Raw genomic sequence first — 72,089 nt, 5'->3', positions numbered from 1 at the left:
AGCCACCCAGCAACGCAGCCCAGAGCCTGTGATCCAAGGGCAAGTTGGCCCGTCTACACAGTTCTAAAGAGCAGCAGGGAAGGGGAGAGGAGCCTGTGGCTTTACCCTTGCAGCCGGGCTGCCTCTCTGCTCTTGGCCTCAAGGCCCTGCAGTCCATTTTCTTGTGGTAGAATTTTTAAATCATTTAAATACTTAAAAAATACCAGTGCCTGAACATTGCTCCAAACCTATCAGTCTCCATGGAGCAGCCCTCCGGCTCTGTGCATTAACTTCCCTTTTATCGAGACTCTGTGCCCTAAACCTGCCTGACAGAGATGCCAAGGCTTCAGCCAGCAGCCATCAACGGAGCTTCTGCCAGCTGTTCAGCCCATGAGGCTTTGGGAGCTGTGCTAAGAAGACACTGAGGGGACGTACCGGCTGCTCCTGCCCACAGGGTTTCAAAGCACAGAGCAGGCAAGTTGGAAACCACGAGACCCTTGAGGGAGTCTATGGACATGGAACAACAGACTGGTTCCAAATAGAAAAAGGAGTTCGTCAAGGCTGTATATTGTCACCCTGTTTATTTAACTTATATGCAGAGCACATCATGAGAAACGCTGGACTGGAAGAAGCACAACCTGGAATCAAGATTGCCGGGAGAAATACCAATAACCTCAGATATGTAGATGACACCACCCTTATGGCAGAAAGTGAAGAGGAACTCAAATGGCTCTTGATGAAAGTGAAAGTGGAGAGTGAAAAAGTTGGCTTAAAGCTCAACATTCAGAAAACGAAGATCATGGCATATGGTCCCATCACTTCATGGGAAATAGACGGGGAAACAGTGGAAACAGTGCCAGACTTTATTTTTCTGGGCTCCAAAATCACTGCAGATGGTGACTGCAGCCATGAAATTAAAAGACACTTACTCCTTGGAAGAAAAGTTATGACCAACCTAGATAGCATATTAAAAAGCAGAGACATTACTTTGCCAACAAAGCTTCATCTAGTCAAGGCTATGGTTTTTCCTGTGGTTATGTATAGATGTGAGAGTTGGACTGTGAAGAAGGCTGAGCGCCGAAGAATTGATGCTTTTGAACTGTGGTGTTGGAGAAGACTCTTGCAAGTCCCTTGGACTGCAAGGAGATCCAACTAGTCCATTCTGAAGGGGATCAGTCCTGGGATTTCTTTGGAAGGAATGATGCTAAAGCTGAAACTCCAGTACTTTGGCCACCTCATGTGAAGAGTTGACTCATTGGAAAAGACTCTGATGCTGGGAGGGATTGGAGGCAGGAGGAGAAGGGGACGACAGAGGATGAGATGGCTGGATGGCATCACTGACCCGATGGACGTGAGTCTCAATGAACTCCGGGAGTTGGTGATGGTCAGGGAGGCCTGGCGTGCTGCGATTCATGGGGTCGAAAAGAGTCAGACACGACTGAGCGACTGATCTGATCTGATCTGATCTGATGATGAAAAAGACATTTTCACAGTCCCACTGAAATGCCACTTGAGTTTTGTTGGTGTTCGTGCTGCTGGAGCACAGACAGTGGTGGGTAACCTGAGGGCCTTTGCACGGCTCCAGCAGCAGTAATCACGTGATTCTCCATCACATGTGCTAAGTCTTCTTACAATTCTCCCTGATGGAGTCCTCCTACTGTTGGTGGGAATGTAGATTGGCGCAGCCAGTAAGGAAAACATTATGGACGTTCCTCAAAAAACTAAAAATAGAGTTGCCATATGATCTAGCAATTCCACTCCTGGGCATAAATCCAGAGAAAAACTATAATTCAAAAAGACATATGCACCCCAATGTTCATGGCAGCGCTGTTTATGGTAGCCAGACATGGAAGCAACCTAGATGTCCATTAACAAATGGATAGATAAAGAAGATGTGGTACATATAGGCACAGTGGAATACTGCTCAGCCAAAAAAAAAGACTGAAATAATGCCATTGGTAGCGACATGGACAGACTTAGAGATTAGTCATATAAAGCGAAGTAAGTCAGACAGAGAAAGACAGATACCATATGATATTGCTTAGACGTGGAATCTTTTAAAGTGGTACAAATGAACTCATCTACAAAGCAGAAATAGAGTCACAGATGTAGACAACAAACTTGTGGTTACCAGGCAAGGTGGGGAGGGATAAGCTGAGAGATTGGGATTGACAAAGACACATGACTATGTATAAAATATGGAGAAGGCAATGGCACCCCACTCCAGTACTCTTGCCTGGAAAATCCCATGGACAGAGGAGCCTGCTAGGCTGCAGTCCATGGGGTCACTGAGAGTCAGACATGACTGAGCGACTTCACTTTCACTTTTCACTCTCATGCATTGGAGAAGGAAATGGCAACCCACTCCAGTGTTCTTGCCTGGAGAGTCCCAGGGACGGGCAAGCCTGGTGGGCTGCTGTCTACGGGGTCGCACAGAGTCGGACACGACTGAACCGACTTAGCAGCAGCAGCAGCGGCACGTATAAAATAGATAACTAATAAGGATGTACTATATAGCACAGAAAACTCTGCTATACACTCTGTAATGACCTATATGGGAAAGAATCTGAAAAAGAGTGAATATATGTGTACATATAACTGATTCACTTTGTTATAGAGCAGAAATTGACACAACAGTGCAAATCAACTATACTCCAATAAAAAAATTTTTTTAGACAAGAAGAAAGAAAAGAAAAAGAGACCACTACCTATGACATTCTGGTGCAGTTAACAAAGAAGCAGATGCAGAGCTACCTAAAAGGCTATGAAGGAACATATACCTCCTTATTCCAGCGACACATTTCTTCAAACACTTCAACCAAAACAACCTACAGCAGCATATTGATGGCAGGGGCAGTCAGAGAATGCATCAAGCCAGATACTGAAGAGGCTGCAGAAATGTAAAACAATGCCACTCTCCTCACTAAACTGATTTTTGAAACATGGAGTTTTTTTTTCCCAGAAAAATGTCTTATTCGTGTTTACATGGAATGGCTTTATGTTTTAATAAATTAATCAATATTTTAAACTTTCTCACTTTAAACATGGAAAAAAATATGGATAGATGTTTGTGCACATAAACAAAAGCCCCTTGGGGTCTTCAATAATTTTGAAGACTGAAAAGGAATCTTAAGACCAAAACATTGGAGACCTGCAGCATCAGCACAAACCTAGATCCATCATGGGGCAGTGATGCCTGCTGAGTCTTCGCAGACAGTGGGCACCTGACTTCTTTGTTCTGGGGCAGTGTGTCTGGTGCCAAGTATGGTGCCAGTTCTGCACATTGATTCACAGTGAGACCCATCAGGAACTTGAGGCCCAGGTGAGGGCACAACCCCCCCCACAGGAAACAGTGGACCTAAAATCTGAGGTTCTGGAGACCGTCCTTAAGCCCCACTTCTTGGGCCCCCACACACACTGTTGCAGACCCCACTGAGCTCTCCATACAGAGCTGAAAAAGTGGTATTAAAGGCCTAGAAGTGGAAGAGGAGAAGCAGCTGTGTGGGGCAGAAAGAATCCAGGAAACTGAAGAACAAGGACTCCACAGTCAATCCCACAGGTGGGTAGAATGTTCTTTCTATTGTCACAGGGCTAGAAAATTCAGGGAGGGAGAGAATTATTTGTATAAGCATGACTCCTCTTCCAATCAGGTTTTTCTGGGTGGCTATGGGGCTGGCAGTCATTCATACCTTAGTGAGAAACACTTTGGTGACCTCATCATGGCCTTTTCTCACTGAGACCAGCTACACCAGAGTAGCAAGCCTTTTACTGCATGTGCAACACTCATCTGCAGGGTGGAGGGTCCTAAAGCCTGCCGCTTCCGGGAGGAGAGCAGAAATGATCAATGACAGTGGATACACTTAAAAGCAGCCAAAGATTCTGAGGGTCAGAGAATAACAGCCCTTAGTGCAAGGTCTGAAGTGGGTCTCTTACAGATAGCATATATATGGGTCTTGTTTTTGATCCATGTAGCCAGTCTATGCCTTTTGGTCTGAGTATTTAATTCATTTACATGTAAGGTAATTATCGATACGTATGTTCTTATTGCCATTTTGTTAATTGTTTTGGATTTGTTTTGCAGGTCTTTTTTTTTCCTTTCCTCTTTTGTTCTCCTGTGATTTGATGACTGTAGTGTTGCTTTTGGATTGCTTTTTTCTCTTTTTTGTGTGTCTATTACATGTTTTCAGTTTGTGGTTACCATGAGGTTTTGGTATAGCAGTCTCTGTATACACAAGATTGTCATAAGTTGCTAAGTACTCAGTGAAAAGAATTAATGTTTAAAATTTTCTGTTTTCATATCCAAGAAGAAAATATCTACAATTATAATCCATACCCGCTAAAGCTCTTCTGGGTCTATTATAATTTTTAAGAGTTTAATGAGCTCCTGAGACCCAAAAAGTAGAGACTCGGCCCTCCGTGGCAGTAGCCAGGTACCCTTAGGTTATCTCTTTGGCACCAGATTACTCATCAGCTTCACCTCAAGTGTGTAAGGAAGGGACGACTGACCTTCCCTGTTCCCGCAGGTAGTCGCCCATCTGCCCCCATCTCGGCCAGGCCAAACATGGGACAGACCAAGACATGGATGCAAGAAAGATTGTTACTGAATTCTTTCCTGGTTACAGGACTGGAAAAGGTCAGTGTTCATTCCAATCCCAAAGAATTGGGATGGCAATCCCAAAGAATGCTCAAATTACCGCACAATTGCACTCATCTCACATGCTAGTAAAGAAATGCTCAAAATTCTCCAAGCCAAGGTTCAACTGTACATGAACTGTGAACTTCCAGATGTTTGAGCTGGTTTTAGAAAAGGCAGAGGAACCAGAGATCAAATTGCCAGTATCCACTGGATCACCGAAAAAGCAAGAGAGTTCCAGAAAAACGTCTATTTGTGCTTTATTGACTGTGTCAAAGCCTTTGATTGTGTGGATCACAATAAACTGTGGAAAATTCTTAAAGAGATGGGAATACCAGACCACCTGACCTGGCTACTGAGAAATCTGTATGCAGGTCAAGAAGCAACAGTTACAACTGGACATGGAACAACAGACTGGTTCCAAATAGGAAAAGGAGTACATCAAGGCTGTATATTGTCACCCTGCTTATTTAACTTATATGCAGAGTACATCATGTGAAATGCCGGGCTGGATGAAACACAAGCTGGAATCAAGATTGCCAGGAGAAATATCAATAACCTCAGATATGCAGATGACACCACCCTTAAGGCAGAAAGTGAAGAACTAAAGAGCCTCTTGATGAAAGTGAAAGTGGAGAGTGAAAAAGTTGGCTTAAATCTCAACATTCAGAAAACTAATATCATGACATCTGGTCTCATCACATCATGGCAAATTGATGGGGAAACAGTGGAAACAGTGACAGACTATTTTCAGGGGCTCCAAAATCACTGCAGATGGTGATTGCAGCCATGAAATTAAAAGATGCTTGCTCCTTGGAAGAAAAGCTATGACCAACCTAGATAGCATATTCAAAAAAGAGACATTACTTTGCCAACAAAGGTTTGTCTAGTCAAGGCTATGGTTTTTCCAGTAGTCATGTATGGATGTGAGAGTTGGACTATAAAAAAAGCTGAGCACTGAAGAATTGATGCTTTTGAACTGTGGTGTTGGAGAAGACTCTTGAGAGTCCCTTGGACTGCAAGGAGATCCAACCAGTCCATTCTGAAGGAAATCAGTCCTGAATACTCATTGGAATGACTGATGCTGAGGCTGAAACTCCAATACTTTGGCCACCCGATGCAAAGAACTGACTCATTTGAAAAGACTCTGATGCTGGAAAAGATTGAAGTGGGGAGGAGAAGGGGACGACAGAGGACGAGATGGTTGGATGGCATCGTCGACTCAATGGACACGAGTTTGAGTAAACTCCGGGAGTTGGTGATGGACAGGGAGGCCTGGCATACTGCAGTCCATGGGGTCGCAAAGAGTTGGACATGACTGAGTGACTGGACTGAACTGAACTGAACTGGCCTCACGTGTGGTGGACAGAAGTGGATGGAGGGGTGTTTGTGAAGAAATTAGGACTGGGCTGCAAAGGGAGGGAAGGCAATCAACTGCTCCATGTCCCCAGCTATTTGTTAAAGGACCCCAGAAATAACCCTGCCTCTGAGCACCAAGCTGAGAAAAGGGGAGGAGGCCTGGTCCTAACAGCCCCACCTAGGAGAAGGCAGGGTGGCCCCTTCTCCCCTCACTCTAGAGAAGAGACCATCAGGGAAAGGTCAGTTGGGGCACCCAAAAGGCTCTGGGATGAAGCACGTGGACCAGGTGCCCCTCTGGCTCCTGCATTCTGGGTGGGACCAGACACCACCAAGGTCCCTTCCCAATCAGTGCCAGAGCAATGCCCAATTCATTTGAATGAATTCCTAGAAGTTTTACAATGCGGGGGAACATGCCTGGATGTATCTGTGTGTTCTTTTCTTCTTTTTCCTAGAACAGTGTGAGACAGAGAGAAAGAGAGAGAGAGTGTGTGTGTGAGGTCGGGGTGTGTGTGTGTTCTCTGCTAGGTGAGGCCAGACTCAGCCCAGGCTGCACTCAGATTTCATAAGGGCAGAAAACCGAGGTTGGTCTGGTTGTGATTGGAGGGACTGACCAGGACAGGTTGGAGGGACAGAAACTCAGAATATTCCTTTCAGAAGTCACTGAATATGTGATCATCCACGCAGAGAGGGTCCCTGACTTCTCAAGGCCCTGCCTCCATGAAGGCTCCAGCTTTTGTACCAGACAGGCCAGTGGCCAGGGAAATGCTTAGGGTTGCTGCCTCTAGAAGATTCCACCCAAACTGGGATCCGTATGTATTAAATGGAAATTTTTCTTGCCAGCAAATAGCAGCTCCTCATCACCCGTCATATGCAGCCATTCGAGCCTGGTGTCTAAACAGCGGGCCTCAGCCCAGCTCTATGCCCTCCCCTGTGCTTCATCTTTTCCAAAAGGAAACAGGGTCCAAACACCCTCTCTCTGCTTCCACTAAGCAGGGGCAGTGCTTCCTTGCCCCCACCCCTCAGTCCAGCTCTCCCATATGGAAAAGGACAGTTTCTCAGTGCTGTGCGCCAACCGCAATTTATTCTGAGAATCACCCTCCCAGGCCCTTTGCAGGAATCCTGGGGGAGCTGAGCCTCTTCCTCCTCCTGGAAGCAGCTGTGGGCAGGGCTTGCATTCAAAATGTCCCGGGTACTGGGTTGGCACTGGGCCAGCACAGAGCTCCCACCCAGCCTATGCCCCTGGGGTTGCGTTGTCCTTGAATTTACCCTCTGACAATGGGTCAGACACAGATCTGTCCTTAGGAACACCAAGCCTAGTCCACCGTCAAGCTGAAAATTTCTCTCAAAGCAAATGAAGGAGGATTGAATCTTTTTTTATTGATATATAGCTGATTTACAATGTTGTATTAACTTCTGCTGTACAGAATATATCCAATGGAATGCTGCTGCTGCTGCTACTGCTAAGTCGCTTCAGTCGTGTCCGACTCTGTGCAACCCCATGGACAGCAGCCCACCAGGCTTCTCCGTCCATGGGAGTCTCCAGGCAACAACACTGGAGTGGGGTGCCATTGCCTTCTCCCACAATGGAATACTACTTAGCCATAAAAAAGAATTAAAGAATGCTATGATTATCGTACTAAGTCAGACAGAGAAAGACAAATGCATTATAATGTCACTTGTTTGTGGAATCTAAAATATGGCACAAATGAGCCTAGTTAGGAAACAGAAACCAACTCACAGACGTAGAGAACAGACTTGGTTGCCAAGGTGGGGGAGGGGAGAGGAAGGTACTGGGAATTCGGGGTTAGCAGATGCAAACTCTTACCTCTAGAATGGATAAACAACATTTATCCTGTGCTATAGAGCACAGGAGACTATATTCAATGTCCTGAGGTAGGCCATAATGGGGAGAAGGCAATGGCACCCCACTCCAGTACTCTTGCCTGGAAAATCCCATGGACGGAGGAACCTGGTGGGCTGCAGTCCATGGGGTCGCTAAGGGTCAGACACAACCGAGCGGCTTCACTTTCACTTTTCACTTTCATGCGTTGGAGAAGGAAATGGCAACCCACTCCAGTATTCTTGCCTGGAGAATCCTGGGGATGGGGGAGCCTGGTAGGCTGCCGTCTATGGGGTCGCAGAGTCGGACACGACTGAAGCGACTTAGCAGCAGCAGCAGGCCATAATGGAAACAAATATAAAAAAGAATGTGTGTATGTGTGTAACTGAGTCACTTTGCTGTATAGCAGAAATTAACACAATATTGTAAATTAACTACACTTCAATTAAAATTTTTTTCAATTTCTTCTGTACAGCAAAGTGATTGAACCCAGGCCACCACAGTGAAAGTGCCAAATCCTAACTGCTAGACCACCAGGAAATGCCCAAGAATGAATCTTTTAAACATTAGGCATGTTAATGTTTTCACTCTTGGCAACCATATCTCACTGGAGATTTCTCCATTTCTTAAGCTGATACACCTTCCCTTCCTTTCTTAAAAAGTAAAACCACAAAGAACAGCATCATGGTTAGGAGAGAAAATGGCCTGGCTTTTAGGAGAAGCAGGCTGAATTGATGGGGGTAGAGAGTGTCCTGTCTACAACTGACTTTCACATGGTTCACACACACACACACACACATGCATATGTGAGAAAGAGATGGAGCAGCTGCGGCCAAATGTTAAATAATGTAGAAATGGGTGTTCATTGTACTATTTTTTCAGCTCTTCTGCAGGCTTGAAAATTTTCAATATTAAGTTTACAGGGGGAAAAAAGCCCTAATAATTAACTCTATGCTTCTAAAATCACTCAGGTGTCATTTCAGGGGCTCTGAAGAGCTCCATCTGGTATCATAGTCCTTTATGTCTCAGTACAGAAAAGAATTCGGTGAGAGGCGAAGTGATAGATAAGAAGTGATTTCTTAGAATAAGACACTTGTGAGGCTTACAAGGGTGTGGATGAGGGGGTGCGGTGACCCGAGAACTTACTGGGCCACAGTTTTATAATCAAGGCAAAAGTGGGGAGGGGGAGAAGAACCGCTTCATCTTTCTTGAGTAGACATCATGCTTCCATCATCAGCTCCTCCTCCAGGTTGGGCAGGGGAGAGTTCTTGACCCTGCATGGTGAAGCTAGGTCCACAGATTAATTGTTTTTCACGTGTGCAGAGAGCACGTCCTAAGGATCATTAACTTAGCAGGATGTGGTCCTCAGGCCACCATGGCTTTGCTGTTTTCTTCTAGTGCTTCTGTCGCAGGATTTTCTCGCTTAAGCAAGCCTGCTTTGTGCTTAAACAAACCTGCTTTCTTGAGTAATCATTAATTTACAGGGGTCTCCCATATTTTCTCTACTTACTTACAATCTATTAAGTATTAGACTATTTAACCACCTACTTTGTCCCTTTACTCTGTCCTATAGCTTCCAGGGTTCTCCCCATCAACCCCCTGCCAGCCAGGCTTAGCGTCTACCCTCCAGCATCTTCTTGGTCCTTCTGAGCCTTCTGCAGCCACAACTCCTAAGAAACCAACATGCAGGACATGAGCTGGGCAGTCTCAAAGGCCCCTCAGGCTCCAGCTTTCCACGGGTGAGACTGCCTCGGGATGGCTTCCTGGCCTCTTTAAAGTGCTCTCCCTGTTTGGTTGGGGCGGCCCTGCTTTCAGGAATAAATGGGCCCAGAGGAGCTGCTGGGCTGGACTCTGCTCCCGCAGCAAACGCTGGGCGACCGGGCCAGCAGCACCATCTAGTGGCGAGATAGGGCATGGTTCCGTCCTATCTGCAGGACTGGCACCCACCTCCCCCCAATCCCCACCCCAAGCCTCTTGCTCTGACCTGTTTCTGAGCAGCACTTTGAGAGGCAGCAGGAAGTGTAGAAAGAGTGTGCGTTTTGGAGGCAGACAGCACACAGTAGGGGCTCAATAAATCCGTATGGACTACACGGACAACGTGACCTGAGACTCACCTCATTATGATTTTTGAGTGAGCAATGCCGTTCCGAGCCTGTTTTCTCAAACGAAGAGGGGTAGTAAGAGCATCCTGGGGGCTGTGGTGAAGACTGAGAGAGCCAAGGAAAGAAGGAAATTCACCCCTCAGCTGTGCTTGTCCTCAACAAGATGCAGCTGGAGACCGCCACAGACACTTAAGGAGAAAGCTGGCAGGTCGCTGGGGCCTCGGCAGGAGGCACAGGAAGGTGGGAAGCTCTTCTTTGCCGAGCAGACTCAAGATGAGGAGATAGAGGTGCTCAGAGTGGGAGGAGGGGCCTTCTCCTCATTTTAAAACCAAACCTGGGTGAGCTACACACGATGAGCCATCAGCGGTGAGGCCCCCACTTTCAGAGATGGTGCCCAGGGCAGAGATGGGGCAGCAATAGCCCAGCCTGTGAGCTGCCAGTAGGCAGCTACCCAGACAGGGTTCAAGAGAGCAGCAAGCCCAAGAACAGACTGCAGGCACAAACAAGGCCACCTGAGAGTCTGGGAAGAGCGGCTGACACCCAGTCGGGGGCTCTGAGCAGGACAAGGGGGCTCCCTGCAGCAGGAATGGGGGGCGGCGGAAGCAGGGTGGGGCAGTCGAGTACGTGTCTTTGCCAGTGACTCACTTGCACCCAGGGACTGCAGCTGCCAAGTCATGAAGCACGCAGTGCCGGCAGAGCCGTTCAGCTGTGTGTGCGAAGTCACTTCAGTTGTGTCTGACTCTTTGCAAACTCATGGACTGTAGCCTGCCAGGCTCCTCTGTCCACAGAATTCTCCAGGCAGGAACACTGGAGTGGGTAGCCATTCCCTCCTCCAGGAGATCTTCCCAACCCAGGAATTGATCCCGGGTCTCTCGTACTGCAGGCAGATTCTTTACAGTCTGCGCCACCAGGGAAGTCCAGCCATACTCCAATAATAAATAAAACATTGTTTTTTTTAAGTCCACTAGTAACAAATGTGACTTCTCTCCTGGCTCAGCCAATAAGGAGTCTGCCTGCAATGCAGGAGACCCAGGTTCAATCGCTGGGTTGGGAAGATCCCCTGGAGAAGGAAATAGCAATCTACTCCAGTATTCTTGCATGGAAAATCCTATGGACAGAGGAGCCTGACAGGCTACAGTTCATGGGGTCTCAAAGAGCTGGACATGACTGAGCAACAGAATCTGGTCCACTGGAGAAGGGAATGGCAAACCACTTCAGTATTCTTGCCTTAAGAACCCTATGAACAGTATGAAAAGGCAAAATGATAGGATACTGAAAGGGGAACTCCCCAAGTCGGTAGGTGCCCAATATGCTACTGGAGATGAGTGGAGAAATAACTCCACAAAGAATGAAGGGATGGAGCCAAAGCAAAAACAATACCCAGTTGTGGATGTAACTGGTGATAGAAGCAAGGTCTGATGCTGTAAAAAGCAATACTGCATATGAACCTGGAATGTCAGGTCCATGAATCAAGGCAAATTGGAAGTGGTCAAACAGGAGATGGCAAGAGTGAACGTCGACATTCTAGGAATCAGCAAACTAAAATGGACTGGAATGTGTGAATTTAACTCAGATGACCATTGTATCTACTACTGCGGGCAGGAATCCCTTAGAAGAAATGGAGTAGCATCATAGTCAACAAGAGAGTCCAAAATGCAGTATTTGGATGCAATCTCAAAAACAACAGAATGATCTCTGTTCGTTTCCAAGGCAAACCATTCAATATCACGGTGATCCAAGCCTATGCCCCAACCAGTAATGCTGAAGAAGCTGAAGTTGAACGGTTCTAGAAGACCTACAAGACTTTTTAGAACTAACACCCCAAAAAGATGTCCTTTTCATTATAGGGGACTGGAATGCAAAAGTAGGAAGTCAAGAAACACCAGGAGTAACAGGAAAATTTGGCCTTGGAATACGGAATGAAGCAGGGCAAAGGCTAATAGAGTTTTGCCAAGAGAATGCACTGGTCATAGCAAACAACCTCTTCCAGTAACACAAGAGGAGACTCTACACACGGACATCACCAGATGGTCAACACCAAAATCAGATTGATTATATTCTTTGCAGCCAAAGATGGAGGAGCTCTATACAGTCAGCAAAAACAAGACCAGGAGCTGACTATGGCTCAGATCATGAACTCCTTATTACCAAATTCAGACTTAAATTGAAGAAAGTAGGGCAACCACTAGACCATTCAGGTATGACCTAAATCAAATCCCTTATGATTATACAGTGGAAATGAGAAATAGATTTAAGGAACTAGATCTGATAGAGTGCCTGATGAACTATGGACGGAAGTTCATGACATTGTACAGGAGACAGGGATCAAGACCATCTCCAAGAAAAAGAAATGCAAAAAAGCAAAATGGCTGTCTGAGGAGACCTTACAAATAGCCGTGAAAAGAAGAGAAGCGAAAAGCAAAGGAGAAAAGGAAAGATACAAGCATCTGAATGCAGAGTCCAAAGAATAGCAAGGAGAGATCAGAAAGCCTTCCTCAGCGATCAATGCAAAGAAATAGAGGAAAACAACAGAATGGGAAAGACTAGAGATCTCTTCAAGAAAATTAGAGATACCAAGGGAACATTTCATGCAAAGATGGGCTCGATAAAGGACAGAAATGGTATGGACCTAACAGAAGCAGAAGATATTAAGAAGAGGTGGCAAGAATACACAGAAGAATTGTACAAAAAAGATCTTCAAGACCAAGATAATCACGATGGTGTGATCACTCACCTAGAGCCAGACATCCTGGAATGTGAAGTCAAGTGGGCCTTAGAAAGCATCACTACGAACAAAACTAGTGGAGGTGATGGAATTCCAGTTGAGCCCTCTTAAACCCTGAAAGATGATGCTGTGAAAGTGCTGCACTCAATATGCCAGCAAATTTGAAAAACTCAGCAGTGGCCACAGGACTGGAAAAGGTCCGTTTTCATTCCAATCCCAAAGAAAGGCAATGCCAAAGAATGCTCAAACTACCACACAATTGCACTCATCTCACACGCTAGTAAAGTAATGCTCAAAATTCTCCAAGCCAGGCTTCAGCAATACATGAACCGTGAACTTCTGGGTGTTCAAGCTGGTTTTAGAAAAGACAGAGGAACCAGAGATCAAATTGCCAACATCTGCTGGATCATGGAAAAAGCAAGAGAGTTCCAGAAAAACATCTATTTCTGCTCTATTGACTATGCCAAAGCCTTTGACTGTGTGGATCACAATCAACTGTGGAAAATTCTGAAAGAGATGTGAATACCGGACCACCTGACCTGCCTCTTGAGAAACCTATATGCAGGTCAGGAAGCAACAGTTAGAACTGGACACGGAACAACTGAGTGGTTTCAAGTAGGAAAAGGAGTACGTCAAGGCTCTATATTGTTACCCTGCTTATATAACTTATATGCAGAGTACATCATGAGAAACACTGGGCTGGAAGAAGCACAACCTGGAATCAAGATTGCTGGGAGAAATATCAATAACCTCAGATATGCAGCTGACACAACCCTTATGGCAGAAAGTGAAGAGGAACTAAAGAGCCTCTTGATGAAAGTGAAGGAGCAGAGTGGAAAAGTTGGCTTAAAGCTCAACATTCAGAAAACTAAGATTATGGCATCTGGTCTCATCACTTCATGGGAAATAGATGGGGAAACAGTGGAAACAGTGTCAGACTTTATTTTTCTGGGCTCCAAAATCACTGCAGATGCTGACTGCAGCCATGAAATTAAAAGATGCTTACTCCTTGGAAAGAAAGTTATGACCAACCTAGACAGCATATTGAAAATCAGAGACATTACTTTGCCAACAAAGGTTCGTCTAGTCAAGGCTATGGTTTTTCCTGCGGTTATGTATGGATGTGAGAGTTGGACTGTGAAGAAAGCTGAGCGCCGAAGAATTGATGCTTTTGAAGTGTGGTGTTGGAGAAGACTCTTGAGAGTCCCTTGGACTGCAAGGAGATCCAACCAGTCCATCCTAAAGGGGATCAGTCCTGGGTGTTCATTGGAAGGACTGATGCTGAGGCTGAAACTCCAATACTTTGGCCACCTCATGCAAAGAGTTGACTCATTGGAAAAGACCCTGATGCTGGGAGGGATTGGGGGCAGGAGGAGAAGGGGACGACAGAGGATGAGATGGCTGGATGGCATCACTGACCCGATGGACATGAGTCTGAGTGAACTCTGGGAGTTGGTGATGGACAGGGAGGCCTGGCGTGCTGCGATTCATGGGGTCGCAAAGAGTCCGACACGACTGAGCGACTGAACTGAACTGAGTAACAAATGCTGGAGACTGTGGGAGAAAAGGGAAGCCTTCTACACTGTTGGTGGGAATGTAAACTAGTGCACCCACTATGCAGAACACTATGGAGGTTCCTCAAAAAACTACAAATAGAGATACCGTATGATCCAGGAATGCCACTCCTGGGCGTGTATCTGAAGAAAACCACACTTCAAAAAGATGCATGCTCCCCAGTGTTCATTGCAGCATTATTTACAATATCCAGGACACATAAGCAATCTAAATAATCACTGACAGATGAATGGAAAGCAGATGTGGTATTTATATACAGTGGAATAGTATTCAGACATAAAAAAGAACAACATAATGCCACTGGTAACAACATGGGTGAACCCAAAGTTCATCATCCTAAGTGAAGTCAGACAAAGACAAATACTGTATGATATCCCTTGTATGTGGAATCTCAACTATGACACAAATAAGCTGATCTATGAAACAGAAACAGATCCACAGACGTGGAGAACAAACTTGCGGTTTCTGAGGTGGGGGAGGGATGGAGTGGGAGTTTGGGGTCAGCGGATGCAAACTGTTATATGTAGGATGCATTAACAGCAAGGTCGTACAGTAGAGCACAGGGAACTATATTCAGTAATTAAACGTGCTCATTATCTAAAGAAAAAACCATCAACGATAACAAAAACAGAGTATTAAAATGATCCTCTTGATAGAACAAGAGGCTGACGACAACACAGGTGAACTTGGTCAGGGACGCGGTGCAGGAGCGGAAGAGCACTGGCGAAGCGCAGCTTGTGTGATGCTCCGTCCAGGCCTGGATAAAGAAGAATTTTCTGTCAAGACTTGGTCCTCAGAGAAGGAGCTGGCTCCCCTACCCCACCCCAGGCTTCAGGACCCAACCTCAAAGATGGCAGTCAAGTCACCTGCCTGGAGGGGGTCGGGGGGGGGCGGTGGGGGAGCAGCGAGCGTTATGTCTTCCAACTCCAACATAACATTGCTCTGTGAATCTTGGGTGCTCCATCTAACCTGTCTGAAAAGCCTGTTCTCAGGCAATCTTGCCATTCCAGAGTAAATTGTTCTGAACTTGTGAGGGCCACCTTGTAGAGAGAATGACTTTGACCTGTGAAGTTCGGCCTAACTCCAGGGAGCATCAGAAGACATTGCCAGGACTTCCCTGGTGGCCCAGTGGTTAACAGTCCACCTTGAATTCAAGGGACACAGGTTCAATCCCTGGTCCAGGAAGATCCCACATGCTGCAGGGCAGCTAAGTCCATGCGCCACAGTTACTGAGGCCACACACCCTAGAGCCTGTGCTCACCAACAAGAGGATTCACCACAACGAGAAGCCCTCGCACCGCAACTAGAGTAGCCCACACTCACTGCAACCAGAGAAAGCCTGCTCTGCAAAGAAGACCCAGTGCAGTCAAAAATAATTAAATAAAATTGAAAACTTTTTAGATAAAGAGAACAGATTTGCAGACACAGTGCAGGGAGGAGAGAGCAGTTCGAATGGAGAAATTAGCATCAACTTATACACACTACCATATGCAAAATAGATAGCTGGTGAGAAGCTGCTTTATAACAGAGGCAGCCCAGCCCGGCACTCTGTGCTGACAGGGGTTGGGAAGTGGGGGAGGCTCAAGAGGGAGGTGATATATGTATAACTACGGCTGACCTGCATTGGTGTACGGCAGAAACCAGTGCAACACTGTAAAGCAATTTTCCTCCAATTAAAAATTTTTTTTAATTAAAAATTTTTTTTTCTTTTAATTTAAGACTTTAAAAAAGACTGTGAGCTTCCAGTGCAGGGAGTTCAGTTTCCATCTCTGGCCAGGGAACTAAAATCCTACATGCCACGCAGTGCAACAACAACAAAAAAAGCCATTGCAATAGTGTTTGCCAGTTTCCACGGTGTAAATACTGCTGCTGTGACTAATTTCAAAGTTAGCTCAGAACTCATGACCAGGTCCTGTGAGCAGGGCAGTGAGACGCAGAACCAGGCGGGAGCCAGAGCTGAGCTGTCTGCAGCCCCAGCGGAGGGATACCTGACAGGCGACAGGCGGGGGGCAGCATCAGGACCACAGGGAGAGCGGTGCAGGAGAGACCACAGGAGCTGCCAGTCAGAGAAGGCTCTGCAGCGGAGAAAGGATGGGGAGCTGTGGAAACACAAACGTCTTCCCGTGGACCAGACAGCGGCTGAGAACCTCATCTCAAAGTCAATGTTCTATCAGCTGGGGAGTTCCAGTCACTTCCCCCAGACCAGCAACTTGTCGCTGGGGCAGCCAGGACCAAGCCAGGCAGCGGTCCAACACCCAGCCCAAACACGATCCTGAGCATCTCCCCATTGCCAGTGGTTTCCAGCCCCTCCTGGACCTCATTTCCCATCTGGACCCTGACTTCATGTCTCAGTGCCCCAGGACCCATCTTAATGGCACACACAGTTCCTGTCCTCAGCCACCACGCTGTGGGACTCAGAATCCAGGCCGTTTCCCAACCTCATGTGGAATCCACTGAAAATCATATCAAGCAGTTGATTTTGTGAGGCCTTTCCATTAAGAAGAGTTAGCCTTTCCTGAGTCCAGCTGTGTGCCAAATGCTTTGTGGACATGATCTTAACCCTTCTCAAGCAGAGTAGCAATTCCTCTCCCCATATTTATGCAAAGACCTTGAGGTCCTTGAGTGCTCACCAAGGTCAAGCGCTGGACAGCACTGAGATCCGGACAGACCAAAGGCCCATCTGTCTGCATCAAAGCTGGGAGATGTCTCAGGGCTCTAACTTCCCATCACAGGAACTTTAGGCAGGGTGAGGATAGGAGCAGGGCTGGGGGACACCCATCTAGCAGTGATGTTCAAGGAGGCAGGTGAGAGGGAACAGGAGCTCTGACTGAGCAGATGCTGCCTGCTCCCCAAAGTGGGTCAACTTCCCGGCACTTTCAAGGCCTCCCTCCCTGAGTCAGGGTTCTGTGCTCAGGGACCCTCAGGAATCATCTATTTATGGAAATTGCTTCTGCACCCTGGAGAAGGGTGCAGAATTTCTCTCCATGTCCACCCCAAGCAGAAACACTGTTTTGTTTCCTTTTTTAAAATATAGTTCCAAATGAAAATCTCCTGGACCTACTTTCTTTCACACAGAAGGCAATTTCGAACCCCCTGCAGGTCCCTGGGGGCTGCTTTGAGGTCACACACCAGACCCCGCACCCTGGAGGTTGCCTCCCTGGTCCCACTCAAACCCTGGAGAATCAGGGAGGGGGGTGGCGTGGGTTCTGCAAGCCACACTGTGATCCTAGGCTTTCACTGAGGCTGTAATTTAGAATCCGTGTGTGATAATAGTAACAGAACCACCTACCACATGCCTGACATTTTAAACCCACGCTGGGTACCAGGAGCCCTTGTGCTTTTACTACACTCACAAAATGACCCGCCCTGAAGCCCACTGCTCACTCCCTCTCTCTGCAGAGACCTCTGCTCCTGCCTCCCACCCACATGATGGCCAGAACAGAACCGGAGCCTCCGCAGAGTCCAAGGATGAAATAAAACAGAGTGTTCTAGAGAAGGTCTTTGTTATCCAAGAGCTAAATTAGAGCCTTGATGTAATGCAAAGATAAGGCAGTGACTGCAATCTTCCTCCCCTCTACAGCTGACCCTGTAACAGGGATGGGCCTTTAACCAGGGCTATCGTGTGTGACACTGACCTTCGGACCTGTCAAGACCATTCTGGTTCACAGCCTCACTGCCCGTAAAAGTTCCAGAGGGTGCTCAGCGGACAGAGTGGACTTGTCCTCCTCCTCATCCTTATGCTCCCGTGACAAGACACACATGAGGACTGAGAGAGTAATACAGTGCAGGGACCCAGGGACTTCCCTGGTGGCCCAGTGGCTGGGACTCCATGCTCCCAAAGTGGGGGTCCCGGTTCCATCCCTGGTCAGGGAACTAGGCCCCACATGCCACAGCTAAGACCCGATGCAGCCAAGTGAATAAATACATATTTTTAAATCATATGCTGACCCATCTGGCTGTGTCAGGTCCTTGTTGCGGCAGGCAGATCTCTCGCTGTGCCGCGTGGACTCCTTACTTGTGGCACGTGGGCTCCAGAGTGCGCAGGCTCAGCGGCTGCTCCAAGGCATGTGGGATCTCAGGGCCCTGACCAGGGATCAAACTTGTGTCCCCTCCACTGCATAGCAGACTTTTAACCACTAGACCGCCAGCAAAGTCCCATAAATACATCGTTTTAAAACAAACAACAACAACAAAAACCAATTCAAGAACCCAAACGAAACAGGCCTGGAAATAAAGATATAAGGAATCTTTCAGTAGTGAAGGTATGGGCTTCTGCTCACAGCAATGTGATAGACTGCAAAGTGAAAACCCTCTGCTATGAAATACCCAGAAACACCATGAGAAATATAATAAATGTCCTTTTAAATACATGGATGGGTCCACAGAAAAGTAAAGAGACTTACAGCCAAATATCTTGGGGGGTATGTTCATTTTCTATCACGCTCATAACAAATGGCCATATACCTAGTGGCTGACAACGTGAGATTTACTTCCTTATAGTTTTGAAGGTCAGAAGTTCCACACTTCTCACTGGACTGCTTTCTAGGGGAGAACCCACTTCTGCAGCTTTTTCAGATCCGGGAGGCCACCTGCCTTTCTTGGCTTGTGGCCTGTCTCACCTTCCTGGCCAGCAGAGCAGCCTCCCTCTGACCATTCTTCCATAGTCACACTTCCCTCTGAGCCTCTCCCGCACCCCTCTCCCTAACATGCGGACCCTGTGGCTCCTCCCATCAGGCCCACCAGATAACCGGCAGCCTCGACCTCCCTCCCCCACTCACGTGGACCCTGTGGCTCCTCCCACCAGGCCTGCCTGGATAACCAGCAGCCTCGATCTCCCTCCCCCACTCATGTGGACCCTGTGGCTCCTCCCACCAGGCCTGCCTGGATAACCAGCAGCCTCGACCTCCCTCCCCCACTCACGTGGACCCTGTGGCTCCTCCCACCAGGCCTGCCTGGATAACCAGCAACCTCGATCTCCCTCCCCCACTCATGTGGACCCTGTGGCTCCTCCCACCAGGCCCACTGGATAACCAGCAGCCTCGATCTCCCTCCCCCACTCATGTGGACCCTGTGGCTCCTCCCATCAGGGCCACCGGATAACCGGCAGCCTCGGTGCCCCCTTTTGCCATGTGCTCTTGTGTGTTCTCAGGTTCTGGAGGTGAGGATGCAGACATCTTCGGGTGGGGGACATTATTCGACCCACCGCAGAAAGGAAAACCAGAATAAAAAAAAAAAAAGTACGGCTAATAGTTCAGCTGCCTTGGATGGGGGAGGATAGCAGTTTCCAAAGGGCTTGCATTTTAATGGCCACAAAGGCAAGAGGCATCTAGAGACAAAGAGGGGCATTAGAACTGAGCACCCCCCCCCCCAATAAAAAGCCAGGAGCCTTTAAAGGTTTTCACTTTCAAAGAATACACAAAAACATGTCCAGTGGAAATAAAGGGGAGTGGAGTTATAAACCAATTTGCCTCAAGTTGTCTTAAAATGTGTGCATGAACAGACACAGCCACAGGCCCACCCCAGTGCATTGAGTGTCCAGGAGCCCATTGCTGAGAAACAAGAAACCAGCAGCTCTGTGCTGTGAACACTCCTGAGGAGGGTTCTATAAAGACCTTCAGTCTGGGCTGCACATGTTCTGCAGCTGAAGCTCCACCCACAGGGATGTGTGGTCCAGACCCACAGAGCAAGCGGAGAACAAGCCATTGTGAGAGACAGCCAACAGAGACCGCGAGCCACTGACCCGCACTCCCAAGAACTGCAGGCGACAGAACAGGCAGATACAGGTTGTAGAGTGATTACATTTAAGGTCATCTACGAATAAAGGAAGGAGTCAGAACACGACAAAGGGGAAAGATACTATTAAAATATGTTACTGGGCGTGCTTTAAAAATAAACCCAAAAGTGTTTATAGGGTGGAAAACAATGGTTATTGAAATGGAAAACTCAATGGACAAGTCCACTGAAGAGACCAATAGTGAATTGGAAAATAAGTCAGAAGCAATTCCCAAGAGTCCCACTAGGGAGAGATGGAGATGAAACTTTTGTAAGAAAAGATAAGAGACAGAAGGCAGAATGAGAGGTCCAAAATCATGTAGCACACCTGAAACTAACATAATATTGTACATCAATTATATTCCAATAAAAATAAAGTACACAAAATATTATTGTTAACTATAGATCTTGGATATAAAGGAGAAAATAAGGCCCACTGTGAAAAAGAAACTTAAAAGGCGTTGTATTACTCTTTGCGACCCCATAGACTGTAGCCTGCCAGGCTGCTCTGTCCATGGAATTTTCCAGGCAAGAATACCGGAGTGGGTTGCCATTTCCTCCTCCAGGGGATCTGCCCAACCCAGTGACTGAATATCCATTTCTTTGCTTCGTATTGGTAGACAGATTCTTTACCACCACACCACCTTTCTTTGTTGTTAGCTAAGATTCAGAAGATACTAATTGTTCCACTCAGACATTTTACTCTGGAATGTGTTCTTGATTTATAAAAGAAACTATCTCCTTTTTAAAAAAGAAAGTGAAATATAACTTCTTGTTCTCATAAATATTTTTCTTGGCATGTCCACTATTACTTAGAATACTTTTATGTAACTTGTTAAGATATTTCAGCTAAATTAACATAGTTGTATTCAAGTTTCTTTTTGCAATGAGAGCTTCTTTGCCATTAGTAATAGAAAACCCACTGAATGGGCCAAATGCTATGTCCTGTCAATTATCTCATCATGCCTTGAAGTATGTAGGCAAGGTAAGTCTACAGGCAAAGTACTGAAATATCTGACATGGTAGATACCAGTGCAGTTAGCCCACAGTAAAACTGATTTCTAAAAATCAAGCCAGCAAAGAATAGGATTCATAAGCCCTGAGTTACCTGCTCTGCTGTCAGCACTGGACTCTGGCTCAGAGCTTCTCTTGAAATGTACATGTAGGTCACTGATATACCAGAATATAAGAAGATAAAACTACAATAATATGTTCTATCACTTTGGGGTCTATCTTGACTTGGAGTTGTACACTATTATATTAAAAATTTCAGCTTCAATAAATAATTTAATTCAGAGAACATTAGGATCCATTTCATCACTATTTGTCCCTCCTACAAAAGAGCAATAAAATAATAAAACTGCATGATGGCTCTCTGGTTATTGCTTTATTTCAACAAAGGAGATAACATCAAAGAGGAGGCAGTAAGTTAATGGACTGAGGGAAAACTTTGTGGGGATTATGCTGCTGCTGCTGCTACTTATGTCATAGAAAATCCTTACCGTGTCTTAAAATAGAATCTGTTCATCAACATCATCACCGGTTTGTTTAAAATAAAGTACGTTAATTCCCAGTGATTTTCCCCCAGTCCTTAACAAGGTCTTGGGCTTGGGTCCAATCCACCTGCAGTATGGGAGATCCAGGTTCGATCCCTGGGTCAGGAAGATGCCCTGGCGAAGGGAATGGCACTCCAGTATTCTTGCCTGGAGAATCCCAAGGACAAAGGAGCCTGGTGGGCTACAGTTCACACGGCCATAAAGAGTCAGATATGACTGAGTGACTTTCACTAGGAGGCTGAGACCAACTCAGCCTGTTGATCAGGAAGGCTAAGACATAACAGGAGCACCTCTGGAAGTCTAGGTCTTACTCTGGAAGGTCTCCAATATTATACAAAAGTGAAAAAGAAAGAGGAGAGAAGACAGAGAAGCTGAGGTTTCAAACTGAAACAGGCTGGATTGTGTGTCAGTCTGAAAGAACAAGAACAGGCAGCAAGCCAGTGGCTTCCGGGAGGCAGAGAGTAAGAACCAAGCACTAAAATGAAGACTCCAAGAAGGATGAAACTCATCATCTACTTTGCCGTGTTCCTGGAATAATGCCTGGGTGTGGTAGATGCTGAATTCACATTGATTAAACAATAAATGGTTGTCTAAATAAAGGAATTCACAAAAGGTAATTATGTACAATCCGGTACACAAAATAGATGTCCCTTTCATGTCCCCTTCAGTGGGTACTGCTTAAAATGACCTTTTATCCGGGAGGAGAGTTTGGGGGAGATTGGATACTTGCGTATGTATGGCTCAGTCCACTGTTCACCTGAAACTATCACAGCATTGTTTATTAATTGTCCAACCAGTCCATTCTGAGGGAGATCAGCCCTGGGATCTCTTTGGAAGGAATGATGCTAAAGCTGAAACTCCAGTACTTTGGCCACCTCATGCCAAGAGTTGACTCACTGGAAAAGACTCCGATGCTGGGAGGGATTGGGGGCAGGAGGAGAAGGGGACGACAGAGGATGAGATGGCTGGATGGCATGACTGACTCCATGTTCGTGAGTCTGAGTGAACTCTGGGAGTTGGTGATGGACAGGGAGGCCTGGCGTGCTGCAATTCACGGGGTCGCAAAGAGTCGGACACGACTGAGCGACTGATCTGATCTGATCTGATGCATGCATGCTAAGTCACTTCACTCGTGTCTGACTCTGTGCGACTCTATGGGCTGTAGCCTCCTAGGCTCCCTGTCCATAGGATTCTCCAGGCAAAATAAAAAGTTTTTTAAGAAAAGTACCTGACTCTACCAGAGTAGAAATATGCTCCTAAAAGGAGTAAATGCAAGAAGTTATGCTGTGCAAAAGGTCTTACCTTTCATATTTTATCAGAATAATTATCTCCATTATTATCATAATAATTAAGCTCCCATTAACTATAGAATCTTTTCCCCCTGCTGCTTAAGTATACCATGCTTTTTTCTTTTTCATTAAGAAAAAATCCAGAAATAGTACCAAGTAAAATCGAATGTGTTCTATTATGATAATAGGGGCTTTCCAGGTGGCGCTAATGGTAAAGAACCTGCCTGCCGATGCAAAAGACATAAGAGACCAGGTTCGATCCCTGGGTCCGAAGATCCCTTGGAGGAGGGCATGGCAACCCACTTCAGTATTCTTGCCTGAAGAATCCCATGGACAGAGGAGCCTGGAGGGCTACAGTCCTCACGGTCATAAAGAGTCATACATGACTGAAGAGACTTAGCACACACGCATGGAGGCATTGTGATAATAACAAACATGTCTTCGATTTGACTGTGTGGATCACAACAAACTGTGGAAAATGCTTAAAGATATGGGAATACCAGACCACCTGACTTGCCTCCTGAGAAACCTGTATGCAGGTCAAGAAACAACAGTTAAAACTGGACATGGGACAACAAATTGGTTCCAAATCAGGAAAGGAGTACGTCAAGGCTGTATATTGTCACCCTGCTTATTTAACTTATATACAGAGTACATCACGAGAAACACTGGGCTGGAAGAAGCACAAGCTGGAATCAAGATTGCCGGGAGAAATATCAATAATCTCAGATATGCAGATGACACCACCCTTATGGCAGAAAGCAAAGAAGAACTAAAGAGCCTCTTGATGAAAGTGAAAGAGGAGAGTGAAAAGCTTGGCTTAAAACTCAACATTCACAAAATGAAGATCATGGCATCTGGTCCCATCATTTCATGGCAAATAGATGGGGAACCAATGGAAACAGTGAAAAACTTTATTTTCTTGGGTTCCAAAATCACTGCAGATGTGACTGTAGCCATGAAATTAAAAGATGCTTGCTCCTTGGGGAAAAAAGCTATTAAAAAGCAGAGACATTACTTTGCCAACAAGGGTCCTTCCAGTCAAAGCTTTGGTTTCCCCAGTAGTCATGTATGGATGTGAGAGTTGGACTATAAAGAAAGCTGAGCACTGAAGAATTGATGCTTTTGAACTGCAGTGTTGGAGAAGACTCTTGAGAGTCCCTTGGACTGCAAGGAAATCCAACCAGTCCATCCTAAAGGAGATCAGTCCTGAGTGTTCATTGGAAGGACTGATGTTGAAGCTGAAACTCCAATACTTTGGCCACCTCATGCAAAGAGTTGACTCATTGGAAAAGACCCTGATGCTGGGAAAGATTGAGGGCAGGAGGAGAAGGGGACGACAGAGGATGAGATGGTTGGATGGCATCATCAACTCAATGGACATGGGTTTGGGTGGCCTCTGGGAGTTGGTGATGGACAGGGAGGCTTGGAATGCTGCAGTTCATGGGGTTGCAAAGAGTCGCACACGACTGAGTGACTGAACTGAACTGAGTGTATGGAAAAAAGAGGAGAAAGAACATTTTCTTATAAAGATAATGGCTGAGAATTTTCCATAATTGATGAAGGACATGAATCTTCCAATTTAGGGAGTATGGCAATGGCAACCCACTCCAGTACTCTTGCCTGGCAAATTCCATGGACGGAGGAGCCTGGTAGGCTGCAGCCCATGGGGTCGCTTGGAGTCGGACACGACTGAGTGACTTCACTTTCACTTTTCACTTTCATGCATTGGAGAAGGAAATGGCAACCCACCCCAGTGTTCTTGCCTGGAGAATCCCAGGGACAGAAGAGCCTGGTGGGCTGCTGTCTATGGGTCGCACAGAGTTGGACATGACTGAAGCGACTTAGCAGCAGCAGCAGCAGCATGAGCTGTAAGTAAGAGAAATAAAAATAATGAAATTGGAGAACTTTAGGGACAGGGACAGTCAGAGAAAAAAAGATAAATTGCTACAAAGTACAGATAGGCTGACTCAGACCTCTTAATACTAGGCAACGCCTAAAGACCACAGAATATCTTCAAAATGCTGAAAGAAAATAACAATTAATAGTTCTGTACTCAGCTAAGTGAGTTGAGGATGAGGTGACTTCTGGCTCTAGCCACAAATATACAGGATAAACAGGGGATAGAAGGGCATGCTGGACAAGATCAGCAACACTCAGATTGTGGGGACTGGCACAGGACAAACACCTTGGTTTCTTCAACAAATAAATTGCAAGGAAATGTTTAAAAAGGAAGAAAAAGACAACCCTAGAAGATACTTAAGAGAGAAAATTAGTCCGTCTCAGTGATTGGGCCTCACTTGAATTGATTCAAACTATTTTTAAAAATTACAGTCATGAAACAACTAGAATTTTGAATAGTGACTAGACATTTAATAATAATAATGAAGCATTGCTAAACTTTTAGGTGTTATCATGGTATAATGGGGTTTTTATTAATTCTTATGTTAACAGATGTAATGATACTATGTGTAGGGTTTACTTCAAATAATCTAGAGAGTGGAGATATGCACAAAACTAGATTGGTTATGAGTTGATCATTGTTGGGGGTGAATACATCATGTTTCATTATGCTATATATGGTGGTTGTTAGAAATTTTTCACAAAAAAAGTATTATAATAATAGTTATAAAACAGATTTAATATTATAAAATAAATAGAATTATTTTGTTATAAAATAATTATAGTCACTGCTGTTGCTGTTGCTCAGTTGCTAAGTCATGCCCAACTCTGTAACACAATGCTAGGCTTCCCTGTTCTTCACTGTCTCCTGAAGTTTGCTCAAATTCTTGTCCGTTGAGTCAGTGATGATATCTAACCATCTTATTCCCTGTCACCCTTTTTTCCTCTTGCCCTCAATCTTTCCCAGCATGAGGGTCCTTTCCATCAAGTCAGTTCTTCCCATCAGGTGGCCAAAGTATTGGAACTTCAGCATCGGTCCTTCCAACGAATATTCAGGGTTGATTTTCTTTAGGATTGACTTATTTGACCCCCTTGCTGCCCCAGGGACTCTCAAGAGTCTTCTCCAACACCACAGTTTGAAAGCACCAATTCTTTGGCACTCAGCCTTCTTTATGGTCCAACTCTCACATCCATACAAGACTACTGGAAAACCATAGCTTTGACTATACAGACCTTTGCCAGCAAAGTAATTTATCTGCTTTTTAGTACATTTTCTATGTTTGTCATAGCTTATCTTCCAAGGAGCAAACATCTTTTAATTTAATGGCTGCAGTCTGTTGCAGGCGGTGGAGCAGAGCCCAGAGCCTGCCCCATGACTGGAGGTGCCCTCGTAATCATCCTAGTAAGCATGCCAGACAGACGTTTTCGGGGCGGGACGTGCTCTCTGCTCCATTTCACTGCCAGCCCCTGCGTCCGTCCCCATGGAAACAAAACAAGATGTTCCTGATCGACAACAGAGCCTTAACTTTACTCCCTCTTTATGACGTGCTGATCAAACTTCCTAGTATAGCTATTTCTTAATGATCTCATGTGACTTCTGCCAATAAAAGCACAGGTTGAAAGGAGCCATTTTGTCTTCCTGCCATGGAGAGGAGAAGGGCCCCCTAACTCCCCGATGCCGAGTTATATGTGTCTGTCTTTTCATTATGTTTGCCTCCATTTCAGGTCTTTTTCACCTGCTGTGCTGGATGTGGCAGCAGTCACCATCCACAGTGATTTTGGAACCCAAGAAAATAAAATCTGCCACTCCTTCCATTTCTTCCCCATTTGTTTGCCATGAAGTGATGGGACCGGATGCCATGTTCTTCATTTTTTTAATGTTGAGTCTTAAGCCATGTTTTTCACTCTCGTCTTTCACCTTCATCAAGAGGCTCTTTAGTTCCTCTTGCTTTCTGCCATTTTAGGGTGGTTCCATCTGCATATCTGAGGTTACTGATATTTCTCCCGGCAATCTTGATTCCAGCTTGTGCTTCTTCCAGCTTGGCGTTTCACATGATGTACTCTGCACATAAGTTAAATAAGCAGAGTGACAATATACAGCTTTGATGTACTCCTTTCCTGATTTTGAACCAATTTTTGATTATAATTATATAAATTATAAAATAAATTTTAAAAATGAATTCTCTTGAAAGTCTTCTTCCAAGAGAACGGGTAGATAAATTGTGCTGTATTAATATAATGAGATACTGTAAGAGTTAAAATGAAAGAAACAGTTACATGTAACTGCATGAATAACATTTAAAATGACTGTTGAGAGGGGGGAAATCAGGCTGTGGTGTAATAATACAGTGTGCACTATTTACATAAAATTTGAAAATGTGACCAAAAATGAGCATGAAATAAAGACATTTCCAGGCAAAAATTGAGTTTGCCACTAATAGATTTTTATTGCTAGACCTTCTAAGTGATGTTCTTCAGCAAGAAAGAAATTAAAACCAGAAGAAAGATCTGAGGTGCAGGAAATAAATGAATATATACTATATAAAACCATAACTACAATAATGAATAATACAGAGGATAGAAACGGTGAAACCAAAATACCGAATGACAAAAACACATATGACAGAAGAAGGTGGCCAAGGTTAAACCTTGTGAGGTCTTTTCATTTAAAGAAGTCAGATATAGAATCATTTTGAGGTAGAAATTGTTAAGCAATTAGTGTGGGAACTCTGAGATCTCAGCCTGTTTCAATAAACATCCCGCTCCATTAACCTAAAGCTACACCCTTTGTCCCAAATTCCTGGCTGGCAGAGGAGTGTGTCCTTGGTCTGATAAATTATCAGCACTCAGATCCAAGAAAGAGTAGTAATTAACTTCTGTTCCATATGCCTGAGGGAAAAACAATTGGTGATCATTAATCTTTAGCCCATACATCTGGTCCTTTGTAAAATGGCCAGAGGTCATGAGAAAAGGTGAAGGGGTGATGACTTAATGTCTAAGAAAACTAAGAATCTGAGGATCTAAAGAAGCCATAGAGATGTCAAGTTAAACATTGCAACCTTTAACCTGATTGGTTAGAAATGATATGTGTTAAAAGTAAGAGCCAATTAAAAGGGTACAAATCAATACTAGTAAGAATATAAACTGCTGTAAGTCCTGCCTCTTCAGGCACTTCACCCTCTTGTAGGGTCTATGCTGAGTTTTTACTTCTTTCTCTCTGAAATAAATTCTGTTTGCTTGCTACCAAGAGTGTTTGTGTGTTTGTGAAGTTCATTCTTCAGCTCTGCAAACAAGACCTTGGATTCTCCTTTCAATTTTAAACTTTGTCAATGGGTTCGATCCCTGGGTTGGGAAGATTCCCTGGAGGAGGGCATGGCAACCCACTGCAGTACTCTTGCCTGGAGAATCCAAAGGACAGAGAAGCCATCCATAGGGTCTCAAGAGTCCGCCAAGATTGAAGCCACTTAGCATGCATACACACTGTCTTTAGAAATGAAATTATTAAACCTCCTCTCTGAACAGTATACTGTGCTTTTTCATTGGGTTGAGGGAGGTTGGAAGGAAAATTGCAATATGATGCTTTTAGAACATTTCAGCTTACCACTGCTCCATATATTAAATGCATTTTAACTTTACTGTATATATTATGTATATACTGGACAAATGGGTCCCAGTTTTATAATATCTGGTCTTTATTCTCTAGATAACAAAGAGGTTGCCAATGTCTGACAAAAGTAGGGTTAGTAAATTAACACATTTTTTACACTTTGTGTTAAAATTCATTGAAAGGCCATCTTCTGAAAAGGACCTTTGGAAGTGAAATTGTCAATCACAGGTAAGTGATACACGTGTCTATACTCACTGCCCACTGTTAGATGGATGGCAAAAAGGAGGAACTGGAGCAATGAAATGTTCTAGACTAGAATGTTTCTTCATAGAAAACACTTTCGGAGAGAATCATTGTCACATGTGTGCAGTTTATTCAACACTACTGTGTATATAGCGGACAAACTTAAGTCCTTATTTGAAACATCTCCCAAGTGGCTCAGTGTGTAAAGAATCCGCCTGCAATGCAGGAGACCCAGGAAACAACCCTTCCTGGGTTGGGAAGATTCCCTGGAGGAGGAAATGGCAGCCCACTCCAATATTCTTGCCTGGAGCATCTCCATGGACAGAGGAGCCTGGTGGGCTGCAGTCCATGGGGTCTCAAAGAGTCAGACATGACTTTCCTTATTTGAAACATCCAGCCTTTCTAGATGTGTAGAAGTACACAACCTATTTTGAAAGTAGAGAGTTAAAGTAACACTTTTAAGTACTTTATTCTGTTAATTTATAGGAATGGTTGTATTTGGGGAGTGGAATTGTTAAACGAGTCTTGGAGAGTAAGATGACTCTTCACTGGGTGGTGGGGATGGAGGGAAGGGACAGGGAAGGACATGCAGAGAGAAGGGCTCAATACCCATCAATCTTTAGACAAGTTCACACTGTCGAGCCATTGTTCTGTTTGTGCATTTTAGTTAATATTGCCGTGCCATAAAGAATAAGCAAGTCATAATGCCCACAGTATATACAAAGTAGAGGTAATAAAATAACCACTTATTAAATGCCCTTTTGTTGGTTCTTAGGAAGGGCTGTGTCTTCTGGGAGTGCCTATGTTAATCCACCTCTTGGAGCTAGATGTAGTCTGGTATGTTTTCACCAAAATGCTGGAGGAGGGTAAGAAGAAGGGTGAGCAGAAGGGCTTTTGGCTAATCTCCATTATCTAGAAGATAGTTTTAGATCATAACCATACACCTGTATGTGCATTTTTGTAAAGTACCTATGTTTACTGTGGATAAACGTCACTATTTTGCAACATCTAGGCTTTTTCAATGTCCTGAAGTGACAAAGTATGGTTAAAAAATAGAGCTATTGAATTAACCAATTTTTAAATATCTTTGTTATCATTGATTTTTAAAAAGCATTTTGGACCCGGGGTTGGTTATACAATCTCTGAGAAGTGTACATCAGGACTTGTTCATTTAGGTTGGCAGCGGAGGGATAGAAGGAAGTATGAAGGGAGGACTGTATGTGGATGTGTTCATGTTTCTATTTTGATGATAACCATTGATGTGTTTTCATCTCTTGGCTTTCCTAAAGGAATGCATTGTTGAGTAATTCAGTGGGAAGATACCTCTTGGCTAATACATTAATAGTTATGTAATTGTTATTGGGTAATGAATCCTCTTAGAAGCATTACATTTTGTGTAGTTTGTTGCTTTATGTCTCATGCAGGAGTGCTGTGCTGTGCTTAGTCACTCAGTCATGTCTGACTCTTTGAGACCCCAGGTACTGTAGTCTGCCAGGCTCCTCTGTCCATGGGGATTCTCCAGGCAAGAGTACTGGAGAGGGTTGTCATGTCATCCTCCAGGGGATCTCCCCAACTCAGGGATCAAACCCAGGTCTCCTGCATTGCAGGTGAAGTCTTTACTAGCTGGGCTACCAGGAAAGCCCTGAAGACCAGGAACCTTAGGGCAAATCTACAGGGCAACAGGCAGGGCAGCTGGTGCCCTGATTTTCTCCAGCACCAGCACAGGAAGGGTCTGACTTCCACTCCACGCACGCTTCAGCTACTGGAGAGGATTCCTGCACTGGCTATCTCCCCTGCCATCTCCACCAGCAGAGCCAGGGAGTCTGCAAAGCCAAAATCTGATCATGCCATGCTTAGATCAGGGTCTTCCAAGAGTTTCCCATCTTATCAAGAGCAAAGCACCATGGTCCTCAGGGGTGCTCCGCAAAGGCAGACCCTGCCTGGATCACCAGAGATGAAAAGGAGGGCTAGAAGTGGGGACAGGGACTGCTGGCTCTCTCCCCAAGGAGAAGTCCTGGGCACTGAGCGGCCCACACAGGGCATGGAGGCGGCCCTCCCATGCTGTCTCTACTACCGTCCTCAGCCCTGGCACCATCTGGTCTGCCCTGCTGGGCTGGGAGGCTGGTTGGGCTTGGCAGGCCCAGGAAAGTTATTCTGGGGGTCCCTTTTCTAGAAGGTTATGTAAGCAGCCAGCACTTAACTGGTCAGCAGAGACCCTCTCAAAGCAGGGGTGGGCACAGCTGACCCTGAGAGGCTTTGCAAACTGCCCACCAACCACATCCTCACGGTTGTAGGGAGCTGCTGTCACCAATAGGCGTCAGAGTCAGGAAGATCCTCTGGAGAAGGGAGTGGCTACCCACTCCAGTGTTCTTGCCTGAGGAATCCCATGGACAGAGGAGCCTGGCAGGCTACAGTCCATGGAGTCAAAAAGAGTAAGACACGACTGAGCAACTAACACTTTCATGTTCAAGGGAATGTAATGATTTAATCAGAACTCTGACAATATCTTCATCTAGAAGTCTGTTGCCATTTTTGTCTTCTCTGAAATTTCTGTCACTAAGAGAGGCAGGATTACATTTTTTTCCTTCAAAAAAAAAAAAAAAGAGTTAAATGACAAGAAGGGTGGGGGAGGGATGGAGTAGGAGTTTGGGGTTAGCAGATGCAAACTATTACACATAGAATGGATAAACAACAAGGCCCTATTGTATAATACAGGGGACTATGTTCAATATCCTGTAATAAACCATAATGGAAAAGAATATGAAAAACAATGTATATACAGACATGTATAACCGAATCATTTTATTGTGATTCAACAATGTAAATCACGTATACCTCAATTAAATAATTTTTTTTAAAAAAAAGAGTCAAATGACAGAGATCACCAAGTGGGATTTAAAAAAAAAAATCTGACTACATTCTATTTACAAGAGACACATCTAAAACAAAAAGAAGACAATATGATTAAAAGTAAAAGACTAGGGGGGGTGGGGAAAGGGAACTAATAGGCATAGTAGTGCCAGGCAAATAAAATAAAGTTGGAATTCCTAAATCACTATCAGATAAAAAGAGACTCTAAGGCCAAAGTGCCTGGAGGGATCAAGAGAGTTATTACATGATGATGAATGGAGCATTTCACCAGAAAGATAAAACAGTACTCAGATGCATGTAATAACATGAACTGAAGTTGCAATATGCAAAAACTGACAACTCCACGATTAGAGTGGGGATTCTTAATACACCATTCTTAATGACGGAGAGGCAAGCATTAGGAAGCATACAGATGTTTTCAGCAGCACAACAGCAAGCCTGGCATAATAAGACAGATATGGAGCCCTTCATCCAGCAAGCATCACGGAACATTTTCATAAATTAACCCTGTATGAAGCCACAGAGCAACTTTCCACATCATAAAGTTGTTAGTCACTAAGTCATGTCCCGACTCTTGCAACCCTGTGGACTGTAGCCTGCCAGGCTCCTCTGTCCCTGGGATTTCCCGGGCAAGAATACAGATCCCAGGACCATTAAATTAGCACTTTAAATAAAAGGTTTGCAGAACTAGAAGACAAGGCAATGGGCGGGGCTCTAAGTGTCTGTCAGGATCTGCTCCCCACCCCAATCCCATTCCACTCAAGGGAGGGTTCAGGGTCCATTCTAGACCAGCACTGCCTCTGGTGTGAAAGAATGAGAAAGCCAAGCACAGACACCCACATCAGCAGGTCCTGTCTCCAGCATCAGCTCAAAGGCCAGACCCCAGCTCTGTGGACGGTAGCGGTGACTGAGGAACAAGGACTTCCCCTTGGGCTGTATCTTTTCCAGTAAGGATGCAATGGCTGCAAACAGAGCAAACTGTGAACAGTGCATGGCAGGGACCTCACATTCTCCTCCCTAACCCCAGGCTGGGGGCTACAACCCTCGCCAGACAAGTGCGGGGGAGGGGGCGCTTCTGGAGCCTCTCAGAGGGAGCCTGATCCCATCCCCCACTCAGAGTCTGCAGGGTCCAGAGACCAGAGCCTAGCTCACATCACCTGAAAAAATCCCCGCACAGGACTGGACACACAGGGAGGAAACTGCACACACGAGGGTGGGGACAACGGGAAGTTAGGCAGGAGGTTTATTTTTTTATTTTTCTTTTTTTCCAAACTTTAAACTTTTTATTTTGTATTGGTGTATAGCTGATTAAGAGTGTTATGGTAGTTTTAGGTGGACAGTGAAGGGACTCAGCCATCCATATACACGTATCCATTCTTCCCCAAGTCCCCCTCCCATCCAGGTTGGCACATAACACTGAGTTTCATGTGCTATATAGTAGGTCCTTGTTGAATTTACTCTTTTATTAAAGTCCAAAGTTAAAATGCCTCTTTTTTGTGTGCCACCATTCTTTTATTTATTTATTTATTTTAAATTTTATTTTATTTAACTTTACAATATTGTATTGGTTTTGCCATATATCAAAATGAATCTGTCACAGGTATACATGTGTTCCCCATCCTGAACCCTAGGCAGGAGGTTTAGACTCTGGCCAGGAGGAGAACAGGGAGTGTGTTTCTCCCCAGGCCACTCTTGCCTGCTGAGATAGGCTGCATGCTGTCTATGCAATGTGCATCTCTCTAAACAAACCCACCTCTTACCTATTAATATGTCTCTCATTGAATTCTTTCTGCACTGAGACACAAAGAACCTGAGCCTCAGTAAGTCCAGACCCCAGGTGAGTGATTCTAATTAAAAGACCACTGGTTCAAATTCCAATCAGATTTAGGCTGTGTTCAAGTCCTGGCATGTGGGTTCAAGTCCCCATATGAGTCACTTCCCAAAATTATGGTATTACAGAAGCATTCTTTTTTAAAATTTATTTTATTACAGTTGATTTACAATGTTAAGTTCTGCTGTACAGCAAGTGATTCAGTTATACATATATGTACATTCTTTTTCATTTTCCTTTACATTATGGCTTATCCCAGGATACTGAATACAGTTTCCTGTACTATACAGCTAATTCTACATACCCAATCTTTCTCTCCCTCACCCACCCTCCTTGGCAACCACAGGTCTGTTCTACAGAAGCCTCTAATGTTTCCTCTTCAAGATAAGAAGTTGGAATTCTGTCCTAAGATGCAGTCCTGATGCAGTATCAGAGAAGGTATGTTCAAGCACTGAATCTGTAAGTATACCAACACTTCTTGGCCCAAATGCAGAGGAGAGTCCAAGGGCAAGACACCATATGAGGCCTGAGAATTCAGTGCCACTGGCTTCTCAACAGCTGTTACTCAAAAACAAACCAAAAAAAAGGCAACTCTGGAATGCAAAAGCAATCTTCTCACATTACTTTGCAAAAAGATTTCAAAGTTTCCCAGGACCAAGGAGGCCAGTCTACGACCAAGATCGCCTGAGAAGGGATTCTTTCCTTCCCTGCCGTCATCCATGGCCCACAGATACCTGCTGTGTGTCGGTCTGGTGGCTGGGTGAAAAACGCCAGGCTCATTTTCTGTTAACAAAACGCACGTGGATGGGCTCCCCTGGCATCAGAAGCCCATGGGTTTTTGCATGAACAGTTTTAGTCCAAGGAGATGTTTTGATCTCAAAATGCTGAAGCAGCTAAAACGAGAAAGAGAGAAGGGTTTTAAAATTGGGATAGCAGAAACTCTGCAGCACCGGCACTCTCATCATAGCTCCAGCTGCAGGAAACCAAGGGAACAAGAGACGTGAGAAACAGCGTCATGTCCTGATCGGGAGTCCGGCACATCCAGTGACTTACTGGGAGGTCCATGGAACAGATATGCAGGCAGAACTGAAACTGAGTAGGATTTTGTGGGGTTCCTGGGCACAAAAGCCTTCATGTCCCGCATTTCTTGCTTGAAAGAAATAGGCTTCATTAGGCCTCCTTGACCTTCCCTGAGTTCCAAAGAGGGAATCACCCAGTTACTAATTAGTGAAGGGAGGGGATGCAGAACCAAGGGGACAGCAGTCAGAGTCCTGATTCCTCCTCAAGGGATACACATAACAGTGTACTAGAGCTCTTCTGCAGAACTAAGGACCCCACCTAGGTGGAAGAGGGTAAAGTCACGCTGAACACAAGATTCCTGGAGCACCGCCCTGTCAACTTACCATCAACCAACCAGAAGAAAGTCATGCACCCTGCAGCCGCAACCCAAATTTTGCCTAGAAAAGTTTCTCCCCCCAAACCATTGACTAGATCAAGGGTTTTGAGCACAAGCCACCCATTCTTCCTGCTTGACTCTGTAATAAACCTTTTACTGCTCCAAAATCTGATGTTTTGGTTGGTTTGGCCTCAGTGTGTTGGGCACATGAACTTTGCTTGGTAACAAAATGTTCAAATAACTTATATTTTATTAGCCAGTTCAAAATTCTAACTCTATTGGTTCCACTGTAGGTCTAGAAAGAGAAGGAATCAAAGGAGAAAGGAAGGAGAAAAGAACAAAGTGAAATTCCAAGGTTTAGAATCTGCAGCCACCTCAGTGGTGGGACACACACAGCTGTCAGGAGGAGGCAGAGCATCCAGACTTCACCCATTACTGTCCTTAATTTAAATATTCTTCATTTGCACCTTTGATTCCATTTCTCACTTCTATGGTTCCAAAGCAGAAGTAGTCCTCTCTCTCAGGGTGAAACTGCAAAGTATCTAAATGACCAGCTTTAAAGAGCACCTAAGGACCCATCAGCCTCAAGCACTAATGTCCCCATCAATTGGCCATGGCCTGATTTTCAAAATCACCTCTAAGCTTAGAGGAAAAAAAGGCAACCTCCTCTACCAACCTCTGTCAGAACTGCACTGGTCCCTGGAGGGGAGGCAGGGCCTGACTCACAAGCCCGGGTGGACCGTGCAAGGGGCAGACAGCCACTGTTCCCTCCCCCACTCCAACCACCTAACAGAGCATAGGCGCTGGAGAACCTGTATCACCACATGGGATGCGGGCGCCCCAACCCGCTCCACCCCGACTCTCCAGCCTCGTCTCCCAGGCAAAGCAACAGTGTGCACTGATGGGTCCTTCAGGTGAGCTGGGCGGGGGTCAGGCAGGGAGCGGGGCTGCAGTGAAGACACAGACCGAACTACCCCTTGTCATCGTTAGAGAGCCAAGCGCAATGACCCGCGTTCAGGCAGATCTAGAATGCTCTGGCATCAAGAGGCCGTCACCTCAACATCGGATCTCTGACTCTTTGTTCTGACCTTATAGAACTGCTGGCACAGCCCCCTGTGGCAGTGGGAGGACGCACACGCACTTCTCACTCTAAGGCCAACATCCCACATGGATTTTCTGCCTTTCTGAATGGCAGTACATGCTCACTGAAAAAGTAAAACTATGCAGGAGGCATAAAAACAAAAAACAAGGCCCTCATTCCACTTCAAGACTCTGCCTCCCAAGGAGCAGAGGTGTATCTTCCAAACATTCTCTGTGCAATATGAATGTCTTATTCCTGATTTCAAGAAAACATGTTATTATTGCAGCATTAAAACCAATCCATGCCTTCCCATGGCCTTCCCAGGCCACAGGCACAGTCTCTGTTCTGTTGGGATAGACACTATTTATTTGCTGAAGGAAAGCCCTTCCATTGTTGTTGTGCTAAGAGATTTTCTTCATGAATGGGTGTTGAATTTTATCAGTTATTTTGGGAGATGGTCATAAAATTTTGTCCATTAATTTCTCCCATTGTGATAAATTCTATCCTGAGGTGGGCCATCCTTGCATTCCTGAACATACTTGGTTTGGTGACAGGGCATTTCTGTAAAAAAAGAAAAATAGCTGTTTGCAGTCTTTTCTTGATTTAAAAATAATCCTCCACGGCATTTGCAGCTATGCCTTTTTTCTCATTTCTAGTGCTGTTTATCTGTGCCTTTCCTTTTTCTTTTTCTCTCTTGGAAATAACAAATAATGATTTTCCCTCTCTACACTTGCAGTAGAAATGAGAACTCTTGAAGCAAGAACTTCATCAGGTACACAAGTATGTTAACAGAAGCAAATAAAACCCTGGTCCCCACCACCAAACACGCCGTTTCTGATCCTCTCCCAGTCCACCCATCTGGGCCCTCAGCTGCCTCTTGTCCTTGGCGTCCCCTGTAACTGTCCAGGCCATCAGAGCCAGGAGGCAGTGAGCTCCCTGCCAGCTGTCTGAATGGCTCTCAGCAAGCAATGAACTCTGCCTGTCAGAGATGTGCCCGTGGAGCCCACAGCATCACTCAGGGAGCCAGGGCCTTCCCAGTCCCTGGGAGCAGACACCGAGAACAGGCATGCAAACCCCAAAGGCTGCCACCCAGACTCTGTGCACAGACCACTTTCACCCCTCACACACCCAAGAGGCAGGTATCTGGCCCACTTTGTGGATGAGGAACAGGCTCAGAGAGTTGCGGAGCGGCCTGCCCAGGGTGTCAGAACGACAGACTGGCAGAAGTGGGACTGGAGTCCGTTTGCCTGAAGCCACCATCCCCTCCGCACGGACCTGTCTCCACTTTGTCCACGACTGAGCCTGGATAGTGTCTGTGGGGCTCATGGCGGGAAGAGACACAACTCGGCCCTGCTGAGCTGCAGCCACTGGCATGCCCATAGAGACGGGATGACCGCACGACGGTCCAGCCACCCCTTCCACACCAGCCTCCCCTGGCAGTGGCCCCTCACCTCCCCCAAGCCTGCCTCCCCATGCCAACCACCCAGAATCCCCACCAGGCTGGCCAGGCTTCCCCATCCCTTATGCTCTCTGATGCCATCATCTGCAAAGGTCCCAGTCCCTGCATGTTCTGCCCTGGGCTCCAACAGCCTGCAGGAAGCACCTCAGTGACACATGGGGAAGTGTAGGTGGGAGGCAGGACGCCTGCCCAGTGCCCCACACCTGCCACGCCACAACGGTGGCAAGTGGCTCCAACTGCACTGAAAGCTGAGACTCAGCTTTCTTATCAGTAAAAGGGGGAGATGCGTCCCCAGGCCATCCCCTCACGCTTCCAAAGCCTGGGGTCAACGACAGTAGCTCCGGAACCTTGGGCCAAGGTTTTCCGTGGCAGGCTTCCCAAATCTGTGGGAAAGGATAATGGGTAGAGTTTTCTCTACTACAGGTTTTCTCTTATAAAATTTCCTTCAGTCATTGTTTACTTCCGGCCGCAGCCTGAACTCGGATTCTGTACAAGCACAAAAGTAAACACTTGCACACTTAGAGATTCACGTGTAAGGTTTTCTCTCACCAACACCAAGCCTGCCTGAGGTTTTGAAACCCAAACAAGCTGGAGAACCACCTCCCTGTGTACAAGGCTGATTCACATAAAACGAGGTGATGAAGGGGCCTCGGGGGGCAAGCGTGACATCCTCCCCAGTGACAGTGACAAGACTGACAGGCTCGGAAGGGAGGAGCCTGGGAGGCCGGGACTTGAACAGCATCCACAGGGGTGGGTGGAGCTGCCCCCACGCCCAGCACGTGCATTTTCTTAGACCGAGTGCAGCCCACGGACACTGCCCTCAGAATCACCTGGAACCCACCCCAGACCCACTAAGTGACTCTCTCTGTGGCCGGGAGCTCCTGGTGACAGGGTGACCCATGGTGTTTGAGGGCCACTCCTGAACACCTCCCACGCACCCATCTGCAGAGCTCCCCTGGGAGCTTCCCGTCCCCGCCCACATACACCCCTCCCAGTTCTGCCCACACGACTCCAAGGAGGAAAGAAGCAGAGACAGGGCAGGTGGCCATGTGACCAGAGATGGCTCCTGCAGGGGAGCAGGAGGCATTTTAACACATAAACAGGATTTAACAGGAAGCTCGTAAAGTTTTCAAAATTCTTTTTCCCTTTTTTCCATCTAGGTCTTGATCCAGCTGAGCCCAGTCACCTAGACCAAGCCCACGGGCCACTGAGCCCCTAAGGCTTACCTGGATCACGAGCAGGTGGATCTCCAGCTCTGCAATCCTCCGCCCGATGCAGCTTCGAGCCCCGTAGCCGAAGGGGATGGACCCGAAATTGTCAACCCTGCGCAGGTTTCCTTGCCGCAGCCAGCGCTCAGGCCGGAACTCCTTGGCCCGAGGGAAGTTCTCATCCTCATAGGATGTGGCATAGTGGCAGAGGGCCAGCTGGGTCTGTGCAAACCATAAGAAAAGGAATAAAGAATGGAATCCAGGGAAAGCAGAGCAGAGGCCATAGCCCTGGCTGGGCGGACCCTCCAGAGGTGCTCTGGGCTGGGACAAGCCATGTAAGGGCCCAAGAGGCCGTGCAGACCCAGGATGGTAGGTCCCCCTTCAAAGCATACCCCACCCTGAATGAACCTCAATGCCACAGAGAAGGCAATTCAAGTCCTTCAGAAACTCCCCCTGAGGGACCTTCTGCTTTCACGGAGCCTCCAGGGGAGGGAGGGTGGAATGGTCATATGAGCTACAGAATTATCTGACTTTGTTTTTGCCAGAGCAATATCACACAGTAAACCTCTCCTTGCTCCTAAAGCCCCATCTTCATCCTAAAAACACATGCAGAAGAAAAGGAAATCTACAGAAATTCACACAGGAACAAGGACATCCTAAACGTGGAAGCAAATTTCCAATCCAGCCTCCCCAGCTCAGCCAGCCCCACTGTGCCCACCAGACTCACGCCTCTGGGAATCAGATACCCGCCAACAATCAGGTCCTCTTGGGTGACCCGGCCGTTCCCCGGCAGCACTGGAAACAGCCTGGAGAGAGCCAACGGAGGCCAGAAAGGAGCGGAGACTTTCAGAATAGTTTATCAAACATATAAAAGTCTGGATACAATGCCATTTTCATTTTCTAAAAATTAAATGGGAAAATCTTGCAAGAACCTTTGTGGTCCTCAGAAGGACTCAAAAAAGCCTCACACAACATTGTAAAGCAATTATCCTCCAGTTAAAAATAAAAATTTTTTAAAAGGTCTCACAGTCAAGAAAGATTACAAAACACAAAGAAAAGCTTTCAGTGTGTTATTATGCTCCCAAGAGGAATAATTCTGGATTTCTGAAATACATGCATGCATGGGAACTCTTTATCAAGGAATAGTTCTTAGGACTCAGGGTTCCAGGAAATAAATTCTGAGAACTATACTTTAATTTTCAGACTCTCTGAGAGGTGACCTACGAAAACTCTGAATATAATTTTAATTGACAAATACCAGTTAACACACAACTGGCTTTTTTTTTTTTTTTTTAAGATTAAATCTCATGCTGAAGATTGAGGATGCAATACGACTTGAAACATCATTATCAAGTCAGGTTTACGAGAATTATTTTAGTGAGTATTTTGTGAATAACCCTTGTTCCTTGTCATGGCATTCCCTCCATAGAGGAAGTCAGAATCCTGACCCTCACAGGAGGAAGAACCTTCACTGGTTACCTAATCCCACCTCCTCCCACCCAAGGCTGCCCAACATCACTTATATCCCTCACGCTCTGGCCTTCCCCGTGTCGGTAAAGCCCCGTCAGGGAGCAGAGGAGCCTCACTACTTGGCATCTCCAGCCCAACTCAGAGGTTTATACAAGACCACAGGATCTTGGAAACACATGTGGTAACTGGCCAAACACCCCAGTACATTCTCCTGACGATCACTCTGGTTCTGCTTTATCCTTCAAGGAGCACACTGGGAAACGGCTGGTGAAGCGAATGTCCAGAGTGAGTGCAAAGTTTGAGCGTGGCTCTTAATATCTTCAAGGGCACTTCCCTTGTAGTCCAGTGATAACGTTTCCCACACCCAACGCAGGGCACACGTTCGGTTCCTGGCAGAGGAACTCCACCCCACATCCTATGTGGTATGGCCACAAAAAAAGAGTAATGAAGGTCTTAATGAAGAAATGAATATTTCCAACTCTAAAACAGAACACATTTCTCCTGCTCTGAAGAGAGTAGAGAGGAAATAAAATGGTCATGAGTTCCTTCTTCCTAAACATTTCAGCCACCAAGGGTCACTGGAGTATTGGTTTAGGACCCAGTTTTTAAGTCAAAGCCACAATCATCATGATGAAGAATCAGATGTAACGGACATGGTTTTTGACATAAATTTTGGTGAGCCTTTTACCTCAAGGTTTCCTTAAGCAGAGCTCGGACCAGTGGGACTTTGGGGACGTCTGCGGCCGTGGGAACGTGCCTTTCGCCCAGATTCCTCACGATCTCCCGGTACAGGGCCTGCTGCACTTCTGGGTGCCTTGCGAGGAGATACACTGCCCAGGACAATGTGAACGATGTCTAAGAAAGAAACCGGCAGACAGGGGCACGTGTCTTGAATGAAGCCAAGGATTTCCGCAGCAGGAAGCACTGGGCATGAGGTCACAAGAGAATAAGTGCAGGTGAAACTCTGTCAGGGCGTTGTACATGTTACCCAAACAGGAGACGATCCCCCTAACTCCTCCAGGTATCTTGGGAAAGTAGTGTCAGCTATGGGATCCAAGTGTTTTTTTCAATAATGAGCTACAGGAAACATTATTTTAGAACTTTTTAAAAATCACTGAAGAGCGGGAATTCCGCAGCAGCCCAGTTAGGTCTCAGTGCTTTTCCTGCCGAGGGCCTGGGTTCAATCCCTGGCCAGGGAACTAAGATCCTGCAAGCGACATGACGTGGCCAAAAATAAAAAGTAATCTTAGAAAATCATTGAAGAGCAACTCGCCTCCTCTTCCCTGGAGTCTGTGGGCCCATAGGAATGCTGGTCAAGCCTGGAGGTTGTGCCTAGAACTTTCTGCAACTTTCTTTACAAGGGTCACTTGGGTTTTGCTAAGAAGGGCTTGAGGCTGCCCATCAAGCTGAGAACAGCATGCCGCAGGCCTGTGGCTGGGCCAGGCCTGCTCTGGTTGCCCTAATCAGATGAGGAGATGTGGGAGTCAGGGAGTAAGGGTGGAGAGGGGGCAGCCATGGGTCTATTAATGGTCCATTCATTGTTCCCGTGTGCTTATCAAGCAAACTACCATATGAGGACTGGACGGCATTTGCACGAAGCAGTATCACTGTTTCTACCACTTCCTAGATTGAAGACGGAATTTCTGGTTATTGAGAATAATTCTATTCTATATCCTAGGTTCCAAGATTTTCACTAAAATCAATACTATTATCTATGTGACTATATTTCACTTGCTTGTAAACAAGGACATTCCACAGTAAAGAGCCCTTCCTTTCAACTAAAAAGACTAACTTAAGTAAGTCATTGACATTATTTCCCTCCGATAGATATTACGGACTTTTAGAGGATATAGTCCGTAAGTGTTTATAGGACAGCTCTACTGTAATACATAATATAATATGCAAGTTCCTCCTGTAAATGGTAAGGAAATAAATTAGATGCTTCCGATCAAGAGAACAGAAAATTTCTATTAAAATCACAGTTTCATGGAAAAACCACATGTGGTATAGGCATACAATGGAATGCTGCTGCTGCTGCTAAGTCGCTTCAGTCGTGTCTGACTCTGTGTGACCCCATAGACAGCAGCCCACCAGGGTCTCCCATCCCTGGGATTCTCCAGGCAAGAACACTGGAGTGGGTTGCCATTTCCTTCTCCAATGCATGAAAGTGAAAAGTGAAAGTGAAGTCGCTCAGTCATGTCCGACTCGTAGTGACCCCACGGACTGCAGCCCACCAGACTCCTCCGTCCATGGGATTTTCCAGGCAAGGGTACTGGAGTGGGGTGCCATTGCCTTCTCCATACAATGGAATACTATTCAGTAATTGTTGTTGTTCAGTCACTCAGTCGTATCCGACTCTTTGCAAGCCCATGGACTGCAGCATGCTAGTGTCCCTGTCCCTCACCATCTCCTGGAGCTTGCGCAAACTCAGGGCCATTGAATCAGTGATGCCAACTATTCAATAATAAAAAATAAATAAATAAATATCTTTATAAGCAACAACATGCATGAATCTCAAAAATCATTTCACTGCGTGAAGGAAGCCAGACACAAAATACACACCATATGATTCCATTTATATAAATTTCTAGAAAAATGCAAACTTATGTACAGTGGCTGCTATTGCCAGGGGCGGGGGTATGGGAGGGATGGACTGAAATGAGGGTGAAGAACTTGCAGAGATGATAAAAATGTCCAGGATGTTGATTGTGGTGTTGGTTTAAAAAATGATAGCATTTGTATTTATACTGTATCTGTCAACAATCTGTACTGAATTGTACCACTTAAATGGACATAGTTGGTTGTGCACAAATTATGCTACAACAAAGTTGGCTTTTTAAAATAACATTTTTTTTTTAAATGAGCATAACGTTGCAAGCTTTTGTCTCCTGAAGGTTCCTTCAGGTAGGAATGGGTCCTTTCTGCAAAGTTACCACGAGGGGGCAAGAGTACCACACATCTGAATCAGCTTAGGGCTGGGCTGTGCATTCCAACACTGGTTCCCCACTCAAAGCCACACGAAGTCACATTCACACCGTTAATTAGAATTTTCATTGCTGGAACTGAGTGCATTGATTAGTTTGCATTTCATATACATACATTTTGTTTTATTGTTGAAGATGATCTATAAGAGTAATGAATTTATGTGAAGTTTTTCTGCTTTTACTTAAGTGACATCATGTCACTAAAAATGTCAACCATAGGTTTTCTTCTCCCTCTAAAAGGGAGATTCATGCTTTCCTCAAGTCCAGGAAGCACTCGTGTGAAGGAAAAACCTTGAGGTAATCTTTGCTGTTTCATCTTTCCACCCGTTAATCGAGGACAATAACACCTACTTCAGAAGATCCTGTGAGAACAAAAGGATACTTACAGACACGCACAATCACCACATTTACTACTGAATCTTAATTATTTCACGCAACTGACTTCCTCCACATTACTGAAAGCCTGGCCCTCCTTTTTCCTATTTCACCACTATCTTTCTCAGCATCCCTGTAGCACCCCCGCCCCAGTCAGGGAGCCCGCGGTAACCATCCAGTGTTCGGGTCCCACACTTCCCCCATGCCCGGCAACCGCTCAGAGGTGCGCCTGTGCGTGCATCCGGTGTGCAGGTCCCACACTTCCCCCATGCCCAGCAACCGCTCAGAGGTGCGCCTGCACGTGGACGGCGGCGGGGGCAAAGCTGGTTTTACTAACGTGAACACAGGATACTCGCTTTTCTGCACCTTCATTTTTCACTTAGCAATAGGGTACAGAATTTCCTCCAAATCAGTGGTCAGTGCTTTGTTTCATTCTGATATTGAGCTCTCCTTGGTCATAGTATATTATCCATCTGCTACACTGATTGAATCTATTCATTCAGATTTTATTTTAAACTGATACATACACATATTAAAGCAAAGTGCTTATTAAACATTTCTTTCCTTACGCTTCCTTTAGCAGGTTTTGAAGTTATGCTGGCCTTATCAAATGAACTGGGGAGTTTTCCATAACCCAGAATATTTTAGGTGATAAATAAGAGGGCTTTTCATGTCTGTGCTCTCTGCATTTCTGATATTATGAAACAATGGAGAAACGCTTGCAAATCAGGATTTTAAACTTTAAAGCGTGTTATTTAGCACAGGAACTCTAGTTAATGCTCGATGGTGACCTAAATGGGAAGGCAGCCCAAGGAAGAGGGGATACACCTCTACATGCGGCTGATTCACTTTGATGTACAGCAGAGACTAACACAACATTGGAAAGCAGCTATACTCCAGTAAAAAAGTCATAAAATATTTTTTTAAATTGTTACTTTGTGTGCATGATTGTGGAACTTGGTTATGTTCTTTACAGAATTCACTGTGCACCTTAGTTTTACATTTTACACATATTTTTAAAAAGAGAAAAAGTGGAGTTTTCTTCTGGAGATGTGCAGCAGCGAAGCAGACGCTCAGCTAGTACAAACACGCACAGTCCTTTTGAAGTATCCGCCATCCGTCGGATTTCCGTCGGATTTCTTAGAAAGGTCCTAGACTCTAACCATTGTGTGTCTGTTGAGAAAGAAGGACTCGTGAGAGCTCACCGTGTCTACACCGGCCAGCAGCATCTCGGTCATGTTGGCGTAGATTTCCTCCAGTGTCAGTTCCTGGCTGAGGAAGAGGTAGGTGAGCAGCCCTCCTCGCACTCTCTCCCCTCTTTCCATCTGGCACCGTATGTCCCTCAGCTTGTTGTCAACGTGAATTTGGCCTGTTTGAAAACAGTGTTTCTGTTGGAAGAAGTTTGATTAAGAATCACCTCTTCAAGTGATACAAATGAACTTATTTACAAAACAGACTCACGGAACTTCCAGTGGGGGAGGGCGACTAGGGCAAGATGGGAGGCTAGGGGATGGACACGTACACAGTGCTATATTTGACGTGGACAGCCAACAAGGACTTCTTGTATAGCACATGGAACGCAGCTCGATGCCATGCGGCAGCCTGGAAGGGAGCGGGGCTTGGGCAGAATGGATTTATGCTGTGTGCGTGGCTGAGTGCCTTTGCTGTCCACCTGAATACTCCAGTACAAAAAAAAAAAAGAATCTCCCCTTCAGTCTCAATTCCCTCTTCATCCCTCCAATAACTTCTCTCAATTTTTGACAGGTTCAGAGGCTAGACAGCCCCCATTGGTTTACTGCCAACCTTGGAACTTCATCCATATGCTGTTTGTATAAATGAATAATGGTTGGGAACTGCCTTCTATTTGCAAGGTGGGATGCTACTGGGTTCATGAATTGTTGAATAAACCCAACGAGGTACTTACATATACTCCGAAGAAAGAAAGATAAATATCTCTTCTTTTTGTAAAATAATCTATAAAGTATTTGCAAATGTTCGTTTTTCTACTGTAATAGCCAAAAAAGCTGTGAAGTAACAAGAATATAGATCCTTTTTTCCCACTGTGTTTCCAGAAGGGAGAATGAATGAGGGAAAGGGCCAAATTACTGCAGAAAGATGCTAGAATATTATATATATCAGAACTCATATACGCAAATGAGGGAATTCCCTAGTAGTCCAATGGTTAGGACTCCAAGCTTTCACTGTAGGGGATGAAGTTCGATCCCTGGTCAGGGAACTAAGATCCCTACAAGCAGCACAGTTTGGCCACAAAAAAAAAAAAAAGAGAAATCAAATGAATGCTGACCTCTAAGACACTTCTTTCTTTCTTTTTTTTTTTTTTTTAAGACACTTCTTTCAATGTTAATATTGTTCTAAAAACATAGTTCTAGACATCTTGGAAATCTCGCACTTTGAAAATTCTTTTATACTAAAATTTTTAACCATATTGGAAAACTAATCTTACTTTGTTCATCTCAACTTGGGTTGGAGCAAAATGGTTTCTCCCAGCTTGTTTTCACCCAGTAAGCAACAAATGAATTTGTCCAAAAAAGCCTCCATTGAGAATGTTTCAATGATTGAAGCAATGACAGAATGATTGGACTAAAGACATCATCTCCCATAGACAACACTTACTTGCACCTATCCCTGCAAGCATGTTGGTTAAAATTAAAAGAGTTTAAAAATGAGAAATCAATCACATTACTTGTAGTCACACCCCACGTGCTTTTTGCTCCTTCAGAAAACCAGGCTAAGAGTTCTTGAGTCCAAACAGCACATAACTTCACCAGGGCATCCCCTGCAGTGATCCCACTGTCTGTGTGAGTGTGAGACACACAAGCAGCGGGGAAGTCAGGCCCACCCGGCTCCACAGCAGGTGCCCCCACTCTTCTCTTACTGAATTCGAAGAGTCCATCCCAGGACCTGCAGAATTCCTGCCAGGGTTTGGGGATGAGCAGGCGGAGCCACCTAGGGATGGCGCCGGCATACATGGAGGTCTTGAACGTGCAGAACATGAGCGCCAGGGCCTCGATGTAGTCCGCGGTCAACTGCGGGATGCTGTTCCCCAGGCAGCCCAGGCGACTCTCATAAAGAATGGTGGCCACTCCTGCACAGGGGAGAGGTTACAGCTTTTCTCCTTCCGGATTAGCCACAGAATCAACATGAGATACCTGCCCATAAAAGTAGCTACCCCCGAGGTTTTCCTCTATCAGATTCTGATCCTCAGGACGTTGTGCGTTCGGTGATGACTGACCCTCGGCCTCACCATGCCCTCAGGTCAACAGTCTGTTCAAGACCCACGACGCAAAATTCCCAACCTTTCAGCCAATTGCTCGAGTTTGGGGAGTTAAAAGGTGGCTCTTCCTGGCCACACATCAGGGAGCCCCAGACCCGAGAGCTAAGGGGGGAGAGGAAAGGGCTGCCAAAGAATCAGGGAAGAGCAGGATTTCTCAGTGTATTTACAACTCACTTCTCTTGATTTTATGACTGTTTTTAGAGAACATTAATGCCAGAACTTTAAAAAGTTAACTTAAAAACTAAATTTGAAGCAAGCTAAACTAATTTTTTTTTAATGGGAAACCTGGACTTCCTTGGTGGTCCAGTGGGTAAGACTCTGCACTCTCACTGCAAGGGACATGGGTTCAATCCTTAGCCTGTGAATAAATAGTTAAAGTGGGGAATCTAATAGAATTCTCAAAAAACTCAGGTTCAGAAAAAATGTTTGGTATGCTACCTTTTTTTTTTAAGTAAAAACAAGGCTCACGTGTATTTCTTCGTACATGTGTAAAATATTCCCTGAAGAAACTGGTGACCTAGCTGGGTCAGGAGAGAAGGAAACTTTTCCATGAGTACCTTTTGGGTTTGGTTTTTGAACCACGGGAATGTACTACCCATCTAACAAGGGTTTTAAAAGCTAGAATGACTGCAGTACACACCCTCTCAATTTCTGCTGCGTCTTTTAAGCTTGGCAGTGCCGGGTCTTAGTTGCAGCATGTGGGATCTAATACGCCGCCCGGGGATCAAACAGGGGCTCCCTGCATTAGGAGTGCAGAGTCTTACCCGCTGGGCCACCAGGGAAGTCCCTCTGTTGCTTTTTAAATTGTGCTAAAACAAAATGTGTAGTAATTAGGAGCGAGGTTCTTGAGTTAGAGAGGCCTGAATTTGAAACAAAGTTTCTGCCATTAAAAATGGACAGTAGTTTTTCAGTTTCCCCATTTGTAAAACAGTGGTGGTCACTCTGGTTCCGTTAGCACTGTGAGGATTACACATACATACATATGGGGCTTAGCACAGTTTGGGACGCAGGAAATGCTCAATGATGGCAAACGTTCATTCTTTCATCTTTCCCACCACCTGACTTCACTTCACCTTCCATCGAGTATTTGAAGAAAAGGTCATTGATGTTGGTCACTGTATCTCCATCTTCTGCCTGGCTCTTGAGGAAGTAGATTCTTTTAATTAAATCAGCAATAACTTGGTTGATTTCTCCTGCAAAAATGGCCACATCTTTCGGTTTCAGAATTCTTTGTCTCAACACACTTCTCATCTTGAGCCACTGTTCACCCTCCCTAGAATAAAGTGAATTTCAAATAATCTTACTTATATCAATATTCTGGGAAGGAATTCAGAATATCTCTGCAAAATTTTCCTAGCAATAGTCAACAAGATCTGCCAATCCAAATGGAATGGCGATAGGATAGACACGGCAAAGACAGGGGAGTGATGGTGTCACTCCCCAGCTCATGTATAAGGACAAACAGGCAAGAACAGAATCTCTGAACTGATGGGAACTGGGCCAGAGGATCGGGGGATGCACTGTGCTCTCCTCCCTGCTTGAGGCTGTGTTGATTAACTCTCGGAAGACACAAAGGTGTATAAAAACAAAATAATAACCAAAGCGGTTATGAGACAGGAATCTCACAAAGCAATCAATGCTGACATTCCGAGACCATCCTGGAGGTCTCCTACAAGAGCTCACCACCCTCACCCCGGTCCACAGGTGGGCTCTGTGAGCTTCAGCCACCTTGGTGGTCATCACGTGGACACCTAAAGCCACGAAGTGTCGCCTGAGAAACAGTTTCTCTCCATCACTTGGTCAGTGGGACCTCCCACCTGTCCCCGCCATCAAGTTTCTTCCCAGAGGATTTCAGGAGATTTCAGGAGACCACACAAGAGGCTCTTTTGAGACAGTCCCCCTGGGAGTTCTGTGCTTTATTAATAGCTGGTTTTAGGAGCCCAGTAATTCAGGGAGGGAGTCTCCCTGGGCTGCCTGCTCCTGCTGAGGCTCAGCCTGGCTCCACATACTCACGCAGAGATAAGGCCAGTGGATCTGCCCCGCAAGTCTCGATACTCCTGCCAGGACCCCATGTTGGCTCTCTGGGGCGAAGCCCCCTCCGCGCGGAGCACCTGAGCCACCAGGTCTCGGTCTGCAACAGATACTACAAACTGAGGACCAAAGTGAGACTTGAAGATTTTTCCATATTCCCGTGTGTGCTTCTGCTGCAATACCAAGGAGAAATCACAAAAGTAAAAAAATACACAGATATGACACACCTTCAATACAGACACTCCTAGGTGTCAGGGGGGCAGAACACTGGGGCAGAGGGAAGCTCTACATCATACAGAACTGATCAGAGTGGCTGCTTTACTTGCGGTTATCAAGGGGGAAAGGAGTGGGGAGGGAACAACTGGAGATTGGGGTTGATGTACACACACTATTAAATACAAGATAGATACCTAATAAGGACCTGTTGTATAGCACAGGGAACTCTACTCAGTTCTCTGTAATGACCTGCAAGGGAAAAGAATCTGAAAAAGAGTGGATAACAATATATGTCTAACTAAGTCACTTTGCTGTACACTTGAAAGTAACACAGCATTGTAACTCAACTCTGCTGCTGCTGCTGCTAAGTCGCCTCAGTCATGTCCAACTCTGTGCGATCCCATAGACAGCAGCCCATCAAGCTTCCCTGTCCCTGGGATTCTCCAGGCAAGAACACTGGAGTGGGTGTATACTTCAGTAAAAATTAATTAAAAAAAAAGAAGGCCACGTTAAATATTCCTGAGATAAACATATTTTCACATCATTAATCATATCCACAGAAGTTTTCTTAATTCTTTAAAGATGTGTATTTAAAAATAACTTAAGTGTGTGAAGCAACAAGAGGAATGGGGTGTAGATGAACTAACTGCAGGGTCTAAATGTCCTCTGAGTCAAATGTCCTCTGAGTCAAATGTCCTCTGCCGGCTCCTTTCCCTTAGGCCCTCAGCAGCCCACCCAGCCTGCCCCCTCGAAGAAAGCTGCCTGTGGGCAATGTGTAATGAACCTGTGAAAATATCTACAGCAAGAAAATGAAAGAAAGGCACCCAGATTAGAAAGGGGAAAATAAAGCTATCACTATTCACAGATGCCATGATCTCACATATAGAAAATTCTAAGATACCTGCTAAAAAAAAAAAAAATCAGAACTAATAAATATGTTCAGTAAGCTTACAGAATATAAGATCAATATACAAAAATAAAATTGTATTTCCATATACTAGCAATGAACAACCCAAAAATAAAATTAAGAAAACAATTCCATTTGTAATAACATCATAAAGAATAAAACATTTGGGAACACAGTTAATAAAAGAATTGCAAAACTTACACTCTGAAAACTACAAAAATCATTGAAAGAAATTAAAGAAAACATACACAAATGGAAAGATAATCCATGTTAAAGGAAAGAAAAACAATATTATTAAGATGGTAATACCTCCCAAACTGATTCATAAATTCAGCATAATGCCCATCAGAAGTCCAGCCACTCAGAACAGCAAACACAATCTTTTTTAAAAAAGCAAAGTTGAAGGCCTAACATTTCCCTGTTTCAAAGGTTACTATGAAAGTAATGAAGACAGTGTGATACTGCCCTAAGGATGGACGTCTAAATCATTGGAATAATTGACAGCTCAGAAATAAACCCATACATCTATGGTCAACTGATTTTCAACAAGGGTGTGAAGACAATTAAATGGGGAAGAATAGACTCTTTAAGATACGATGCTGGGAAAATTGGATAGCGACAAACAAAAATTAAGGTGTACGCTAGTCTCACACCACATTCAAAAACTACCTGAAAATGGACCAAAGACCAAAACATCAGCGCCAAACCCACAAGACTCTAAGAGGAAAACACAGGGATAAACATTCATGGCCTAAGATTTGGCAAAAGTGTCTTAAGATATGATACCAAATGCCTGAGCAACAAAAGAAAAAATAGATGTTTGGACATCTCACAATTTGTACACGTGCTTCAATTTTTAAATGTGTTTCACTATCAAGAAAGTGAAAGACAATCCCTAGAATGGGGAAAATATTTGCAAAGTACATATGGATAGAGATTTATGTCAGAATGTATAGGAAACTATTACAACCCAACAGAGAAGAAAACAAATAATTCAATTAAGAAACTGGGCAATTATTTGAATGGACACTTCTCTAAAGAAGGTCTCAAAATGTCTAATAATCACAGGGAAGAAGCTCAACATCATTAGTCACTGCTGCTGCTGCTGCTAAGTCGCTTCAATCGTGTCCGACTCTGTGCGACCCCATAGACGGCAGCCCACCAGGCTCCCCCATCCCTGGGATTCTCCAGGCAAGAACACTGGAGTGGGTTGCCATTTCCTTCTCCAATGCATGAAGGTGAAAAGTGAAAGTGAAGTCGCTCAGTCGTGTCCGACTCTTAGCGACCCCATGGACTGCAGCCCACCAGGCTCCTCCATCCATGGGATTTTCCAGGTAAGAGTACTGGAGTGGGGTGCCATTGCATTAGTCGCTAGGGACATGTAAATCAAAACCACAATGAGATATCACCTTGCATGCACTTGTATGCTTATAATCAAAGGACAGGTAATAATAAGTATTAGCAAGAATGTGGAGAAATCAACACCTTCTTGTACTGCTGCTAAGTCACTTCAGTCGTGTCCGACTCTGTGCGACCCCATAGACAGCAGCCTACCAGGCTCCTCTGTCCATGGGATTTTCCAGGCAAGAGTACTAGAGTGGGGTGCCATTGCAGCTACTTTAGAACAGTCTATGCTGCTGCTGCTGCTAAGTCGCTTCAGTCGTGTCCGACTCTGTGCGACCCCATAGACGGCAGCCCACCAGGCTCCCCCATCCCTGGGATTCTCCAGGCAAGAACACTGGAGTGGGTTGCCATTTCCTTCTCCAATGCATGAAAATGAAAAGTGAAAGGGAAGTCACTCAGTTGTGTCCGACTCTTAGTGACTCCATGGACTGCAGCCTACCAGGCTCCTCCATTCATGGGATTTTCCAGGCAAGAGTACTGGAGTGGGGTGCCATTGCCTTCTCCAAGAACAGTCTATACAGAGTTACTATTTGACACAGCAATTGCACTCCAAGAAATAGACCCCAAAGAAATGAAAACATGTGTCTGCACAAAAACTTACACTGAATATTCCTAGCAGCATTACTTATAACAGTCAAAAGGTGGGAACAATCCAAATGTCCATTAGCTGATGAATGAATAAGCAAAACGTGGAATATTATTTATCCATAAACAGGAATGAGGTACTGATACATGTTACAACATGGGTGAGCCTTGAAAACATGATGCTCAGTGAAGGAAGCTAAACACAAAAGACCACATATTGTATGATTCCACTTATATGAAATGTCCAGAATAGGCTAATCTATAAAGATAGAAAGTAAATCATCAGTAGTTGCTTAAGGTTGGGGGACATGGAGGGTTGGTGAGTAATAGCTAAAGGATATATATTGTATTCTTTAGGATTTCTTTTTAAGGTTATGAAAATGTTCTATATTTGTTTGTGGTGATGGCTGTATACTTCAAGTGAGAGAACTGTATGACATGTGAATTATATCTCAACAAAGTTGTTACCAAAAAAGGAAATCACAATAGATGTAAATGAGTTAATCTGTCCAGTTAATAACTAAGGAAGGAAGGAGAGAAGGAGAAAGGATGAAAGATAAGTGCTCTCAAGCATGGCTCAGCATGACAAAGGCAGGGCTGAGCGTGGCGGAATTGACTGCATTTCTCTTTGGCATCTGCCAACGTTTCTTATCACCCCAATTCTCAACCACGGAAATGGCAGGCCAGAGAGTCTGTCATCTCTCCACTCTTCTGCTCTCAAGTGGAAGCTGTTTGCTTCTTTACGGGCCTGGTTGAAGTCCCACTGCCTGGAGATGAAGACACTCAGACTCAACTGGGATGTGTCAGGTGCCAAAGGACCACTCGGCCTAACCAACAGGTGACCCCAGAAGGGCGTTTCTCCAGGTGTCTGATAGCATGGCTGTTACAGGAAGGACTGGGAGAGAGGCCATTCATCAGGGAAATCCAGCTACTGAATGGGCACAAGCAGACAAGGGAGCAACTGACCAAGGGGCAGAAAGAACCAAATGAAGGAACCAAGTTTATGGCCCTTTTAGTGGAGGGCCATGGAATGATACAGTCAGCCAGACTCAGTTTGTTTAGCCAGCTGGAGCACAAACTCTGGAGTTGGCATCTCGGGTCACAGATGGGTGACCTTGGGAAGTGAGGTTCCACTGTGCCTCAGTTTCCTCATCTGCAAAATGGAGAAATAATAGAAATTACCTCCCAGGGAGGACTTAGAACTGTGCCTGGGCAACCATGAAAAGAGTTCTAGAAGTGTCCATTCTTCTTATGTATTGGTTATTACTACAGCTTACAAAGCCCTCACAATAACCCATGAGATGGATGACGAATGTTAGACGTCTGCACAGAGGAGGAAACCACAGTCCAGAGAGAATAACTGATTGGCGAAGACTCCACGGGTGTTTGCAGATCACTGGTATGTAACTCAGGACCCTTCCACTCTGTCACACCAGGCACCCTGATCACTGTCTGCTCTGCCACTAACTAGCTGTGTGACCATGGCCAAGTCACTCACCCAAGGCTTTGGGTGTTTGCCACATGTAAAGTGAAAGACCTGGATCCTATAGCTGGCATTCTGATTACAAGTCGAGTGAAAGAAAACTGGAGTTGAGATAACAGAATAATTCTCTTCCTCCTTAGAACGGCAGTAGCGGTGATCTGGAGAGCACCGCAAAAAGGTTATAAGAGAACCTTATCCAGTCTAGAGCAACCTGTATTAAACATGCCAACAAATAATAAATAATGTTTTTACCATATTTGAAAACTATCATCCTGATATCTTATGTTCAGATTCCACATGGAAAAGAGAGGAAATCATTTTTGACCCCTAGAAACATGTCTGGGAAGAAATTGTGTAGGGCTCATGTGGCAGATGGCAAGATGGGGGCCAACTGGAATTTTAGTCAAATTAAAACTGCTCCTCTTGTCCAGTCTTTTTCTATCAATGAAATTTCTGCTCCTCCAAAGGTAGCCCTGGCCTCTGCACCATCTGGTAGGTTAATGGTTGAGGGAATGGATGAATGACCAAAACCCAGGTGGATGGTTACAAAATCTTCCTCTGAGAAGTTTCTGAAGGGTAAGCTTTGAACAAAAGGAAGGGAGTAATAGGGGCAGAGGGTGTTCTCGGAAGAGGTCCCAGAAATGACAGCCGGTGCTGGAGTGGCAGCCCTGAGAAAACGACGGGGCAGAGTGGGCAGCAGCTGCCCGGCAAGTGAGAGAGACCGGATCTGCCGGCCTTAAAGGTGAGGGTCACCTTGCAATTAAAAGTTTGAGGTGGGCATGGGAAGGGCAAAACTCTGGGTCAACGTGAGCCACCGTAGAATGAGCGGGCTCCCCTACACTCCGACAGGGTTGTTGGACCGGTTGGGTTCTTCCTAAGGCCCTGCCCAGCCCTGGCTTGACGCCGAGATTCAGGAACCTTCGTCTGTCTTCTCATCACTTGGAGGTTACATAACCCGGAGCCTCCGAACCCCCGCTCTTTGGGGGATTTTGTTTTTCAATTATAAAACACCAGCAAAGAGGACTAAAAGCATATGCAACAAGTCCTCGGCCGCGAAAAGACCCACGGGCTCCTCGCCCACCGCGTGGAGAGACGGCCCTCTGGGCCTCCCCGGGGGCCGTCGGGGAAGGCCCGGCGGCTGCCCGCTCCCCCTCTCCCCCGCAGGCCCGCGCGCGGGAGCCCGCCGGAGCGCACGGCGCGCGGGGCCCAGGGCTCCCGGGCGCTCCCGGCCCTCGACCTGCCCTCTGGCGCCCCTCCTCGGGTCACTCAGAGCCCCCTCCCCGGCGCGCCCCCAGGGAACCCTTCCCGGCGTTTCCTCTTCGGACGTCCCTCCTCAATGCCCCCTCCCGAGGTCCCCTCTCCGGCGCGCTTCCAGGGATCCTCTCCCGGGACCCTTCCCCGGCGCTCCCTCCCCGGCATCCTCTCCCGGGGTTTCTTTCCGGAGCTCCCCGGGCTTCCCTCGCTGGCGTCTTTCCCGGGTCTCCTTCCCGGCGCTCCGTCCCCAGCGCCCTCCCGCCGGAGAGAGCCCCCGCGCGCCGCTACCTGGATCTCGTGGATGCGGCTGAAGCCGTCCTTCCCAAAGAACTCCACCAGGTTGGCGAGGGTCCGGGGCCCCGGCATGGCGGCGAGGCTTCGGGGCCCCTCTGCCCGGCCCCCGGCCTGCGACGCCCCTGGCCGCCCCGCTCCTTTGTCCTCGGCCCGCGCCCTCGCCGAGAGCCCAGAGCTGGCCAGCCGGGGCTGCCCAGCGTCCCAGCCGCCCAGAAGCCCGGTACGCCCGGCCGCCGGGCTCGGACGGGCTTTCAGGATCCGCGCCAGCAGAGCCATTGCGATCCCGTGCGTTGGTCGGTTTGAGCAGTTTTTTTGTTTCGAGGGCTGCTCTTTGAGGTTACTCTCTGCTCCGTTTTAACTTGTTCGAGCAGCGCTCCTTCGAAGTACTACGGCCCGGGCATCAGTTTACACAGACTTTTATTGAACGCTCCCTCCCCTAAGGCTGGGGAAAAGGGGGTGGTCTGTGATTAGACTGCAACAGAAATGAAGCGATTATTGTTTTTTCTTCACATCGATTAATTAAGCGTTCCTTGAGACCGCAAAGTTTTAAGGTCAATCCCACTTCCAAGCATGGCCAAAAAAAAAAGTCGACTGAGATTTTTTACATTATTTCCTTCCTTAAAAATTACTATTGACGAAAGAAAGCTAATTTGCTCCTTTTGTATTTTAAAACCTGTTCTTTGTGATTTCAAGTTATGCAATTATAATTCGATCCCGAAATGAGAACAAAAATGTTGGATGACTTTGCGATCCCTCACAGTATTGTAAAATGACCACATTATTACTTTAGCACAAGTTTTCATAATGAAAAATATGCTGCCTCTATTGAAGGTTTTATAGGTCTCCTTAATTTTATCCCAGCACACAGTACAGACTGGAAGTGCTAGTGAGGACCTGTGGTGAGGGCTGAGTGACTTCTTGAACATTTGGTGTTTTTTGTCTCCAGCAAGGATTGGTCCTGTTGCACAATGCCTAGAGAAATGAACACACCTCCAGGCGAAAATGAGAAGGAAGAGGACTTTGCTAACATAGGTTCAGATGGCAATGCCAAGCTGCACAGGAAAGTGGGCTGTAAAGGAGGTGCTTGGCACAGGAGGGGCAAGAAATGTGTCATCTGGTTTCAGGAAGGCAGCCCAGATTCTGAACTAGTTATTCAACAACTTACTCTGAAAACTGAGAACATTATTCAAAGATTTCATGCAGTTTGTTCTTCTACATCTAAATGTGTTTTTTTTAAAAGCCTACAAAATATTGTTACTTTTTGATTAGTAGTTTATACCTTTACAACTCTGTTAAATGTGCATTTCTTTTAAATAATCGTAAGTAGGTAAGTGAAGCAAAGAAGACCATAGTTTCTAACAAGTACTTAGTTACTCCATTTTTAGGAAGTACTTAGCAACTCTTATTTATAAGGTACTATTGCTGTAAGGGACTCAAAGTGTAAGATATTAATCCTGCCTTCAAGGAGCTCATAACCCACAAGAAGAATAAAACAGTACACAAATACACACCAGATTAGCATAAGTGCCATGAAACTGATACAGAATATGATTGGAATTTGTGGGGAGGAGAGATCACACCTCCTACTAGGGTAGGAAAGAGTAGTGCAGGAGAGAGCCCTTCTGAAGGAAGGAGTCTTTCAGGCAGGGTTTGAAGAGAGGGCTCAACTTTAATAGGCAGAAGTGGGGTAGCAGTTCAGCTAGAAGGCAGGATATGAAGAATGGCACAATTGCTCTGTTCCTAGAGATGTTTTGAAGTATTTTTGAGGGTTCCTGCTCAATGGCACCCCACTCCAGTACTCTTGCCTGGAAAATCCCATGGATGGAGGAGCCTGGTGGGCTGCAGTCCCTGGGGTCTCGAAGAGTCAGACACGACTGAGCGACTTCACTTTCACTTTTCACTTTCATGCATTGCAGAAGGAAATTGCAACCCACTCCAGTGTTCTTGCCTGGAGAATCCCAGGGATGGGAAGCGTGGTGGGCTGTCGTCTATGGGCCGCACGGAGTCGGACACGACTGAAGCGACTTAGCAGCAGCAGCAGCAGCTCTTGATATTTGGCTCAAGCTCAGTGAAAATAGGCAAAAGGCTGTTTTAGAGTCTCAGTTCGTTGGTATAAATTATCAAGCTGAAATTCTGCAATGAAACAGTATACTATCTTGTAGCTAATTATTATAGCAGGAAACACATCTGAATCCAGACATGGAATAAATCATTTAGATTGGGAGAATTTTTTTGTGTGATAATCAAAAGTAATTATAAAAGTAACTATTACTTTGGTCTATCCAGGTTTCTTCTCATGAATATTGCTTTGTTGTTTTTCTTAAAGATTTTTTGATATGGACCATTTTTAAAGTCTTTATTGAATTTGCTACAATATTGCTTCTGTTTATGTTTTGGCTTTTTGGCCCCAAGGTATGTAGGATTTTAGCTCCCTGACCAGGGATCCAACCTGCACTCCTTTCATTGAAAGGTGAAGTCTTAACCACTGGGGTGCCAGGGAGGTCCCTGCTTTGTATTTTTTTAGAAAGGGTTATTTAAAACAAATGATTCTCGTAATTGTGGGGAAGTCTAGTGGGGAGGAAATAAAGGATGGAAGGTTATAAGAATCTTAAAAAAAAAAAAGGGCAAAAAACTGAAAAAAGAATTCCAGCATAGGAAAATACCATCCATGTGTTTGTCCCCTTCTCCCCCAGTGAGCAAGAGAAACAGAAATGAGACTCTGAGTTCCAGGAGACAGAACAGCACCATCTGTCCCCATCTGACCTGAAACCAGACTTTGTACAGATGTTTTCCCTCAAGAAAACCAGTCTGTTGGCAGTACATTGGGAAACAATGAGTTGCCCTTCCCCAACAAAAAACAGGAAAATAAGATTGCCCTCTAAAAGTTAGACAAATAAACACACAAATAATGAGCCATCTGTGGAAGTAAAACCAAGAGATGGTCTTCAACATCTCTCAAAACTCCAACGAAGGGGACCTCAGATGCATCTCAGGATGCAGAACTGGGACGTGGGGCCTGCATCTCTCAAAACTCCAACGAAGGGGACCTCAGACGCATCTCAGGATGCAGAACTGGAACGTGGGGCCTGTTAGTTAAGCAAAGCTCAACAAAGTGTATTCCTGGAATAGAACAAGGATGATCAAACTGGATCTCAGAAAAGATAGCGACCATACAAGACGTTCTAGGAAACAAGATTCTGAACTCCAAAAATCCAAACTTGCTAATCATGGTACATGCGTGCTCCGTCGTGTCTGACTCTTTGCAACCCCATGGACTGTAGCCCACCAGGCTCCTCTGTCCGTGGGATTCTCCAGGCAAGAATACTGGAGTGGGGTGCCATTTCCTCCTCCAGGGATCTTCCCGACCCGGGGATCGAACCCACATCTCCTGCCTTTCCTCCGTTGGTGGGCAGATGCTGTACCACTGAGCCACCTGGGAAACTGGTCATAGAGGGGCAGGATTAATTCACCAAGCTCCCCCTGTCTAGGTGAGCTGTCCCCTGTGCTCTTGAGTCCTTGCCACTGGCTGCTTTCATTCTCCATTTGAAGAATTAATGGTATTTTTACAAAAAGAATTAATGGTGTGATACTGTTCCTTCCCCTAGACTCATTCCTAAAAAGAACAGAACAGAAAGAAAATAAGACAAAGTTATTCCAGAACTGAGAGCTCTTAAATCCTCTTCCTAAGCTATTGCTGACATCTGGCCACAAAAATCCCTGTTAGTTCAGGCCAAGAGAAAAACTTCCTCTTCTTAGAAACGTATGTGGGGAGAGTTCCCTGGGGGTCCAGTGGTTAGGACTTCAGGCCTTTACGGCGGTGGCCCGAGTTCAAACCGCGGTCACGGAACTGAGATCCCACAAGCCAGGTGAGGCAGCTAAAAAATAAAGGTATGTGGGAATTCTCCTCTGGGGTTCATCATCCAGCAAAGGCTTTCAAGCAGTTGTTAAGCTGCCAGAAACAAGTGTAATATGTGTAGTATTGTTATTGAATAGATGTGTTTACATATAAATATATGTGCTAAATACAAGTATTTAAAACAGACCAAATACTTATATATTCGGTAGACTTGTACTGAGCATCAGCCACTATCCTAGCACTTCTATCCCTTTTAATCCATCTCATTCTCATGACTACCCTGTGACATGGGCACATTAGCCTCATTTGCTTGAGGAAACAGGCTTAAGAGCCCTGCTAAAAAGCGTTGGCTTAGTAGGACCAAAGTTAACATTTGAGTCCAAGTCGGCTTCAGAGTTTGCTTTCACGGCACCTGCTCTGCATGGAAGTGAAGAGAAGCGGTGCAGGCCAGCACAGGTTGTGGCGGTAGGGCATATTGCTTCAAGGCACTCACCATGTCCTGCAGGATTGCTGTAGACAGATAACGAAGAGTGAGGCTGTAGTGCCTCCTGAGAGGAAGGCGGAAGGCCCCAGGAGGAGGTGAGTGCTGTTCTCTCACTTTGCTCTTTTTTGGAGAGCCAGCCCTTCCCTGTTTCAAAGCTGCCCTGCTTTATCCAAGAGGTTTTGTCCTCAGAGAGACAGCAGTGAGTGATCCTGAAGTAGGATCTTATTTCTGTGCCCAGGAATTGTTCAGGAACCCCGTTTCAAGGAGGCAAAACCCAGTACACAGTTAATTATCAGAAACTCAGCACAACATGTGGGAGAGCACGCAGAGAAACAGTTTACTTAAGACAGAAGCAGGGCAGAGATTCATACCCAGAGGAGAGTGTGGGTTTCCTGAGTGAGGAGCCTGCCAGAGAGGTGCTTTAAATCGCCTAGATGGGGTCTTTGCTCGCCTCTGGCCAACTGTCTCGCTTCTTTTCCCGCACCTGACTTGCCTTTAGGCCCCTCCCGGCAATGTGTAGGTGCATCTTTTTGTCAAGATGGACTCCAGCACAAAGGCCTACAGGAGGTCGGCAGCACCTACTACGGGGCGGCGCCCCCTCCCTTTTTGACCCCAGAGGAGCCTTCCTGCCCATGTGCAGTCAGTGAGGTCTCCTTGAGCTCAGGAGTAATAGATGTGGTCCTCTGATCTCTTTACTCCGGCAGAGCTCAGCTCCTGCCATTAACATTGCCCTTGGAGTGTCGGGGAAAACAAAGCTCCAATTTACTCTGCTGCACAGACTCCAGCTGCTCAGCCTAGGGCCTATCTCCTACCTCAGTTTGGATGGTGTTAGCTGCCTGGGGGCCTCTGATTCCAGAGTGGCCAGAGCCTGCCATGGACTTTACTAGAGCAGTCGGTATGAATGCTGTCTTCTCTGGGATCGAAACCTGTAAGCCCCCGTGAGCTGGCTGTCACACTCAGAGGCACCCAAGCGGGTGCAGACAAAGGATGGGGAGGCCTGACACTCTTTTGAGAGACCCTGGACCTCAGCTTCCCAGAAGGGATGTGTCATTTCTTCCCTACCTTCTCAGGTGAGTTGGTACTCTTTCCCCTTTACAAAGTGGCGTTTACCTGGTGAATTAATCATGGCTCAGAGTGAGGTCCTCAGTCTTGCAGATTTAGAGATTCTGTTCCCTGAACAGAGCCTCATGAAGAATACCTCACTGATAGGAGTGGGGACTCTCAATATGATTAAACTCTGAGTAACTTAAATGATTAATTTAGAATAAGAGGGTGAGCTCTGAAAGTATCAAACATTTGAATTGACCTTACCAGTCTATTTTCTCCCTGCAGACATCTGAAGTGAAATTATCAGCAGGTTACCTGGTGTCCCTCATGGATCCCTAGGCCTCTACCCTTGGACAAAGTGTGCTTGTTCCCAAGCCTCCGAGATCCCAGGTGGCACAGTGGTAAAAAATCTACCTGCCAGTGCTGGAGACACAGAAGACCCAAGTTCAGTCCCTGGGTCAGGAAGATCCCCTGGAGGAGGGCGTGCCAACCCACTCCAGTATTATCCTGGAGAATCTCATGGCCAGAGGAGCCTAGCGGGCTGCAGTCCATGGGGTCACAAAGAGTCGGGCACAACTGAAGGAGTGAACATGTGGTCCCTAGCCTGTGTCTAGGACTGTAAACTTCATAAGGGCTGGGATTAGGTCTCACTTGTAGTTGGATCCCCCCAGCCTAAAATAGCGCTAACACACTTGGTATCACTCCAGAATGTCCAAACATCTGTTTCAGTCAGCAAAATAACCAAGTCTCATCAGCGCTACTGTGAGATACACACCATCTACTGATCAGATGAAAACATTGCCTGCAGTGGTGAAACATGACTGTGATGTTAGCCAGACTACTTCCAGTACTTAGATGGATCCATGACCCCCTGTCCACTGATCAGGACTATGGCAAAGACCACCAAGGCCTCGGGACTTCTGTCATCCTCTGGGAGGACTGTGTCACTGCCTCAGTCCTGAGGGCTCTGTGGACCCATTGGGGTCTGCTCTGTGTGGGTCCTGAAACCTCACGTGTATATTAACATTTTGTTGTTGAACAAGTGGCTTTCCTACAATAGACAGGGAACAGAGGCTCACATGGATTAAGTAGCTTGCAAGCTTCATATCACTGGCTCCTAAATTCTGTAGGATAGCTCATTCAAGGCTTGCTTTCCACTGGGCTTTAAGAGCATCAGCTTTTCATTTAACTTGAGAAGAGCAGAGGATGGGGTTTCACTTTGGGATTCTTTTCTTGGATGGGTCACTTAAATTCTGACACTTATATTCCCTATTTGAAAATACAGTCACAATAACAATACTAACATCTGATTTGTAGACAATACTTTATAGTTTGTAAAATATGTTATTTCCATTTGACGCATTCGACAGTGCTTTGGCTAGACAGATCAGTGGCTGATTGCTAGAGATTATTAGAGTGGTTTTCCCCAAGTCATCCAGTAGGCAAGTGACCAGGATAATTCCAGTCTTCTTGACTCCCTGTCCCAGACTCTCTCCACCTACTTGCCCTGCCTCATCCATGCACTGATAGCAGTCATAGTTGCGTGCATGTTCAGTCGCATCAGTGAGCCTGACTCTGTGGGACCCCATGGACTATGTCCCGCCAGGTTCCTCTGTCCCTGGAATTCTCCAGGCAAGAATACTGGGGTGGGTTGCCACGCCCTTCTCCAGGGGATCTTCCTTACCCAGGGATGAAACATGTGTCTGTAATGTCTCCTGCATTGGCAGGCAGGTTCTCTACCACTTAGTACCACCTGGAAGCCAGCAATCAGAGTTAGGTCTGGAAATATCATACAATGTATTTCATCCACCACAGAATTTGATGAGGCTGAGTTTATTGTGATCTGTGACTGTTGAGCTCCTCCTGTGTGGATGTCAGCAGGCCAGGAGCTATGGGAGCTACCAGAAGTTAACTAAAATGTGCACTTGTCTGCCTGGACACCGATTCCCATGCGCTCTGTCCACTGAGATTTGATTCCAAACTGACTCTTTTTGGTGTACAGTTTTATGAGTCTTGACAAACACATGCAGTTGTGTGACTATCACCACAGTGATATCTTATGGTTATTGATATCTATCAAATAACTTCATCACTTCAAAAAATTCCCTTATGCTCCTTTATAGTCAGTGCCCATGGATTGTAGCCAAGTCTCCTCTGTCCCTGGAATTCTCCAGGCAAGAATACTGGGGTGGGTTGCCATGCCCTTCTCCAGGGGATCTTCCAGACCCAGGGATCAAAACCGGGTCAAATCCCACAGTGCAGGCAGATTCTTTACCATCTAAGCCACCAGGGAAAAATCTCATACTTCCAGAAGGGAAGGAGAAAATACTCCAGAGGACTCTGTTCTTAACAAGGCTTTCAAGAGATACAAATTTACCAGAGTCTGACTGATGTTTCCCCTGGTGGCAATTGTGAGAATTGATTTTTAGGCTCGAGATGGATCGTGATCATGGATGCCCATGGTTTGCAAAGCAGTAGATAAAGCCAAGACATGGAAACAATGTCCTTCAAGAGAAGAATGGTTAAAGAAGATGTGAATAACGTTTGAACACAGTAATAGAACTATTGAATGCATGCCCTCAGGCTAAAAACACAAACCATCCCTAAACAAACACTGAATTCTCATTAGTAGGCTGATTTTTCAGAGGCAAAAGTTAACACTGAAACTACTTTATGTACATTCTAGGGCTGAGTAAATTTTAAAAAATTGTGTAATGGGAGCCAGTTATCACAGTCAGAGAAAGAAGTTGTAAATATGAAAGGAAGGATAAAATAAAATATTTGAAAAATCATACATCTGATAAAGGTTTACTATTCAGAATAATGAACTCTTACAATTCAACAATAAAGAGATAAATAAACCAATTTAAAAATAGTCAAAGGATTTGAACATTTCTCCAAAGAAGATGTAAAATGGCCAATGAACAAATAAAAAAATAAATAAATAAAACCTGTGCCTTGAATTGGAATTATAGTTATCACTGTGAACTCTTGGGGAGATAGATGATAGATGATGATAGCTGGCAGATTAGATAGAAGAAAGAGAAGGGAGGGAGGGAGGGAGGGAAGAGGGAGGAAGAGAAATATCAGATGAATATTAAAATGGATATAGCTGGATGAAGGTGTATACAAGCACGCATACATTACTTCTGCTGCTGGTAAGTCGCTTCAGTCGTGTCCGACTCTGTGCGACCCCATAGACGGCAGCCTACCAGGCTCCCCCGTCCCTGGGATTCTCCAGGCAAGAACACTGGAGTGGGTACGTCTAGCACAGATCAAGTTCTTGATACTAAGTCTCTTCCAGGTTTCCTGTGTCATTCTAATAGGTACATTTCTCTGTTCCTGTGCCTACAGTGCTCTTCTTGTAAACTATCATTAATATTTTTTATTTTTAAGTGTAAGTATGGTTGATTCACAATGCTGTCAGTTTCTGGCATGCAGAAAAGTGATTCATTCATATACATGTGCATATACATATTTTTTCAAATTCTTTACTATTGTAGGATATTACAAGATACTGAATACAGTTCTCTATGCTACACAATAGAACTTTGTCATTCATTTGTTTTATATAAAGTAGTGTGGATCTGTTAATCCTAAGCACCTACTTTATCCCTTCTTCTCCTTTCCCCTTTGGTAACCACAAATTCGTTTTCTATGTCTGAGAGTCTGTTTCTGTTTTGTAAGTAATTCATTTATATCATTTTTTAAGATTCCACAAATAAGTGATATCATATATGTTTATCCTTCTCTGACTTACTTCACTTAGTGTGATAATTTCTTAGGTCCATCCACGTTGCTGCGAATGGCATTATTTCGTTCTTGATGTCTGATCAGTATTCCACTGATACATGTATATACACCCCACATCTTTATCCATTCCTCTGTTGAGACATTTAGGTTGCTTCCATGTGCTGGCTATTGTAAACAGTGCTACTATGAACATTGGGGTGCATGTATCTTTTTGAATTAGAGTTCTCTTCAGATTTATGCCCAGGATTAGGATTGCTGGGTCATATGATAGCTCTATTTCTAGTTGTTTTTTTTTTTTTAAGGAACCTCCATACTGATGGTAAAGAATTCACATGCAATGTAGCAGACCTGGCTTCGATCCCTGGGTTGGGAAGATCCCCTGGAGAAGGAAATGGCTCCCCACTCCAGTATTCTTGCCTGGAGAATCCCATGGACAGAGGAGCCTGGTGGGTATAGTCCATGGGGTCGCAAAGAGTCAGACACAACTGAGCAACTTGGCACGAGCATGGTACTGTTTTCCATAGTGGCTGCACCAATGCACACTCCCAGCAAAAGTGTAGGAGCGTTCCTTCTCTCCAAACCCTCTCCAGCATTTATCATTTGTAGACTTTTTGATGGTGGCCATTCTGACAGGTATAAGGTAATACTTCACTGTAGTTTTGATTTGTATTTCTCTAATAATTAGCAATGTTGAGTATCTTTTCATATGTCTGTTGGCCATTTGTATTTCTTTAGAGAAATGTCTATTTAGGTCTTCAACCCATTATTTGGTTGGGTTTTTTTTTTTAATATTGAGCTGTTTACACTCTTTGTCTTTGATGTTTATTTTATAATAAGTTTGTAAATTGTCTTGAAAAACCTGGTAAAGAATTTGATTTAAAGATTTATAGATCAATATAAGCAGAATTTATATCTTTTGGAAGATTAACCTGAAGCATTTCATATTTTCTATGGTATTATAAACAGTATATTTGCTTCAATTTCCAATCGTTTGTTGCTAGTTAATTAAAATGTAATTGACTTTCATATGTTAAAATACCCTGCAATGATGCTAAACGCACTCATTAGTCCTATAGGAACTTTTTCTGTAGTTTCTATGAGACTTTTACATAGATAATCAAGTCACCTGCAAATAAAAATAATTCTGTTCCTTCCTTTCCAACCTGTATGATTTTTTTCCCTTACCTTTCTGTACTGGCTAGAGTTTCCAATACAAAGTCAAATAAAAAGTGAGAATGGACATACTTGACTTGTCCCTGACCTTAGCAGGAAAGCACTGCGTTTCAGCATTAAGTATGCATTTGTATGTGTGTGCTGAAGTTTTACGTCATGTCTGACTGACTCTTTGTGACTCCACAGGGTGTAGCCCACCAGGCTCTTCTGTCCATGGGATTTTCCACGTAAGAATACTGGAGTGGGTTGCACTTCCTTCTCCAGGGGATTTTCCTGACCCAGGGATTGAACCCACACCTCCATTGGCAGGTGGATTCTTTACCTCTAGAGCCACCTGGGAAGCCAAGCATGCCGTTGAAAGGTGAAAGTGTACTCAGTCACGTCCAGCTTTTTTTCACCCCATGGACTGTGGCCTGCCAGATTCCTCTGGCCATGGAATTCTCCAGACAAGAACACTGGAATGGGTTGCCATTCCCTTCTTCAGGGGATCTTCCAGACTCGGATCAAACCAGGGTCTCCCACATTGCGGGCAGATTCTTTACTATCTGAGCCACTTTAGTGGAACCCAAGTATGCTGTTAGCTGTAGGATTTTTTTGTAGATGTCCTGTATCAGTCTGAGAAACTTTTCATCTATTCCTCATTTCCTGAGAAGTTTTCTCATGAAAGGAGGTTGGATTTTATCAAATGCTTTCTTTGTATCTATTGAAATAATCAGGTGGTTTTTCAATATGGGAAATGACATTGACTGATACTCAAATGTTAAACAAACTGCAATCTTGGGATAAAATCCACTTAGTCATGATGTATTGTCCTTATTATAGACTTTCAGATTTGATTTGCTAAAATTTTGTTAGGAAATTTTGCATCTATGTTTATGAGAGATATTAGTCTGTCATTTTCTTTTCCTGAACTGTCTTTGCTTTCCTTATCAGAGTAACACTCTCTTCAAAGAACGATTTTTAGAGGGGAGGAATATGTATGGTTGTTCATAATATTCACTTGCTATCCTTTTAATATCTGTAGGATTTATAGTACTGTCATCACTCTCGTTCCTGATATTGGTAATTTGTGTCTTTTTTCCTGATCAGTCTGGCTAAAAGTTTATCAATTTTATTTATTTTTTCAAAGAATCAGTTTTCCATTTTTGTCAGTTTTCTATATTGTTTTGTTTCTATCTCATTTATCTCCTTTTGCTTGTTTTCTGCTTTATTTTCTCTTCGTTTTCTAGTTTCTTAAATTAGAAGCTGAGGTCATTAATTTCATAATTTTCTTCTTTACTAATACAGCTTAATGCTATATATTTCCCTCTAAGTACTGCCTGGCAGGTTACGGTTCATGGGGTCACAAAGAGTCAAGACACTACTGAAGCAACTGAGCGTGCACACACACACACACACACACCACTGCCTGTATCCCCCAAATTTGGACATCTTGGGTTTTGTTCTGTGTTCTTTTATGTGACTGTCAGGTGTGGCCACAAAAGGCAGCATGGGAGAGGCTCAGGAAGACAGTTTATTAAGCTCCCAAGTCCCAGCACTGGATGCAGAGCATACCATGCCATGCAGGCTACATGGGAAGGCCTCAGAGTGGTCAGCAGGCAGAAAGCGGGAATGGGGGCAAAGCCGAGGCTAGAATCTTTATTGGCGTTTCTGTGGGACAGGCAAGGCAGGGCAAAGTGAACAGTTTAGAATTGGCTAGTTTGAATAATTTCATCAGGTTCTACAAATGTCAGCGTGGTCCCCAATTGGCTGGTACCTGGCCCTGGGACGACTAAGACAGAGGAATATTGCTCCGAAGGTGTATGGATCAGATGAAGGAGGTATGTTTCTGGACTGGTTAGTTTGTAGGTCAAAGACATTCTCCTGGCTGAGCCCTTTGCTATCACAAGAACTAGCTAGTCTCACCATTCACAACAGCCAAGATAAGGAAGCAACCTAAATGTCCATCAACAGATGAATGGATAAAGAAGATGCGGTTTCACACACACACTGCAATACTGCTCCGCCACAAAAAAAGAATGAAATAATGCCACATGGGTAAACATAGAGATTATCATATGAAGGGGAGTCAGAAAGAGAAAGACAGATATCATATGATATCACTTTTATGTAGAATCTATAATATGATACAAATGAAATGGCTTACAAAGCAGAAACAGACATATAGGCTTGTGGTCACCAAGTGGGAGGGCAGTGGGAGAGGGATGGACTGGGACTTTGTTAGCAGATGAGAACTAGTATAAATAGAATGGGTAAACACAAGGTCCTATTATATAGCACAGGGAAATATATTTAATTATTCAATATACTATGTTGTTCAGTCATTAAGTTGTGTCCAACTCTTTGCAACCCCTTGGACTACAGCACACCAGGCTTCTCTGTCCCTCGCCATCTCCCAGAATTGGTTCAAACTCAGGTCCATTAAGTCGATGATGCCATCCAACCATCTCATCCTCTGTCGTCCCCTTCTCCTCCTGCCCTCAGTCTTTCCCAGCATCAGGGTCTTTTCCAATGAGTCAGCTCTTCCCATCAGCTGGCCAGAGTATTGGAGCTTCAGCATCAGTCTTTCCAATGAACACCCAGGACTGATCTCCTTTAGGATTGACTGGTTTGATCTCCTTGCTGTCCAAGGGATTCTCGAGAGTCTTTTCTAACACAATTCAAAAGCGTCAATTCTTTGGCACTCAACTTTCTTTATGGTCCAACTCTCACATCTGTACACTACTGGAAAAACCGTAACTTTGACTTATGCAGACCTTTGTCGGCAAACTGATGTCTCTTCTTTTTAATACACTGTCTAGGTCTGTCATAGCTTTCCTTTCAAGGAGAAAATATCTTTTAATTTCATGGCTGCAGTCACTGTCTGCAGTGATTTTGGAGCCCAGGAAAATAAAATCTGTCACTGTTTCCACTTTATTTCCATCTATTTGCCATGAAGTGATGGGACTGGATGCCATGATCTTAGTTTTTTGCATGTTTTCAGCCATCTTTTTCACTTTGCTCTTTCACCCACATGCACACACACACACACACACACACACACACACTCACACACGCATAACTGAATCACTTTGCTGTATACCAGAAACTAACACAGCATTGTAAATCAACTATCATTAAACAAAGAAAAAAGGAACGGGTTAGCCTCAGCAAGGGCTGTCTCTCCTCACCCAGAACAGTTTTTAAGGTGTCAGAACATAATATACAGAAAACTAAAAACAGAGTTTTCATTTTCACTCAGTTTGAAATACTAATTTCCCTTTGATCATTTTTATTTTAGAATGATATTAGTTTTCATATATTTGGGGGTTTCCCACAGATCTTTCTTTTCTTGATTTTTAATTTACTTCCACTCTGGTCATAGAATATGGCTTGTATGACTAGAATCCTTTTAAATTTATTGGGACTTATTTACAGCCCAGAATTGAATCTTAGTAAATGATCTATACTAACTTGAATGTATATTCTGCAGTTACTCGGTGGTATTCCATAAATGCCAATCAGGTGAACTTGGTTGATAGTGCTGAAGTCTTCCAAATCATTACTGATTTTTGGTCTATTTAGTATATCAATTATTAAGAAAAAGATACGAAAATCTCTGAAATGTGAATTCTTCTCTTTTTGCAGAGGTATCGGTTTTTTGATTCTTGTCTTTTTAAGCTATTGTTAATGACATAAATATTTAGGATTATTAGTTCCACTTAATTGACCTCTTTATAAAATGACCCAGGTAGTATTTTTTGCTCTGCAATCTACTTTGCCCAATATCAATATAACTCCTCCAGGTTTCTTTTGCTTCATGTTAGCATAGTATATATTTTTCCATTCTTTAAACCCACTTGCATCCTAATATTAAATCTTGCAGGCAGCATAATTTTGTTCTTCTTTTAAAAATCTGATAATCTTTGACTCTTAATTGAGGGTGTTTAGATCTTTTCCTATTTATTCTTAATCCCATCTGCTCCTGCTTCTTTCTTCCTCTTTTTCTGACTTTTTTTTAGAATTGAGTATTTTTCATGACTGCATGTCCTATATTGTTTTTTTAGCCATTCTTTGTTATTTCAGTGGTCACATCACATCACAGGCTATTTTCAAGTGATACACCACTTCATATATAACACAAGAAACTCGCAACAGCACCACAGTAGAAACACCCATTTCTACTCTTGGCTTTTGTGCTACTGTTGTTATACTTTCCACTTTTACGTGCTATACACCCCACAATACATTTTCTTTAAAGTCATCTTTTTTGTTGTGGTAGAATATAGAAACATAAAATGTACCGTTTTAACTTTAAAGTGCACAATTTAGTGGCATCAAGTACACTCACCCTGTTGCGCAACTGTGACCACTGTCCAGCTCCGGAAGTTAGCGACCAGTTCTCCTTTTTTAAAAATTGATGTGTACAATAGAAAATCTTTTATATTTATCAATGTAGTTTGTAGTGGTCTTCAATCCTTTGTGTAGATACAAATCTATAACTAGTATTATATTCCTTTCTTCAAAGGACTTCCTTTAACATGACTTCCAGTACAGGTGTGCTACTAATGAACTTTTTCAGCACTCCTACACGTGAAGAATTTCACTGTTATTTTTGAAAGATCTTTCCGCTGGGTACAGAATTCTAAGTTGTTTATCTTTTCCTTCAATACTTAAAGATATATTTCCATAGTCTTTTTGATCACATGGTTTTTTTTTGGTTTTGGCCACACCATGTGGCATGTGGGATCTTAGTTCGTTGACCAGGAATCAAACCCATGCCCTCTGCACTTGGAAATGTGGAGTCTTATCTACTGGACTGCCAGGGAAGTCCCAATTGCATGTTTGTTTTTTTTTTATTTTTTAACTTTACAATATTGTATTGGTTTTGCCATATATCAACATTAATCCGTGACAGGTATATACGTGTTCCTGATCCTGAACCCTCCTCCCTCCCTGTACCATCCCTCTGGGTCGTCCCAGTGCACCAGGCCCAAGCATCCAGTATCGTGCATCGAACCTGGACTGGCAACTCATTTCATATATGATATTATACACGTTTCAATGCCATTCTCCCAAATCATCCCACCCTCTCCCTCTCCAGAAATCTCATCAAACAACTGGGAGTTTCTGACAGGTTTCTTTTACTGATTTTAAATTTAATTCCACTGTTGCCACAGAACATCGTCTGCCATCTTTTTTTTTTTTTTCGTCTGCCATCTTTATCTGTTTCCCTGCACAAAAAAAGCATACTCTCTGGCTCCTGTTTAGAATACTTCTGCACTCATTTTTATTCTCTCCTTTTGTGTTTTACTAAGCAAGAGGGAAACAAGTGGCTTCTTGCAACTTTACTTGCAAATCTTGCACAAAGTTCATTAGACACATGCTGCTTTCTACACAACTGCAGATGGCAGAGCCGCTAAGTTTCTGGCCACTGTGTAACAGAGATCCTCCTTCCTCCAGTTCCCCATAGCAGCCTCTTTGCTTCTTTTTAAGCACTCGCTGGCAGTGTTTTCAAAGTCTGGATGTCCACTGATAATCTGTTGACGGCAATTTGGGCATTCTCTAACACGGTCCTCAAAATCCTTCCAGCTGCTGCCCACTTCTTAGTTTCAAAGCCACTCCCACATTTTTGAGTATTTATTACAATAGCCTCCTACTCTTGGTACCAAAATCTGTATTATTTATTCACTGCTTTGTAACCGTGGGCGACCATGACCACTATCCATCTCCAGAGCTTAGCAGTCAATTCTCTTTAAAAAAGAAAAAAAGAGAGAGATATATAGTAAGAAAATTGTAATTTTGAGGCTTTGTGTATCAGAAATGCAGGTACTTAGCAGGGTCCTCTGGGTTAGGGTCCTCCCAGGATATAACCACGGGGTAGGTTAGAGCTGTGATCATCTCAGGTTCAGCAAAGGAGGGTCTGTTTACAACCTCTCTTCTGTGAGTGTTGGCAGGACCCAGTCCACTGAGGGCCATTGAACTGAGGCTCCCTCCACTCTTTGCCATGTGGGCCTCTCCACTGGGCAACTTACCGTGTCAGAGCAAGCAAATGAGAAATGTCAGAGAATATGGACTTTTGTCGTATTTCATCAAATGTCAGAGAATAAAGACTTTTCATTATGAGTTGTATTTTTTGCCTGGCTCTTTGTTTGCCTGGTAATTTCTGATTGGATGTCAGATACTGTATATATTTTTCAGTTGCTCAGTCATGTCCAACTCTTTGTGATCCCATGGACTGCAGCCTGCCGGGCTCCTCCATCCATGGGATTTCCTGGGCAAGAATACTGGAGTAGGTTGCCATTTCCTTCTCCAGGGGATCTTCCCAATCCAAGTATCAAACCCAGGTCTCCTACATTGCAGGCAGATTCTACTGTCTGAGCCAAAGTTTTACCTTATTGGTTGCTAGATATTTTCATACTATAATAGGTAGCTTTGTTCTGGAATGTGGTAAGTTACTTGGAAATAGTTGGATTCTTTTGGGTTGTGTTTTCAAAACTTTATTAGAATGCATGCAGCATGAGTTTAGGTCTAACTTTCACAATATTGAAGCAAAACCTTGTTGAATACTCTGCCTGATGCCCTGTGAGATGAGGAACGTCATCCAGGTTGGTGGGAACAGAACAGTGCAGACCGTGGATGTGCTCCCCTGGTCCTTCCGGGCGTCTCCTTCCCCAGCCTCGAGTAGCTTCTTCATGTGCATGTGCTTCCTGGTGCTCAGTGGAAGACCCAGGGGCCGCCAAGCATATTCGGTACTTCTTCGTGCAGCTCTCCGATTCGGTACGTTGCCCTGTAAATCCCACCTGTGGTGGGGTGTAAGGGCTTGTTCAGGGAAAAGGCAGCAGGAAGGGATAACAGGGTAAATGGTGGCCCGTGAATTGCTCATTTACAACTTCCCTCAAGGTATAAGCAGGTAGAGTTACTGTTCTATTGTTTAAGTCCATAAACTTTGAAAAGAGTCCAATTCATCACTGCCTAACTGTATATCAGATTTCGGGGTACAGATAGGGTACCAATGTAAGAACCAAAAAGGAAAAAGGAAGAAGAGAGCACAGAGGACACAGTGGCAGG

General features: G+C 44.9%; 1 protein-coding gene across 2 annotated transcripts; it reads right to left on the bottom strand.

The window, feature by feature from the left end:
* Nucleotides 1–33,439: 33,439 nt before the first annotated feature.
* Nucleotides 33,440–55,117, bottom strand: CYP27C1 (cytochrome P450 family 27 subfamily C member 1). 2 transcript variants are annotated; one of them, XM_019969204.2, is made up of 9 exons: nt 54,721–55,117; nt 48,566–48,756; nt 47,626–47,825; nt 46,154–46,363; nt 44,463–44,626; nt 40,587–40,753; nt 39,156–39,234; nt 38,447–38,650; nt 33,440–34,177 (listed from the first exon to the last, which is right to left on the bottom strand). In XM_019969204.2, the coding sequence occupies exons 1-9, from the start codon at nt 55,000–55,002 to the stop codon at nt 34,061–34,063; spliced, it is 1,614 nt and encodes a 537-aa protein (XP_019824763.2). In that variant the 5' UTR covers nt 55,003–55,117; the 3' UTR covers nt 33,440–34,060. The 2 variants fall into 2 exon arrangements, with proteins under 2 accessions (XP_019824763.2, XP_070658014.1); XM_070801913.1 differs by having other exon boundaries at nt 48,566–48,683; nt 54,721–54,819.
* Between the last annotated feature and the right edge of the window lie 16,972 nt (nt 55,118–72,089).

This window comes from Bos indicus, chromosome 2 (genome assembly GCF_029378745.1).
Source record: "Bos indicus isolate NIAB-ARS_2022 breed Sahiwal x Tharparkar chromosome 2, NIAB-ARS_B.indTharparkar_mat_pri_1.0, whole genome shotgun sequence".
In the NCBI taxonomy this organism is placed as follows: Eukaryota; Metazoa; Chordata; class Mammalia; order Artiodactyla; family Bovidae; genus Bos; species Bos indicus.
The sequence above is the reverse complement of the archived record's forward strand: the minus strand, read 5'-3'. Positions and strand labels throughout refer to the sequence as shown.

Coding starts and splice junctions, on each gene's coding strand:
- CYP27C1 (XM_019969204.2), bottom strand. CDS start 55,002: ATGGCTCTGCTGGCGCGGATCCTGAAAGCCCGTCCGAGCCCGGCGGCC. Junction 48,757..54,720: donor GCCGCATCCACGAGATCCAG/GTAGCGGCGCGC, acceptor TTGGTATTGCAG/CAGAAGCACACACGGGAATA. Junction 44,627..46,153: donor GGATGGACTCTTCGAATTCA/GTAAGAGAAGAG, acceptor GTTTTCAAACAG/GCCAAATTCACGTTGACAAC.